This window comes from Pseudochaenichthys georgianus, chromosome 23 (assembly GCF_902827115.2).
Source record: "Pseudochaenichthys georgianus chromosome 23, fPseGeo1.2, whole genome shotgun sequence".
Classification (NCBI taxonomy): Eukaryota; Metazoa; Chordata; class Actinopteri; order Perciformes; family Channichthyidae; genus Pseudochaenichthys; species Pseudochaenichthys georgianus.
The window spans coordinates 9,560,582-9,632,670 of NC_047525.1; the positions used below are offsets into that span (position 1 = coordinate 9,560,582).

The window sequence follows — 72,089 nt, forward strand, 5'->3', positions numbered from 1 at the left end:
GGTTTTCCGGCTGTTGATCCATTGCACTGCTAGTTTAATCTTCAATCACAGAGAGTTACTAACAGAGTATTGATGCTCTGATACGATCTTATCATGCAGTGTTTTGACAGAGTTCCAGAAACCCTCTCCTGACATGTTTTTTACAGGGAGCTGGGAAGAATTGTGTTCTGGAAAAAGCACTGCTACTCGCTTTGATCTTGGCAAAAAGTGTGTGATTGGTCTGCTATTTTCAACAACAGCTTCCTGCTCATAAATGGAAATATGAGTCATCAAAATCCACTAAAATTCATCTGTCCTTCCCAAAAACGCATAAAGATCACGAGGCTGATGATGAAGACGACGCTATCATAATTGAATCATTTTAATCCAAACAGCAAACAATCAGATGTTGCAGCATTTTAAGCAGTGCAACTCTAACTTTACACTTCAGTTCCTGTTTGTTTATTGTGTGTTCACTGTGTGTGATTTAGAGACAAACATATCTTTCAAATCCCCAAATTGTGTTCTTCAACAAACGCATATGCAAGAGATGTCGGAGTGTATAAACGTCAACAGCAACTTTTTATGCCTGACTGAGATAGAATTTGAGTGACACCATTCATGCCGTTACATCACAACAGCGTCTTGTGTAACCGACATGAAAGCTTCTAATAAATACTCTCGAGAAAACAGAACAAGCACGGCGATAAGAATCAAGCCCAATCACCTCCAGTGTTAACCGCTCTGTAAGGACATTGCTAGGCTATGACCATCTTCTCAACTTTAATGGAAATACTTCTATGGTTCAACAAGCACAATCAAATACAGAGCGCTATCAACCTTGCTGACCAGGAATGTTCAATTTGTGCTTCTTCCCCTTGTTCTTTTCTTTACATAAGAGACTGAAGTGTATATGCTGCATTCACACACACTAAGACTCTAAGACTCTAGAGACACGCAGCGCCCTTTTCTCTCTCCCTCGTTTTCTAATCCTGGCAATTAGCGGGAAATAATTAATGATAAAAAATGAAAAAGTTGAGGGGCAGGGAGCCTTGAAGATAGAGTTCTGCACCGTAAGCATTCATTTCCCCCTCTCAAGGTCCTCAAGGTCCACTGCTCTCTGGCTCTGATCCTCGTACAGCTACTGGGGGAGGGACTGAACAAAGGCCTCTTTGATATCAGCTAGCCCTCCGTCACTCTATTTACCTCTCACCTCCTTTGTTTTTAGTTTCCTGTTTGTGCATACAACTTATATACTCCCATCTTCTTTCTCAATATATTTCCACTTGAGGTCCTCCCCTTAACAACAATGCTTTAGCCTGCCATCTTAGGGTCCATCTGAAACTACTTTGAAGGTTACAAGAGTCATCTGCTGTACCCCCACCCAAGTAAGGTTTTGTTTGATTGCCTCCCTGTGAAATGAATACAACTAGCTATTAACAACCTGGTATAAATAGGAGGCCAGCTAGATGTGTAGCTGAGTGATGCAGCTGAACCTTGGTCCTGCAGTGCAGCGATGGAGCTGTGAGTGGTGGGGGGAACGGGGAGGTCGTGACCTTGTGAAGTCACTCCGGGGCCACACACAGGCGTAATGCGGCCGTATGATCAGAGAGAAAATGCAATGTCATCGCAGTCTTTGGAGCGACTGTGATGTCTGAACAGGCTTTTTAAAAATTATGTGCAGCTGTTTGTAAACATTTAGATTATCCCCAACGAAATAAATATTAATCTTAATATGTAGTTCAGTTTGCATTTGTAAATGCACACATGCATGTACAACAGACAGACAGACAAACAGCTGAAATAAACGAGAGGGAAAAAAACACTCCTGAGCACTCCTGCCCCCTGGTGGCAGTTTGCAGTTTCAACTCCTGACGGTGTGAGAAGGCTGTGCCGTCTCAGTGAAAGAGGGACCGCTGTGAGAATAGTCTGGGGGTTTCGGTTTATTGCACCACCTCTTCCTCCTGAAGGGTGGCTTTGATCTTTGCATACATTTAAATTCCAAAGAGGCTAAAAAATACCAAGGGGTGGTACTGCTCATTCATTCATAAACACAGTGACTGGGATTTAGATCTTGAATTACAGGAAGAGTAGGCATCATTTCATAATACTCTTGCAAGCTAATTATATTTCATTAGGTAGACATGTTCTAATGCTTCCTCTCACTTTGAATATTACAATATAGAGGTGTTTTAGTGCCATTAGCAGTGATCATTTAGTACAAATCTGAAGCACGCAGATACACCAGTTCTTTAGCAAGCTCGTCAGATTTACTTTCTTATCCTATCTTTTTAGACACATCGTTTTTTTCATCTAATCTAAACCACTGCACACTTTGCAGAAATGCAGTGCGATAATACTGATGAGCCAGTGTAAGACTACAATAAAGTACAGAAGGCAGGGAAGGATTATGACACAGTTTTGGAAACGCTTTATGAAAAACCTGTAGAAAAGTATATGATCAGGTGGATCAGAGATAACACTGTGACCGCAGTTTATGGTTTTGGCCAGCAGATGGCATCAGCAGTTAGTGCAGTGTATTGTGGTGCAGTGCTATCACCCCCCTTGGTCAGAGTTCATAGTGAGGCAACTGCATTTGGGAAATATGATAGTAACCAGCGTTTGTCATGCTGACCATGTCAATCTAAGTCCCAGATTTCATGAAACAAAACACATGCAAGCACACTTGGATCTTTTTCACTCAGTCTCCATCAGTTTCTGCTTCAACTGCTTACACTCCCACACACATGCATCCCTGTCAAAGCCTGTGTGAAAGAAAGAAAGAAAGAAAGAAAGAAAGAAAGAAAGAAAGGAAACTCGAGAGATCATTAATACACATGCTAAGGAGCATGGTCAAACTTGTCGGGGGGGATCAATAGAAACATCAGAGGGAGGAAGAGGAAGATTAGATATTGATTGAGGTAATGGGGTGAGGTGAGGGGAAATTGCATTTAGCTAACTGGTGTTTTCATCTAGCATTACTAATGTGGCCAGTCTAAATGGAGGGAGTATGTTTGCTATGAACTGTTAAATATAATGCAGACTCATCATCAATATTAAGAGTGTAAAAAGTATTTAAATAAGGTGACTGCACAATCACCGGCATATAACACAGAAAACGGTAAACATTTTCATTAGATGGATTTATAAATGTTTAACACTGGCACCATTAATGAAATAATAACCATTTAAAAAAGCCAAAGAATGCTCATTGGCTGGAATAGACATGCATTTGTTACAATTAGAATTGTTGTTCTTTGGGGGGGGGGGAGTTTATGCCCATGTGCCCTCCATTGTTCGTCACCCAAACTGTATCAGAAATCTGAAAATGTTGGGAAAGAGACTAACTATCATTATTTTTCTTATAGCCTCTTTATCTTCAGGCTGTTTCTGACTTCTGACTCCCAAGTCACAGGAACACATCATCTAGTCATCTTGTTTACTGCCAACACCATCATCATCGTCATCCCTGCTACAGTGACACCACAAAGCTCAAACGTTCCTATAAGACAGGAATCAGCACTTTGCCAACTCATGGTCAAGCTCACAAATACAAAAGATTAGAAAAACAAGATGACACATAAGAGTCACAAGTAATACGAATGCACTCCCATGGTATTATACAAAGGAAGTTAGTTGCCAAACAGATACCGACATCAAACAGAAAGTTGCCCTTTCAGTTACAATACTGATGACAACAGCATACTATGCTAATATTTCACTTCTTGCAGTGAAAAAGTCAAAGCATCATAATCAAAACAACACCTCTCTCAACAACAAAAACAAGCTAGGATTTATCATGGCTGGAAAAAGTGGTTATTACCTTAATATTTACATTGCTGCCAACATAAAAAAACTAAAACAAACAATGAAAATATATATAAATTATCTACATACTTGACTTGTTGCCTGGGCAGGTCCTCCATCAACGTTTTGCTGCAGTCATTGTGCAGGAGCCATTCATCCTACCATTCTGTACTGTATGTGACAGTATTTGTTTCACCATCTAAAATAAATAAACAACGTTAAGTAAATAAGACAATACAATACAATGGTATTTTATTCGCACAATATTTAGACTTGCTTTGCATGCTACCTTTAAAAAATGCGTACTGGATATGTTTTGGCCTATAGCTACAACTTAGTACACTTTCGCTAGCAGTTAGCCGTTGACTTTAAGTGCGTAGTTACTAGTTACATGTGGCGTAACTTACAGTGTATAATGGGAAATGGGCTAAAGCTCACGCTAGCTTTGCTAATGCTAACAATTATAGCCATTATGTTGGGGTAACGTTAGCTTAAGTTAGCTAAAAGGTCGACACGGTTGCTAATTAAAAGTCTGACATTTAGCATATTCTAGACGTAATAGTAGTGCTAACTACGGTGGCCCTGAAGTGCAAGACACCACAGCATTTCAGAAAACACCACAGCATTTCACAAAACACTACAGCATTTCAGAAAACACCACAGCATTTCAGAAAACACTACAGCATTTCAGAAAACACCACAGCATTTCACAAAACACCACAGCATTTCACAAAACACTACAGCATTTCAGAAAACACCACAGCATTTCACAAAACACTACAGCATTTCACAAAACACTACAGCATTTCAGAAAACACCACAGCATTTCACAAAACACCACAGCATTTCAGAAAACGCCACAGCATTTCAGAAAACACCACAGCATTTCACAAAACGCCACAGCATTTCAGAAAACGCCACAGCATTTCAGAAAACACTACAGCATTTCAGAAAACACCACAGCATTTCACAAAACGCCACAGCATTTCAGAAAACGCCACAGCATTTCAGAAAACACTACAGCATTTCAGAAAACACCACAGCATTTCAGAAAACACTACAGCATTTCAGAAAACACCACAGCATTTCACATTCGACGGAAAGGGTATTCCTTTAGGGAGAACACTTCTTGTTTGTGATTGGACAGAGCCAGCCAGAGAAGCACTGCTGTGATTGGTTGTTTTTGCTGCCAGTCAAGAAATGACGCTTCGTGATTGGTCAACACCCGACAGCGAAATATGTCCCAACCATGGTCCCACAAGGTATGGTCCCAACACATCAGCCGTTAGCACACACTCAGATCTCACAGCTCCTCATATCTGTTCAGAAACTGGACAAAAGTTAAACATGTACAAACCACAGACTGTCTATGTCATGGCGAATACAGTCGCTGCTTTATTTATGTCTGTATGATGTTGTTGTGAGTGTGTACGGAGCAGCTACAGGTTAGTTTAGCCTGATGAATCCGATTCAGAAAACACGCATTTTAAAAGCTTTTCGCCTGCAGACTTGTCAAAGCGTTAATTCATGATTTGTACTAACTGTTATCAGTATGTAGTTACTTCGGCATCACTTTGAAACGTGTATTACAATTAAATCACGGTCAAATATGTTCATTTTGTTGTAGGATTTACATGGAGATACGCCCCGTCCCCTCTCCAGCGCCTCTTGTTTGAATGACAGCATTGACAGGAGCAAACACAGCTGAGAGCCGCCGTGAAACTCGAGCAGCCGCGGTGAAATTAGAGCGATGTGAATATTGGGTAGTCTACCATAGTATTTACATGGAGATAAGCCCCTTAAAAACCATGAGTTAATAAAGCATTAATTCTGTATTTACTCCTGTCATTCAAACAAGACGCTGGAGAGGGGGCGGGCCGTATCTCCATGTAAATCCTATCGGAATCGGATCCATCAGGCTAAACTAACCTGTAGCTGCTCCGTCCACGCTCACAACAACGTCATACAGACATAAATAAAGCAGCGACTGTATTCACCATGACATAGACAGTCTGTGGTTTGTACATGTTTAACTTTTGTCCAGTTTCTGAACAGATATGAGGAGCTGTGAGATCTGAGTGTGTGCTAACAGCTAACAGCTGATGTGTTGGGCTAATCACAAGCGTCATTTCTTGACTGGCAGCAAAAACAACCAATCACAGCAGTGCTTCTCTGGCTGGCTCTGTCCAATCACAAACAAGAAGTGTTCTCCCTAAAGGAATACCCTTTCCGTCCAATGTGAAATGCTGTGGTGTTTTCTGAAATGCTGTGGTGTTTTCTGAAATGCTGCGGTGTTTTGTGAAATGCTGCAGTGTTTTGTGAAATGCTGTGGTGTTTTGTGAAATGCTGTGGTGTTTTGTGAAATGCTGTGGTGTTTTGTGAAATGCTGTGGTGTTTTCTGAAATGCTGTGGTGTTTTCTGAAATGCTGTGGTGTCTTGCACTTCAGGGCCACCGTAGATAACCAACATGACGTTCTAGAACCATAGCGTGTCGTTGTATGCCTACAATGGAACTATGGTGGACAAGGACATGTTATCTTATATTTATATGAACTTCATAATTTACCTGTCTTTGGCATTGCTGGTGGTGTTGTTTTGAATGTTGCTTGATAATATATGCACTCACTTGGTCCTGGCAAACGGTTTAAAGGGTCACTTCATAAAAATGTAATCTAACTTTCTCCTGGTTATAAAATATTAAGCGAAAAGCCTGAATAAATGACAAGAGAACCAAATGGAGATGCATTCACACAGGTGTACTGCATTGCACAACTTAGCAATTAACTGCCCAGCTCTGTATAAAGAGGATTGGATATCATTAACACACCCACTAGTTTATTTGTATTTGGTACTTTGGTATTTGAAGCATGACCTAGGCCTATTTTGTTTTTAAATATAATATTGCACATTTAGCCCAAGTAGGCTTTTTTCTGTTATGCACACAGTTTACATAACTCCAAATTGTATGAAGTTTGTGTTTTGATAAACAAGTAGCCTAGCTTAGCCATGCCTATTGGCAGCATGTTAATAGGAAAATAAGTAGGCCTATTGGTATTGATGTCAGTGTTGTACTTTATACCTACCTATTTTTCTTTGAATCGTATAAAAACCAAAATTCCTTTATAAGAGAATTTGCCAACTTGGAGTGTGTTTGCACACATCAGCACTGTTGTAAGGTCTACACAACACCTACATTTGTTTTAGATTATCCTAAAAAAAAAACCTCTATTTTACTAACTTTAAGTAAAATTAAATGTGTGATTTTGTCAGCAGCCTATGTGGAGGGCCTTGATAGACGTCTGTAGGCCTGGCTCCACAGGTTCTCTACACAGCTTTTATTAACAGTCGTTTTGCCTACCTCTAACCAGGAAGTAGTGACAGCAGTTGACTTTGTTAAAATTCATCAATCAGTTATCTGCTGGTGTTGGTATTCAAACAGACCACAGGGTCACTCGTCATTGATCACTCTTCTTTGTGCAGCTACAGGAACAGGTCTCTCTGAGATTAACAATGCCTTGGAAAAAATAGAAAGAACATGGATTATGAAAACACAAAAATGTATCTTGAAAACCAAAAGGAAAAAGGGTGTTGACTGTTTGGGTTTGTTTTATTATAATCCGTATGGTTATTGTTGGGTGTCTCTGCAGGTGTATTCTTGCAGCCTAGCTTGTTTTATTTGGCTAGGTAAAAGCTTTGGCAAAAACTCTGGAAACAGTGAATATATTTTAAGCAGATTGACATTAGAAATATTTAAGGTGAACAGTCCCCTAAAAGGGATGGTAAAACTATTTTGTTGTCAAATTACCTTGGCAAAGATTGGCCATTAGCCATTGCAATCATCTCGCGATACTGATGCAACCGATGTTCTTTTTTTCCCCCTTATTTCCTTTCTTTAGGGCCACAGTGTGAATACAGCTTCACCGCTCATGTGCCAGTGCTCGTGCCTCCAGCAGGGTGTCAATAGGCTTGGGCGTGTGCACGTGCATGTATGTGAGCGGCGGTGCACGTTGGGGGCGCAATGGAAAGGGGAGGGGGGGCACGCGGCATCACTTGATCTCAAACATCACAGCAGATAGAAGAAGCTAAAGCGACTAAATGGGAGGAGGGCTTGGCGTCACTGGAAAGGTGACTGCCCTGGATATGTGAATGGATTAAGAGAAACTCACATGAAAGAGACAATGAATGAATAATATAGAAATGTTCCTTACTTAATCATACTCAGTGATGGAATGTAACAAAGTACATTTACCCAATTATTGCCCACTATTTTGACATTATCTTACTTTAGATTAGTATTTCTATGTAATCCTAATTTACCTTTACCCAACTATGTCACGTATAGGCAAATCTTGTACTTTTTACCCCACTAAATTTGTAACACTCAATGTTACTATAGTTATTACTGGATTTACATGATTTGCTTATGATGTGATGCAGTATTGTACCACCAATCTACCCAGTAAGTATGGTTCCACATTGACAAAGACTTTAATGTCCTTACTTTCATTTGTTTGAGATAAAAACTGGACAATATAATAGTTTATAAGGTATTACATTGAAAAGTGGCGTTCTGCAATTTGAGTACTTTACTTCTCACACTTTATGTTTTAGCTAATAATAATTCTGTTCTTTCAGAAAGTAACTTTGACTTCAAAATGTTTACCTGCAATGGAGTATTTTAAGACCAAAGTGTTTCTTCATTTACTTAAGTAACATATCTGAGTACTTTTTCTAACCATCCATCCATCCATCTTCTCCCGCTTATCCGTGGTCGGGTCGCGGGGGTAGCAGTTCCAGCAGAGAGCCCCAAACTTTCTTTTCCCTGGCCACATCAACCAGCTCTGACTGGGGGATCCCAAGGCACTCCCAGACCAGCGAAGAGATATAATCCCTCCACCTGGTCCTAGGTCTACCCCTTGGTCTCTTCCCAGCTGGACGTGCCTGGAACACCTCCCTAGGGAGGCACCCAGGTGGCATCCTAACTAGGTGCCCGAACCACCTCAACTGGCTCCTTTCGACGCGAAGGAGGAGCGGCTCAACTCCGAGTCCCTCCCGGATGACCGAACTTCTCACCTTATCCCTAAGGGAGACACCAGCCACCCTGCGGAGAAAACCCATCTCGGCCGCTTGTATCCGCGATCTCGTTCTTTCGGTCATGACCTATCCTTCATGACCATAGGTGAGGGTAGGAACGAAAATGGCCCGGTAGACAGAGAGCTTTGCCTTCTGGCTCAGCTCCCTTTTCGTCAGAACGGTACGGTAAAGCGACTGCAGTACCGCTCCCGCTGCTCCGATTCTCCGGCCCATCTAACGCTCCCGAGATACTTGAACTCCTTCACTTGGGGTAAGGACTCATTCCCTACTTGGAGTGGACAGTCCATCGGTTTCCTGCTGAGAACCATGGCCTCAGATTTGGAGGTGCTGATCCTCATCCCAGCCGCTTCACACTCGGTTGCGAACCGATCCAGTGAGTGCTGAAGGTCGCAGACCGATCAGAACCACATCATCTGCAAAAAGCAGTGGTGCAATCGTTAGTCCACCGAACTGCAGACCCCCTCCCCCATGATTACGCCTCGAAATCCGATCCATGTATATTACAAACAGGATTGGTGACAAAGCGCAGCCCTAGCGGAGGCCAACCCTCACCGGAAATGGGTCCGACTTACTGCCGAGGACCCAGACACAGCTCTCGCTTTGGGAGTACAGAGATTGGATGGCCCTGAGTAGAGACCACCTCACCCCATACTCCCGCAGCACCTCCCACAGTAGCTCCCTGGGAACTCGGTCATACGCCTTCTCCAAGTCTACAAAACACATGTAGACCGGATAAGCGTACTCCCAGGCCCCCTCCAGGAACCTTGCAAGAGTAAAAAGCTGATCCGTCGTTCCACGACCAGGACGGAATCCGCATTGTTCCTCCTCAATCTGAGGTTCGACAATCGGCCTGACCCTCCTTTCGAGTACCTTAGAGTAAACTTTCCCGGGGAGGCTGAGTAGTGTGATGCCTCTGTAATTGGCACACACCCTCTGATCCCCCTTTTTGAAAAGGGGAACCACCACCCCGGTCTGCCACTCCTTCGGTACTGTTTCCGACTTCCACGCAACGTTGATGAGACGTGTCAACCATGACAGTCCCTCAACACCCAGAGCCTTCAGCATTTCTGGGCGGATCTCATCCACCCCCGGGGCTTTGCCACTGTAGAGTTGTTTGACGACCTCAGTGACCTCCCCCCGGGAGATTGGTGTCGATCCCCCATCATACTCCAGCTCTGCCTCTAACATAGAGGGCGGAGTTGTCGGGTTCAGGAGTTCCTCAAAGTGTTCCTTCCAACGCCCTAACACTCCATCAGTTGAGGTCAACAACGTCCCATCCTTACTGTACACAGCCTGGATGGTTCCCTGCTTCCCCCTCCTGAGGTGTCGGACAGTTTTCCAGAACAACTTTGGTGCCGCCCGAAAGTCCTTCTCCATGTCTTCTCCGAACTTCTCCCACACCCGCTGCTTTGCCTCGGCCACGGATGAGGCTGCTGCCCTTCGGGCCTGTCGGTACCTTTCAACTGCCTCGGGAGTCCCCCGGGATAACAAATCCCTGAAGGCCTCCTTCTTCAGTCGGACGGCTTCCCTGACCACCGGTGTCCACCAGGAGGTTCGAGGGTTACCGCCCCTTGAGGCACCTAGGACCTTGAGACCACAGCTCCCCGCCGCGGCTTCGGCAATAGAGGCTTTGAACACCGACCACTCTGGTTCACTGTCCCCAACCTCCACAGGAATGCCCGAAAATCTCTGCCGGAGGTGTGAATTGAAGGCCTCCTGAACTTGGGCCTCCTCCAGACGTTCCCAGTTCACCCGAACTACACGTTTGGGCTTACCAGGTCTATCCAGAGGCTTCCCCCGCCACTCGACCCAACTCACCACCAGATGGTGATGAGTTGACAACTCCGCCCCTCTCTTTACCCGAGTGTCCAAAACATACGGCCTCAAGTCCGATGATACGATAACGAAATCGATCATGGACCTTCTGCCTAGGGTGCTCTGGTACCACGTACACTTATGAGCATCCTTATGTTCGAACATGGTGTTTGTTATGGCCAATCCATGACTAGCACAGAAGTCCAGTAACAAACCACCACTCCGGTTCAGATCAGGGGGGCCGTTCCTCCCAATCACGCCCCTCCAAGTGTCTCCATCATTGCCCACATGTGCGTTGAAGTCTCCCAGCAAGATTAAAGAGTCCCCTTCAGGAGCCCCATACAGGACTCTTTCCAGGGTCTCCAAGAAGGCTGTATACTCTGAACTGCTGTTGGGTGCATAAGCACACACAACAGTCAGAGTTTTCCCCCCCATAACCCGCAGGCGTAGGGAGGCGACCCTCTCGTCCACTGGGGTAAACTCCAACAACGAAGCACCGGCACCTCACACCTTGAGCAACTCCGGAGAAGAATAGAGTCCAACCCCTATCCAGAAGTAAGGTTCCAGAGCCGACGCTGTGCGTAGAGGTGAGCCCAACCAGATCCAACTGGTAACGCTCCACCTCCCGCACAAGCTCCGGCTCCTTCCCCCCCAGAGAGGTGACGTTCCACGTCCCCAAAGACAGCTTCTGTCGCCCGGGTCTGGTCCGTTGAGACCCTCCGCTTTCACTGCCACCCTTCTGGCAGCGCACCCGACCCCATTGCTGTTTCCCGTAGGAGGTGGGCCCGCGGGACGGAGAAGCGGAGGTGTTGCCCACGTTGCCTTTTCGGGCTGGGCCCGGCCGGGCTCCGTGGCAAGCCCGGCCACCAGACGCTCGCCGACGAGTCCTCCTTCTGGGCCTGGCTCCAGAAGGGGACCCCGGGCTTCCTCCGGGCCGAGTATCCTCACTTCCTGTGTCGTCTTTCATGAGGTCTTTTGAACCAATCTTAGTCTGGCCCCTTGCCTGAGACCAATTTGCCATGGGAGACCCTACCAGGAACACAAGGTTCCAGACAACACAGCCCCCAGGTTCATCAGGGCACACAAACCTCTCTACCACGGTAAGGTGCTGGTTCTTCAGAGTGTACTTTTTCTAACACTAGTTATTATTTATTTCGAACAACGTAATGCTGTCTAATGCTGGTAAATGTATCTCTAGGGTTAAAGAACTTACTTGCATAATATTTATTTTCTATTTAATATTCATTGTGCTAACACATTGTCTTTGTATAAGCTTTTCAACAGGTACAATTGTTTGATCACTTAGCATTCTTTGATCACACTTTTTACAACGTATACACATTTCAAATGTTTCAAACAGTTTTCAAAAAGAATGTAAACATGACTTTAGTGCTCTGGGTCCATAGTCCCAGGAAGCCACTCTGTGTGGACAGCTCATTACAGCTCACTTTAAGACCATCCTCCTGCTTCGTTTCCTAAGGCCATCTTCCTGTGTCTAGTTTTGAGACTTTTATTGTTTCAGTTTTGAACTTGCATATTCCCTGAAATTGAAATATGTATGATCAAACCACCACACATACCTACACAAACCTTAACCACATGGTATAGAACCACAAGGTTTCAGCTGTTCTGCTATACGCTATAGCAGACTCTCTTTAAGAGTTCACGCAACAAAAAATGTATTGTCTGGAACCCTACATTTGAAAACTCCTGCAAGATGTTTAAGGTTATCATTGACCTTAAGGTTATGGATAGGTCATTAGGCAGTTAATCTCGCCAGACTTTTTGCCATGTTCACAAATGAAGGCTTGCCATCTACAGAACCACATTTTAAAATCACAGATATGTGCCAATGACATCAGGGCTCAATAATAAGGTTTGGGCTATGGGCAAGTCAAAGGTCAGGTTGGCTATATAGTTAATCTACGGTAGCATCCCAAAAAGTAAGTAAGTAAAAGCATGCTGTCAAAGTTTATGAGCTGAAGATTAAGCAAACATTTTGTGTTGTGTGGCCGATAACCCAGATCAATTGAATACATTAATATCAAATAATGTGTTTGATAACTGCAAATAAATAGAACACTCTATATGCGCTAGTGAAAATGTATCAAGTTAAGAAAAAAACTTTGAAGCTTAGACGTGATTTTGTATTTCAGAAATATCATATAGTGCTAAAATCGCAATAACATTCCTTTATTACAGTACAATGTTAATGTATAGCATACCTATGCACTTTGGGATCTAAACTGTAGCTTTCCATATTACATTTAGAGTGTTATATTTAAAGATAAAGTAAAATCATTTAAAAGTCAGAAAATCACGATCTCTATAAAGCTCATAATCTCACACAAAAAATATATATTCTATATTATATCAATGAATAGTACTATGGATATATACACACTGTTACCAGAACAAAATAACTTACAAACTGCTTTATTTTAAATACCCCATGAAAAAGGTATATTTCTGCATGGTTCAATGATGTGTGTGTTGAGATGGAGCTCAGTATGCAGTGAAGGGTAACCAGAGAGAAAGGGGTGTGTGTATGTGTGCGAGTGTCAGCGAGAGCGGTGAGGGGGGGTCAGAAGATTATAGATTGATAGAAAGAAATATTCGCTAAAAACAGCCCCCAACTACCCCTTGCCCCAGCCCCCTCCCACCTGCCTGGGGTTTGAATTAATGTGTTTCTATTTTTGGCTCTCCCGTGTTTCCAGGGGAAACCTAATGACGCAATGACGTCAATGCAGGTCACCAGCAAGAAGCAGACTGGAGGAATTGAGTGGCTTCCATTAGAGGTTTTGCAGCATTTTCCAGAGAGGAGGGAGGAGGACAAAATGGATTAAGATTAAGAAATGCACAGAAATAAAATAAATATAGACCGAAATGAATGGGAGGCAATGCGACTGACGTCTGGGAAGAGAGAGGATGGAGGGAGGGTGAGAGGGTGGAGGTGGAGGGGTGGCGGTGGTGGTGGGGGGGCCCTACTGCTGCATATCAATGGGTGCCGTTCAAATTCCCAGGGATTATTGGAGGGAAAAAGGGGGGGAAGAGAAAAATGATGCGCGCTTCCTCGGATCGGTGATGACTGGGTGAGCCCATTCTATTTTTATTATTTCCTCTTTGTTTATTGTTGGAGTGAGTAAAAACAACAACCTGCGATCCTGTTTTCTTGGTTATGTTGCCAGAGAGCCATTGAGAAATTCATCCCCGAGTTTTGACGGTGAAGCGTGAGTGGCCACTGTTTTCTCCGGAGAGACGTGTTGGTGTGTGAATATAGAGAAGCGGAAAAAAACATATTCAACTAAAAGTGTCTCCGTGTTGACTTCCACGGAGTTGATTGCAATTCTTTATCATTAACCGCAGCGGTGGACGTGCTCCGTCTGCAGCCCGGTTATACCGAGCAATGCAAATTCTGCATCCATCGATAGAGAATGTGCGCGGAGGGGAAATTCATTATAGTGCTATAATTGCACATTTGGAAGACTATCCGTAATCCAAACATTTTGAGTTACCCCATTAAGCGATTACTTGTAAGCATCGTCGTGCAATTGCAATCACTCAATAGCTTACATCGTGTTGGATCAAATGTAAACGAGTCAGTAAAGTTTCATTAACATCGAGCTATCTATAGAAATGGAGACGGTTGATCATTATTTGCCAAGAAGAGGCTACTTTTCACTGCCGGGCGGTTGCGTGCGTGCGTGTGTGTGTGTGTGTGTGTGTGTGTGTGTGTGTGTGTGTGTGTGTGTGTGTGTGTGTGTGTGTGTGTGTGTGTGTGTGTGTGTGTGTGTGTGAGGAGGGGGGGGGGGCAGTCGTGCGCGTGAAAGCAGTAACGTTATTTCTTTTGGCGTGGAATACCGAAGATTAGACCGTTAGTACGCGCACACGCACGAACACATATTGCCCACTAGGCAGGCTTTCAATGGCAACAAGTGCCAATTCATGCACGATCAATTCATTTTCAACTGCACACCCCGTCGTGACGCCCCGAAAAAGAGATTTAATATGGTTGTGACAGTTGCTTTATTGAATCGTTTAGTTTTTCTGATTGTTTCTGTCACCTTCCACGTAAATATGCCTTTTACATACTCCCTTCTTTCCATAAACTGGGCTTCAGTGCAGGGCGTTCACCACGCACGCAGCGGGAGCAGGCTTCAGCACCACGGACCAGTGTGTTTCAGGACCACGGAGAGTGCGCTCCCGACATCCATCGCCTTTAGGCCGATGGGTAGATGCCATGCCATCGTTTTTAAGACTGATCACGCTTTTCTATAATGATGGACCTACCCAAGTAACTTATTTTAGACGGGTTAAAGGCCTGTATAACTGATACTGCGAAAATAAAGCCCGCTTGAGCCCTCACAGATAAAAAACTAATCCAAACCCACAATCTTCCATAACAAAGTAAGCTTAATATGGGGCAATTTACGACACATTTAGAGAAAGAGCAGTAGGGGGTGTGACACTTTCCCCCCCCCACATATGACGCATGTGGTGAGGTAAGTGTGGCAGATGCCTACGTGTGCAGATGGTCCAGTCTGCTGGTCCCATCCGCTCTGGGCTTGACGTAACAACCATTTACACGCATAGGCCCCATCGTCCAGATGTGGTCGTGTGCTCTGCAACACATGCAACAAAAGCCTTTTAAAGAAAACCCTCTTTTTTATGATGAACTTGTTCTTTACTGGAGCGTGACATTTCATGGTGTAGGGCTGCGCGTTGAGTGGATTGCAGTGTAGCGTTTGATGCTGGGGCTTTTTCTAGATTTGAGTTAAGAGTTACTTTGGATCCTCGTTCTAAATGCTGATTTCTAGATTCATAATTTAAGACATGGTTTACGGAAAATAAATAAATATAGATGTTTGTTGTAATGATTTAGGTTGCCACTAATGTGTAATTGCATCCCTATTCTCACAATGGTGTTTCTTCACTGTTACAACACACAGGATATTCCTTTACAACAAATGGCCCTAAATTAAGAAACAAATGTCGTCAGTTTTTAAATATAAAACTATGATGACAATGTAAACCTTATGAGAAGCACACCAAAGACACTAAACACACCCTCAATGAAGCTACAATGATCACACAGTAAAAGAGGAACATACAAATGGTGACACCAATGACTTAATACAGTCTGAACATGTGTTAAAGAATTGTCGGCATGTGAGAGGATATAAAGACTATATGAAATGCTTCCTCACACCATGCTGTGTGTAACCTCTATACAGCATAAAGACTGATTCTGGGCCTTTAGCGTACACGTTTAGGTGGCGTGTTTGCAGTACATTATTTGTTATGATTTGCTTGATATGTGTGGCATGAAATGGGGTTGAAAGCAACTACCTGTGTCACTGGACTCACAGCTTTCTTCATACAGCACTGCATACTGGCTCGTGATGGGGGCGGTGCATGTGGTAGTTGAATGTTTTTATACTTCCTGTTTTGCCTGTAGGACAGTTTGAGTTCATCACAAAAGGTAATCACTACTTACAAGCCTTTTTTTTGTTGATTTCTCGAAAGATTCAAATTTTGATTACTGATAAATTCAAGCCATTTGTCATGTTTTCCTTCTAACTGTGTCAGCTCGATGAGGTGTGGATGTTGTAATTGAATATTTGTGGTTTTGTTGCTGTAAGCGGTTGCTTACAGCAACAAAACCACAAATATTCAATTGATTATTTCAGAGTTTCTAAATAGATATGTGATTTTGTCTTAAAGCTAATGGAGTTGAGTTTTGAAATATCTGCATTCAGTTTGAGATTTATTGCCGGTGCTGTATTTTGAATACTTGAATTATACTGGAGGAAAAGTGGAATAAATTGTTAATCGTTGTCTATGTCTCGGGATAAAACTTCGATTTAGATTTTGAATATAACTTTTTTTCTTTAAAATATATTTTATAAAATAGAGACAGATCAAAAAAAATCGTTCGGAGTGTGTTGTGTTGTTCAAGAAGTCCAGATGTACCTGCAGTCCACTACAACTTTTAAACATAACTGGTATGCTGTCTTCCATATTTGCAAATACTGTATATTGATTTCTTCGGAAAAAGTCAATTCAAAGGAGGTGAATGTTTGTGGAATATTTTTCATTTGATACCATAGCCTATTCTCAGATCGTCTCCTGCCACAGCCGGTGCAGTTAGAGTTTGAATGTGGTGAAGGTGGAGGGCACTACGTCACATCGAGGGGTTTAACACCCGAGGCAAGAAAGAGCCTCGCTCCTTTAAGGACCGGACTGTACCAGCTCACTGCTGTGTAGATAAGAGCAGGTACGGTCCACAGGTTGTGTCTCGTCAGGTGAGAGGACGGGGGGAAGGTGTCAGGTGTACCCTAAGGTCACTTTGGCTCTGTCTTTGCAGACGGGGACATCATGTATCACATATATGACAACGATTTTAAAGGAAGATCTAAAAAAGACATCGAATATAACCTCTGGAGAATTCGGGTCTCACTCACAAATTGAGGGAATAATCAAATTGATTATGATGTCTTTCTCCAATGATTTATTTGAAACATTTTGATTGGAGAATCTGAGCAGCTCATATATTGATACTCACATCAACAACAATGTTATTTTGCAGTTTCAAACATTTGCACTGTAATCTATCATAGATAGAATTGGGAGGGATGAAACCCTCTTTAATGGTCACACATGCAGAGCACACACAGTGACATGTGTTCTCTGCATTTAACCCATCCTAAAACTCCCTCCCTAGTACCAGGAGTCTAGTACGAGGAGCAGTGGGTACAGTATATCAAATCCTCATATTGCGCTAGCGTGAAAGATCGCTACAAATACATTTACGTATGTTAAATGTGAAGATAACACCTTAAAGGTGCAGTTATTCAGAAACACTGACGTGACGCTCCAAACTGTTTCACTGCCGGCTATCGTCTTCTTTAGAAGTTAAGACCACAATCTATCGCTGACTGAACCTTGATCGAATGTAAGACCCTTTAGGACCATTCATTGCAAAAACACGCTATATGTCTGCAGGATAGCAGCTGGTTGTGTTTCAACGATGTAGAAATCTAAATTCCCATTATGATTTCATTCAGCCAAAAGTCTCCTCTGATAAACATGATACATGAATTCAGATTGTGAGTCCAATTAATAATCAATGATATGCCACAGTTCTTGCATTAAAGTCTTGTTTCTATCATGACATGTCTTGCTTTTCCTGAAGTAGCAGTATTCAGAGTAATCTCAGAGTAAACGTAGCCTGTTGGGCTCACTAGAGAAAGAGTTCAAGCCTTTTCAAAGTGTGTGGCATCAGATGTGCTAATGGCTCTGTTTCTTTCTCTAGATGCCGAGGAGGTCACCACAACATGATGAAGTCCATTTCTTTTGTCCTGTGTGGGTCTTTTTGCGGTCTGGGCTTGCTGTTCCTAAGGCAGTAGCCAGGAAGCCCTTACCCCAAAAAGTATCTGCACTGGACTCTGGCATCTGAACCAGGAGTCACCTTTCCTCCCCCCCGTCCCACCCCCTGATGGTGTAGTGAGTATCTCTCATCACTGTGGGTGTGTCAGAGTGAGGCCGCTACTCAGTTGTGGCGTACACAAAGCACTCGGAAGTGATCGTTCACAATCCGACATGTTCATTTAAAGCATTTGAGAGGCATAGTACAGGATGTGGCAGAAACAATGTCTTGATGTCTTACCCAACCTGAATCCAATCTGATTTCAGAGTCTTATTACAGTTAGAAACTAGCAGGTAACCCTAACATCATAATGAACCTCCGGGGGAAACACCTGTAGTATTTACTTTTGCCAATTTGAACTTACATTCACCACAGTGCACATCAAGGGAAGCGTCATTAAGCTGCGGACAAAGAGGGACATCTGCTGGAAATATATGAAATAAATGGGGCGAAGCCTGCGAGCTAGTACAGGCCGTCAACTCGAGCACTTATGCTGCATTCATACATGCTACCCTTGCCACTGTACAACCAACCAACCGGAGTCTCCTTAATATACTGCTCTATTTAACCTGCCGGATCTCTCTCCATGCATTGCTTGCTGCTGCTATTGCTGCAGCTACTTCCACGTCGCTGCTGCTCGCCTGCCCCACCACCACCCCAGCTTCCACCTGTAGGCTCTGGGGGTTAGATATTTAATCATCACTCATCGTGCTATGTATATCTGTGGAGTGATGAGGCCCGAGCCTATAGACGCCAAACTCAACTATATGCTGCTTCTATTAAACATGTTAAAGAAACACGTGAGTGATCTGACTGAACTATTTTCACAGAGGAATCCATGTAGAAGCGTTAATCCATTTCCAGTTCATACCAATAACAATAATAACGACAAATGAGCAGGTACAGACAGAGACATGCAGATAAGTTGGTGAGAATTTGAGGGACTTCAATTCTCAATCATGAATACCTGGACATTAAAACACTTCAACAGGCTGTATTCATGATTTAATTTTGTATATGTTTTATTGATTTTTCCCTTATCTCGGATTTGTCAAAGTGTGTGAAAATAACTGATGTAAATACTCCCTGATGCTTTCCACATCCCCATTACTTCAAAGGACTAATTGCTCATCAATGTGTGCATTATGATACGATAAATTGCATATAATGTTGTATTTAAAGAAGAGATACTTTCAAAATAAAAAGTACATCATGGTAGATATAGTCATATTTCATTTAAAAATGACATCATTATCAATGGAATTGGTACAGCCATTTGTAGAAATAGCTCAAGAAGACGCATACAAAGCATGCACAGTGAACAAATGGGCCGAAGGAAAATGAACGTGTATCTCCGAGCCTCTGACGCATGTGTTATGTGATTATGAACGCAACCCGTGAGCCTTCACAATGTGGTTTTCTACGTGAAATCCTGAGGCGGTTCTCGTGCGCTGACGAGGTCACTTACTGTAACCGCATGACGTCATCGCTCAGAGACTGCTCACATGCATCTGTAAGATACGTTTAGGAGATTGTTCAGATGAGTAGCGTCCCTTTCTTTCCATCTCAGCATCCTATAAACTTGTTTTCACGTCTCTCTCTTTTTCTAAATCTACATGTTTCCCTCTTCTCCTGACTGTTTATTTGTTTAATCCATGTTCTGTTGTGTTTTATTCAAATTCCTTGAATGTTCAGGGCTCGACATTTCCTCTTAAGTGTTGTGAATTTTTAAATAAAAGACTCAATAAAATGAAGATAAGATGGTATTTTCTTATTGTCTGAGCAATATAAACCTTTCTTTCTATAGTTGTAGAGCTTTACACACACAACATATTACTAAATACACAATTACACAAACGATTGAAATTATAACCAGTGAAAACATTTACAAATTGAGTGTGATTTCTACATTTCAATAATTGCTTCACATAGATAAATGATACTCTACAGCTGCTACTAAATCAAATAAAAAAGGACAATGCACAGATTATTTACATCTTAGAGTAAAACTGCTTAACTAAATCTCTAAATCTCCCTCCTCATGGGTGGTTACAGTATCAAACTACTACCAGGGACATGTTTTCCAGTACACCGGGCATCTGCATCCAATAACTGACCCAACAAATGTCTGGCTGACCTTCAGAGTCCAGCCATAGTGTCCCATTTGAAACACAGCGTCCCACAATTTGTGTGTCACACATCGCCCTGGGAAATAGGCCAGTGCCTCATCCCTGTCATCAGATCGAGACGTGGGGTTGGTGGATGCACTTTATCTCCTCTCCCACTTGTAATGGAGTCAATTCAATTAGTGACTACAGGCGAGTTTATTTTCTCTTTAAAAATGTATCAAGGATTTAAATATGGATTGGACAGAAGCATGTCCTCCAACAGACCCAATGAGCTTTATAATGTTAAAGATTCAAACTATGAAATGTATCAAAACAAGCAAGAATATAATTTTTGTGAAGGAAAATACATTCAATCAAACATGACTGGAGATCCATCGTAGCTCAAGGATATACATAAGACAGGAAGAATGTCCTACAGTGCTAACACATGCCCAACACAAACTGACGGATCTCTGGGTGACTATAGCTCTCCAGAGGATGTTTTGGGAACTGCAACCAAGAGCACACGGCAGCTCAGAAAAAACATCAAATTGGTTCAGGAAATAACTGAAGTGTTCCAGTATGCTTTTCACAAACTGCATACAGAATGTAAAGCAGGTTTATCAATTAAATATGATATTCTGGTCATCTGCTCCCTGTGACGCATTCACAACAAAGTCACGGTAAATGATTCCATGCCTCATTTGGTGTCAACAAAACATCCCGTCTGGACAAGATCGCTATTCTTGGCTTTTGGACTTTAAGAAATGTTTTTTGTGTTTTGTAGGCCTGGTCTGGCAACAATGTTGTGTTTCCATTCACTGGGTTTTGTTACTGCTAAGAGCAACCACTTCTTTACATGAACTTAAAACTTAAAACATGGTGTCGTGGTGTTCAGATCTTCGTAGTTTTCCAAGCTAAAGCTGAAAATAATATATAACTGCCATTGATTTTGACTAACACTGCAGCTGTCACTTCTATAAGGGGTATACATACAATTCAAGACAGGTCTCAAAGGTATTTCTTCTTTACTTTTCGGAAACCCTGTTTGAATATGAAAAGCGCAAACACTTGAGGTCGAGGTAACACTAACTTAACTCAGTAGTTTATGTATTACATTTACACAAAAGACAAATCAAGTTATTAGAATTCATCTTGAGGTCGGACAATGTCTCAAACTCTCATAATCCATCCAACAGTCAAGATATTTCCCTAAGAAATAAAAAAAATATTAGTAAAAATGTGAAGAAATATTAGGTAAATATTAGTAAAAATGTGTAGAAATATTAGGTAAATATTAGTAAAAAAGATTGTAAAAATACTAACCTTGTTTTGGTGCAAAAGGAGACGTTAGTGTATCACCAAAGTCTAAAAGGGGCTCTATTAGGATCCCTTTCCTGTATCAGTTGAGAAGAAGAAGAAGAAGAAGAAGAAGAAGAAGAAGAAGAAGAAGAAGAAGAAGAAGACCAAATTGCAATTGACCAAAGAGGTAATTCCCATTAATTTCTCCATTCTCTTTCCATCAGTATTTCCATCTGCATTGTTTCTCTGACATAAAGTAGTGATGTATTTCCACGATCCGTGCAGAGGGCCCACCTGGATTATGACACTGTTTGTTTTGGCAAAGTACACTTCATGATTCTTCCACAAAACTATTGACGTCGATTTAAGTTCTGGGAATACTGTGCCACTGAGTCACTGAGTTTAAAAAGAATAGGTTTACTACCATAGTCATCTCAGTGATTGAAAAACATAATTCATCCATTAAAAAAAGATAGTTGCGTGAAAAAAACGTGTTGTGGTTTCCCTCAGAAGTAAAACACATTTAGAAATGTAACGAAAATAACTAGGACCTAAAATTAGCCACACTTCCTGCCTAACAACCACTAATTACCATTCCCTTAAAACAAAATGAGGAAGGTGCATCCTCCAAAACACGTTGCTCAAACTCTCAAAAGGTTTATTTTTCTCAATGAAGAGTTCCACATACGTAAGCTAATTTTAGATCTTTACGAGTGGCATGCAAAACATATACTTTATTTTAGTGTCGTCAACTGGAAAACATCACTTACAGATCAAATCAGGTGTCGGCCTCTCTTTGTGTAGCTAGGTTTGTGAATTCTGCCCCTATCTTAACTCTTTATAAGCACACCATTTATTTCACTAAACTACAGACCCTTTTAAAGAACGTTCTCGATGGGGTCTCTGCTCACCTGAAATTGCCAGGCCCAGGAAAAAGCCAGAGCACTAAGACTCCTGGATGTTGGAAACTACAATCATTGCTTCCATGGATGTAATGGCATAACACACAGGAAGTGAAGTAAATCAACACTCATAGAGGGAGGGCCTTTTTCTGACGTGGGTGTTTCTATACGACACATGCATCAAACAGCCTCTGACAAACATAGATACATACAACCATATTTAAATGACAGTTAAATACACATCCTTTTTTAATTAGGGTTAGAATAATAGACCATTATTAAATAGTCTTTTATTATTTTTATATTTGGTTATTTATATATATCTTTTTATTGGTCTTGACTTAATTTGACCATTTTATTATCATTCTTATTCATTATTTCACTTGTATTATTATTGTCTTATTTGGATTCTATTTTCATGTTATTATTTAATAGGTATTTATATTTTATCCTATTTATTGATTTGGTCTTATATTATTTAACAGAGATGGATCACCATTTCATTGTGTTTTTGTTATCATACCTTTTACAGTAAGTGTTATATCATGTGTTTTGTTTATTGCTGCATGTAAAACTGGTTGTGTTTGAAATTGTGATTTGTGCCTTTTTAAAGCACGTTGAGCTGCACCTGATGCATGAAAAGTGCTATACAAATAAAGCTTATTATTATTATTATTAGATTGAGCTTTAACAACAAAAACAGGCTTACATCAGCAGACGTGTGTTTCAAGTGAAATCACCTTACAGGAAAACAAAACGAAAAAAAGTCTTTTTTTAACACAGTTTAGTTTATTTATTTATTTTTTCGAGGATTTAGTGTGTTAACTTCCTGTATGATGAGATGTTGACCTGGAAGGGTCAGGTTCAAGTTTGAGTCAGGGGAGGAGAGAGGAGGGCATTAGGAATGAATCCAGAGACCATTTCAATGGGGGAAACCTGCAAAGCAGCATGTGCCATCTCACTATCACCCAGTGTTACAGGAGCAAAACCACCAGTGGGAAAACAAAAGGTAAGATTATATTATAGTTTACAGTTTATGAGGCCATTATTGAAAGGATAGAAACTCTTTAATAAATGTATAATCTATTTTTAATAATGAATGTATATTTAAAAAATGCGATTTGAAATGCATGAATTTGAGTTTTATTTTTTATTTATATAACTGATTCTTGTATAGGATGTACATCTTCCTGGCCCTTCTTTATGGCTCTTTGGCGGCTCCTGGGTGCTCAAGATTTCTAACAAAGAGAGACTCCACCAGACATAGTATACAAATCATCATAACCATAGTCAAGATAACCCTGGTCCACATAAAGATGGTAAGGACAAAGGTTTGCTTGCCAGATATTAACAGTGGAATCTAATAAGTGTGCTTCAAGAAACATGTGGAATATTTATCCTGCTTCACTTTTAGAAAGTTTAGGTATAAAATGACATGTTCTCCTTGTTTTTCTTTAGTTTCCATTGGATCCACAGATATAAACCAGCACTCCTTCCATAGAGGGACTGACTAGTATCTGCCATGACCTCGGACATTTAGAAAATGAGCTGTAGAACCCTTTCACAGATGTCGTCGGCCAGATTGTGGCTGATGTCTCCAGTTAGGAGGGAAGGGTTCATTCCTTCGCCCTGACTATGGACTGTCCCATCCAGGCACGACCCAGAGGAGAGACGTCCAACACCAACTTCCCCGACAGCCGGCTCCAGCTGACTCTGACCAAGGTGCAGCGCGGAAGAGTTTCTTCTCCAAGAGGACAAACTCAAAGTCTGCTGAGAAATCCACACTTCTATCAAAACGTATGCAAGTCCTTCCATAATAGCTCAGCGACGTCAACAACCTTTGCACATGTCTTGCACTTTATTTCATATTTCTACAATAATGCTCCTCCAATGGTTTTTTATAAAATGTTTTAAATGGTACACTTATTTATTGACCAGACTATTATTAAAATTGTTTTAATATTTGAAAAAAACTGAATATAGCAAGCTTTTTTGCCAGTATGGTTTACAATTAGAAAAAGGTTTTTGGTTATTAGTATGGGTGATATGTTAAAGTTATTTTTGAGGGAAAGTACGCAAAACTATTTGATGATTGTCCAATGTGATTGGTGTTTGTGATAACAATGTTTGTATAAAATAAAATAAGTCCTAAATTCAAACAAAAAGAGTTGGGTCTCATTTTGATTGAGTGTACTTAGGGAGTTACATGACATGAATACCATTGGAAATAATTAAGACTTTTCAAACTATATTTTCATTGAATTATTAATGAATAATTCAATGAAAATACAGTTCGATGATATGAATGTTAAATGAAAGGTGGATTCAAATCTAATAAAAGCAGTGTGAACTACTTGTACCCTGTGGTAAAACAATTTTGCATTGATTTTGACTCATAAAGTCTTCGAGGCTTTCATCAAAAAACATTAAATAAATATATCCAGAAAAAATAGAAAAAGCATTACAATCCCAAGAGGTGTTCCTTCTCTTATAGTGTAGGAATAGCCTACAAATCTGCATCTGCAAGAAAGGAGACTGCTGGGTTGTCATACAAAAATATGAAATGTATCTTCTTTTTACATTTTAGTTAAATACATGTTCACTAATACTGGCAAGTTAGCGTGAAAGTAATGACAATAAAAGGTTTTGTGTCTTTCAAACAGAGGTGGGGGAAGTACTTGTGGTTACTGTGAGTATAATTAGAACTACTAAAGTGTATAGTCCTGCATTCAAAATGTTACTCAAGTGAAAATAAGTATTGGCATATAGGCCTACATATACTTAAAGTACCAAAATTAAAAGTAGTCATTCTGCAGATTGGTCCATTTCAGAATAATATATAATCTTATAATTATTGATGCATTAAAGCACATGTATCAAACTCAAGGCCCGGGGGGCAAATCAGGCCCGTCGTGGATTTAATTTCGGCCCGCAGGATCATTTTGAATTACTATTAGATCTGGCCCGCCGGTATATTGCACGCACACCTCCTGAGGGTCTCCTCAGCTCAGAGCCTGACCCAAAACATTGATGAACTTGCACCCAAGATGAGAAGCCAAGTATCTGGCTTGAACTAGCATCACAGAGCAGCAAACTGAGTTTTCTTTTGCACTTTTTTTCTTGCGACAACAGGGCATGTTTGTTTTTTTCTTTGAGGGAAATTGTTTTTTTGAAGCTGTTGTTGGCCTCTGGAAAAATGTAATCATAAGAAATGACTGGAAAAGCTGCAGATAGAGTCATAAGAAATTAATGCAACTGATTATTTAATGTTGTTGTTATAGGCAATAATTTAATTTAATTTGTTAGTTCCAGGTTTAATATGTGCAATAAGTTAATTTCAATACGTTTTGCAATAAACATTGAACCAGACCAGCCCTCGGCTAGTAGGCCTACCGATTGTTTTATTTTGGCCCACTGTGTGGCAGGAGTTTGACACCCCTGCATGAAAGTGTTCTCAAAGCTGGTAAAGGTGCAGCTAGTTTTAATGCATTTGTATACTGCAGGGTATCAAAATCTGTAAAGTAACTAAAGGTAGTAAAAAATATGGGTGGAGTAAAAGTTAACAATTTACCTCTGAACTGTAGTGGGGTAGAAGTAGCCTACAAAGTAGTCATGTAAAAGTAGGCGGGCCTACCTAACAATTCTATTTACTTTGTACTGAGTAAATGTACTTAGTTAATTTACACCACTGCTTTCAAACGGTTATTTATTCACGGTCTATCAAGTGTAACCCTTTGAGTGAATGTCTGTTAAATATCCAACCTAAAACTAATGTCATCTTGGTTTAGCCAACAACATGCTAGCTAAAAACCAGCAGACCTTTTTAGCTAGCATACTGCTCCACGTCATATAGTTGTCTACGTCACTTAACACTCTCTTTAGACATACATGCTAGCTCATCATACTGTAGCAAGCAGCAACCATAATCTACATGTATGTCTTATAACACCACCACCAGTTAGTATGAGTGCTGACGATACACTCGAAACGCACATCTCTCCACAGGTTCATCCAGGCCTCACATTAAATGCAGAAATCCAGTTGCAATACCAGTGTTTCAACAGCAGATGTATCATATGCTTGGAAAAGGTGAACCACAACACAAGCGCTTTCCGTGCTTCAGAAGGCCTCTTCCCCAAAACCCGACGCTGTAGTGTGGACGCTCCGTAACGGAGCGTCCACACTACAGCTTCAAAAAAAAAGCTTGGAGCTGGGCGTGTCTGTAGCTTGGGGATTTTAGTCAAGCAACATGACCAACAACCAATCACATGAATCTCCCGCCCCCGACATACAAAGCAAAAAAAAACGGGGATTTTATGGGAGCAATATATATATAAACAATAAACTCCCCAAACAGGCGAAAACCTACCAGTTTCACCCACTGTCTCTGCCACCTCCCTCCATGCCTGGTTCCTCCGGTTTGTATCCCGGTAGGTGGAGAGGGTCTGGTCATACAAAACCGGGTGATTTGCTACAGCGATAATTAGTTTCTCCTCCAACTTTTTTTGAAATATAGAAATGAACGGCGGGATAGTGTAACGTAAACGGCCCGTCCACACTACAGCGTCGACAGCGTCGACAACTCCAATCTGCCCATTCACTTTGAATGGGGTGACGTCACGTTGCCTCGCTTTTTCGCCGAACTGAATTGTGGGTAGCATAGCGGTCCGTCTCCGCCGGAGACGCCGGAGTAGCCAGCGCAAGCCAATCAAATCCCGTTTCGGAAAATCTGACAGCTCAAGCCGTAGCCAATCAAACCGCGTCTAAACTGGGAGAGATATCCCGCCGTTCATTTCTATATTTCAAAAGAAGTTGGAGGAGAAACTAACTATCGCCGTAGCAAATCACCCGGTTTTGTATGACCAGACCCTCTTCACCTACCGGGATACAAACCGGAGGAACCAGGCATGGAGGGAGGTGGCAGAGACAGTGGGTGAAACTGGTAGGTTTTCGCCTGTTTGGGGAGTTTATATATATATATTGCTCCCATAAAATCCCCAGGGGTTTTTGCTTTGTATGTCGGGGGCAGGAGATTCATGTGCTTGGTTGTTGGTCGCGTTGCTTGAATAAAATCCCCAAGCTACAGACACGCCCAGCTCCAAGCTTTTTTTGAAGCTGTAGTGTGGACGCTCCAAAGTTTACAATTCTGCAATAATCTCAACACTCACCTTTGTTCTATCCAACTGGAACTGGTTGCAGTGTCGGCCATGTTTCCATCACCTGCTAGCTACAAATTCACTTTTTAAATCCAGTTCAAGTAATGGATACACCTTCCTGCTGCCAGCTGACAATCCATTGCTGCCTTAGCTCCCTGGCCTTCAGGCCCTAGCCCTTTCTTGGTCCCCCAGCTTCCTTTATTTTTAGTTTGTCTGTTTGTTTTGTTTGTCCACCACGTACAGCGACCATAGACTGTATATATAAATGGAAGTAGTGTCCGTGACGTCACCCATAGGATTCTGCAGAGTTGCGGTGAAGCCCTTAGTAGGCGGAGTCGGCCACTAACGGCTCGACTGTGACGTCAGAGTCTAATCCTGCCTGCTCCAAATAAGGGCAAAGAGGCGGAGCCTGCTACCTCCGAACTGGAAGTAAACAGAGCTAGCTCAGGCTAAGAAGCTAAGCTAACATGAAATACATGCATACCAAGTTACTGCTAAAAGTGTAGTTCCCCTATAAAAACGTTACATTCATAATCAAATGAGACAATCTGCAAGAGAATTAGCTATATTTTGTTATTCTTAATGCTTGTCATTCACACGTTGAGAAAAGACGGACTCCACCGCCCGGACCTAACGGAGCCGCAGTGGGCTAGCTCTGGGACGCCGGCTGGAGCTAGCCCCCTGCTGCTCCGTTAGCTCCGACGGCCACCACTAGGATAATTGGGTCCCCTATTAACATTTGCTCCCGTTTAGCATTATGGGCGTCATAGCCATAGACTATAAAAGTCTTACCCAAGGCTGAATCATAAACTAAAATGTATATGTATGCATAAAGGGTAACGTCCTTAGCTGGCTAATAAGTAACAAGCTAAGCTACCAAGCACACAAACACCTGCGAACGGGGTTAACATGTATAATATTATCAAAGTGACCACGACCCTAATTTATGCAAAAAACTTTAAGACCTAATATAAATAAAAGGGTCGTGTTAGAAAACAATTCACTCACAGATTCATAATCATGAAGGTGGAATCTAACTATATCGATAATAATATGTATTGCATCCATGGGTAGAAACATGTTTTTTTCTGCTGTAAAGTTGGGCATTTTAACATGGGTGTCTATGGAAAATGCTCCTTTCTGCAGCCAGTCCCTAGCGGCCCATGTATGAACTGCAGTGTGTGGCACTTCCGTATTGGCGTCCTGGTGTAGGTACCAGATGTGTTCGGGGTAACAGATGAGTTCGGGTGTATTTCCGTCGCAGCCGTCATCCGTCATATCCGTCATATTTTACGGCAACTCAAGAGGGCCATGATGATCAAATTCCGAACATTTAAACATAGCCGACACTTCATTCTTTACTTTGTCCGTTATTATATGTAGAAGATTATACTTTTTCTCCGTCATGTTGTTTCCATAGCAACAACTTCAAACAGGCATAGCCTACACTTCATTCTTTACTTTGTTTGTTATTATATGAAGAAGATATTAATTTTTTCTCCGTCATGTTGTTTCCATAGCAACAACTTCAAACAACAACTAACCGCTAGCCGCAAAGCTAGCATCACAGCCACTGCTCCGTTTTCGGAGACTTTGCACACGTTTTTCACAAACATTTTCACACGCTAGGAGTACTTCCATTCGCTTCGTCTTGAGCTGTAGATGTGATGTGTCGTGTGTCCCCCAACTCCTCTCCAAAGTTCAGATATTTAATAAAATACTCAGGGGAGTTTCCTGAATTCGTAATTATCTAATCTAGTGGCCTTATAAAAGTGTTGGCTAAAGTAACGCAGAATATATATATTTTTTCATTGTAAATAATTAGAAACATTATTTATGTGCACAAGTACATGGGACCCCACACATAACAAGCTGTCCCGAGTTCCTCCGGCTGCAGTTCCGCAGACGGCCGGTGTGTGGCAGCAGAGCGCTGGGAGCAGAGGGAGGTGAGTATATGACGGATATGACGAATGAGACGGAAATACACCTGAACACATCTGGTACCTACACCCATAGACATATAAAGAGTAGACGCCGCATCGACCGCTGCTGCCTATTGGCGCTGACGAGCCGTGGGGCCGCCATCTTGGACCGGTCACCCGCTCCACTCAGTGTAATCTGTCTGGCAGGCGCAATGAAGTGTCAGCGCATTTTATCAATCATAACTCGCTGAATACAAAACTGATTTTCACGGGGGGGGGGTTTCTGCAAACGTCATATATGTAGGCATGATACCGGACACATGATTCGGCGTATTTTAATATTCATAGTAGGCTTAACAGCAATAGAATATTCTGGTATTTGATAGCCTATGTTATGTATGATAGGTATTTTGCAAAAGACACACGATATATAATATATACACACACACACATAAAAAAACACTAATGGTCTATATATGATAGAGAAGCATATTGTGTAGGCCTATACTCAGCTATTTTAATAAGTTGAAAAATGAAGAAACAATAATACATTATACATAGACAGAAGTTATATATCAGTAAAAATGAATATCTGTCATAAAAAATGAAAATGTACTTCTACATCTATATAAAAAATGTAAATGTTCAAGTTAAACACAAGAACATGACACCACCCCGCCCAAACCATATTTACACAAAGTTGCTCATGACACCCGAATGCCCCGTGCATGCGGCTCCTCCAAAGCATGACTGAGAACCTCTTTCTCATATCTTTGTCTTTGGGAAACCATCAAAATAAAAACGGGAGATTTGAGAAGGAGGTCAAGCTTATTTTCTTCCTTCTTCTTCCTAGATAGATTAGATTAGATTTTAGATTTAGATTAGGACCCTTTGTGTTTCAGGAGACAAAGACTTCGTCAGGTAATATGCAATGGGAGCCTTCCAATGTCCGTGTAGGCCAACCACCATGAACACAAGAGCCTCAGTAGCAGCATCGGTCTCATTGTTTCCATCACCCATGTCTACAAAAGCAGACATTGACTGGTTATGTGGATTATATTTGTTGGAGTCTACCGGACCAGGTCCGTCCTCCGCGCAGATCGTTTGGATATGGCCAGAGCGGGGTCGCCGTCCGGATCTGCCGATGACCTTTCTTAGTTCTGAGGGGAAAGGAATTGTGTCCTGGACACTATTCTCTGTTAGCTGTACAAAAACTAGACTTTGCACTCCAATGAATTGTTTCTACAAATAAGCACTTTATTACACAGTTCAACAAAGATATATCAATCCGTACTATACCACAAAGCGCTTTGGACTCCTTCTTGAGTTCCCACCGTGACAGGCTCGTCAGTGTGAGATCCCAGTTGAAGTGAGTCCCGAATTCTGAATATATCTTTTTCTTTATAGTGTTTGCTGTGAAGCCCCCACCTTTGGTGCTCTCTGTGCTGCAGTCTGCCTTTTCTGCCCAGCAACACACAGTTTTAGCCAAGGTCAGGCCAGGGCCATACTCCCTTTTTCTAATTACCTGTTTTAACTGGTTTTCTCACAAGACAGTTGCGTCTGGTGAGGATCAGGGCCCCACATCTCGTCCTTGAAGATAACAGGATGTAGCCGGCCAGCAGTAAACTTTAACAGCAGTAAACTTAAACACGTTATTTTTCCACTCAGACAGCTCAATGTTTCCTATAACAGGATTTCCTATATCTTATATTCACAGTTACTTTTTCCTTATCTTTATCCTTCAATCCCCTTTTGCCCCATTCTAATGATTGGGGCAACAAAACAACGCTATTGTTTATGTACATTTATGTCAGCTGTTTTAGGCTTCTGTCTCTCTTTCCCACATTCTGCCATACGGTGGTACTGATGGTGCTGTCGGGAAAGTGTCCATTGCTGCTGCTTCTTCTTCGCCTTCCTCAATGTCTGGGTTGTTTTCTAAGGATAGCAAGGCGAGTTGTTGGCCCAGGGGAGTAGAAGGTGCTATGGCGGTACTAATTATTTTGTCCACCATTGAGCGGATACATGGGATGCAGCAGCACCCGCACAAGGTCAAAATTGCTGCAAACACGGCCATTGATATCTTGTGTAGTTTCATTTTGTGGGGAATTTGGATTATTACTTTGGTCAATGATTTGCCTCCCCCTTTCACCCACTATGATAATGATTATTCCAACAATGATGAAAAAACAAAGTGTTAAGGCCAAGCAATAGAGGTGTTGGTTAGGTCCTGAGTTCTTCTTCATCTTCGTTTTTCTTGTAAAAGTTCTTTGGTGTATCAGTGTAGGTGAGTGTCTCTTGTGTGGTGTGTGTATGTGATGCGTGTGGTGTACCGCCTACTTTGGGGGAGCGGTCCCTTGTTGTGCCTCCTCGCCGGGTGTTATCTCCTGGGCTGCCGTTGGTTCTCCTGTTGTCTCCTCCTCCTCGGAAGTTGAGTCGATGTCCACACTTGGGGGTTGGGGGGCTTCGGTTGTTTGCCTGATGTTCAGTTGGCCTAGGTCCTGGATGGTGTCAGCGAGGGTCCTGGTAGGTGCTGGTGCTTCCACACACCTGCTCCAGTGGTACCACGTGTCCCCCTTTCCTTGTAGGCGGACGGCATGGGATGTCCTCTGGGTCACTCGGTCGGGGCCGGAGAGCCTGGGGTTGACAGTCAGCCTCCTGCGTCTCGGGTCCCCCTTTCGGCGTCAGCAACCTGTGTGGAGAAATCTGATACAAATCCCTCAAGCCTACGCTCCGGGCTCTGGGGCCCTCGGCTGTTTGACCCACCACTGCGTGGCCACTTGGAGCCTGTTGGTGGGGTGTCTTAAAACAACAGACGTCTGTGCACAGGTTTTCTAAATTAATTGTGCAGCTTCAGAATCTTAATACTTGGACTGTGCCAACTAAATAAGAACCCCAACATCTTTAGGTAAACTAAATAACATATTTCAATAGCTCTGAATTTCTGACAAGCATCTGTATTTATTTTTAAATGAAATCCCTGAGATCCCATTAAAAATCTGAATATGATTTGAACTGCTAATGTTTCTGGTAAAGAAACACACTAATCTTATGGATTCAAAAACAACCAAAATCACAATACTAACAAAGTGAATGGCTTCCTGGTGATACTGCTTCTACCCGTCAGTGCTTAGATATTATCCCGCTGAAAAAATGAATACAGAATTCCAACAAACTGTCCTCAAATGTCTTTCTATTATGTATTTAGATTAAATGTATATCCCCATAATGACCTCAACAATAAAGTCTATGGCTTTTACTTCTTTACCAGGCTAGTTACATGATGTTGTCCAAATTACATTCTATCTCATTACATTACTATGTTTTAACTTTAACTGTAAATATGTTCTTTCTACATTTCAAACCTTAGTTACTTTAATACCTGTTGACACATTAGTTGACACATTACTCACAGGTCAGCTTCTTAAGTCCATCTCTCCCAGCAGCCCCTTGGCCACTGATTCTCTATCTGTGTTACCTGCTATAACTCAATCAATATTAGAGACATGTCAACATTCATCAAACAGTGTGTTATCCCCAAATATGGAGCAGGTCAATTCTAAAACTGTCAATCAATGGTCAGATTGAACAATGGAGTTGGGCAGCAGGTTCCTTTCAGTCCCTAAATGAAAAATGTACATTGTAAAGTTTACACTCCCCCTTTTTTACACATTATCTCATGTGTAAACAAAAACCTGTATGGGAAGAAAACCTTCAGGTCATAATGGATTATAAGACAATACCAAACATTTTTCCCAAATGTACATCCATCATTTCCCACAGTAAACACTCCAGTAAGTGTCTCTCTCCATCTTTCAGTCCTAAAAGAAACAGAACCTTCAAATGTCATAGTTTGAGTTTCACATTCTGCAAACAGCCACCTCCTGTGGGAGTGAAACATCAAGTAGGTTAGAAACGGTTTCCCCTTTTGTGCAATGTTAGGAAACCTCTCATTTCACACATTATTATCACACAGAAATAATGTGTTAGTCCAAAACATGCTTGATTAGTCATCGTTTTAAATCATGCAGTTGCACTGATCAGATGCAGACATACACTCACTCACACTGTCAGGTTGTAAAGTCAGGTTTTGGTCAGGTACACCTCAGAGTCAGTCATTGACAGTGCCTTCCCAAGTTACCCTGTCTGTCAGGGTCAAAGGTCAGTTGGTCTCAGTCTTTTTGGCCATGTGTCGTGCCCTGCAGAGACTCCGATGTTCCAGCACAGGCCAGCATCCTCCGTCTATAGAAATCTGTATATATGGAGCGCCATCATTTATTAATTCACAATTACAACTATAATGTTCAAGATATCTCTGTTCTCCCAAATTCCCTGAAAAGTGTTAGCCAAAAAATGTCACTTCCTTATTGTACTACTACTGCAGTTCATTTACACCTAATCAATATCAACACGTCTAATAGATGTAATTCAGAAACTTGTGTACATCACTATTATCTTGTGTCAAAACATTATCAGGATCTGTGAAACTCTGCTATGTATTCCATAACTCATTCTATTAATTTATCTTCAATTCTGGTGCACTTAAAGAACAATGTTACCCTCTTTAACAGTGCGTGGAACCCTGGGTGTCCTGAACATGTAACAATCACTCCTTCCCTTATCAAGGACCTAAAAACAGAAGTAATTTCATCAATGGTTTGTAGCTGAACTTAGGAATCATCCCTCATGGTAGGTATGTTTTTACTTTTTAACATCTCTAAATGTCAGTTAATTACCAACTAAATGAATGTCCATTAGGAGGTGGTGCCGCTAGTCCTCTAAACTCATAATCTGGTGCCGTGCGCTTCCTGTGAAGCTGCAAGTAAGATTTTAAAACCCACTGCAGGGTGGGTCGAGTGACCCCTCCTCCCTATTGGTCGTCAATAATATGCACCCTTCTAATGGGTGATTGAAGGCCCCACATTATTTCCCATTTCAGCCTCAGCCCTCTTTACTCTAAAATTACTTTTTAAATAGGAATATGTAGAAATGGAACAAATATTCAATCTTCAGAAAAGTTCTTAACCAATGTCTGTCTGGTGAACAGCCAACATATTTTAAAATGTCAGATGTATAAAAATAAGCCTAAATACTCCCTTACCCTCAAAGTCCAAATCTAGACACAAGGTGAACAGTTTTGGTAACGGACAATTTAATCTAAAAACAAAACAAAATTGGACTTGTGTCCTTGTTTTTTGTTCTTCAAAATACATTAGCAAATACCCTGCGAAGTATTCGCAACCTAACTAACCCTCCCTAGGATATGAAATCCATTAATCCCTTTACTCATAGTTAGTTTATATGTCTAAATTATTATGTGTGACCTAATAATCAGATGTCTTGTTTGTCAACCAAGAATATTAAACTTTAATCTTTTCAGTATTCCAGACCATCGTTTAAACAAGCAGCCTCCCCTCTCAAACACTAAGCATTAAGGTTTCTACACCACCCCCTGGGAAACTCTTGCACAATTATGCTGTAAAATCATTGCATCATTCCTCCAGAACAATCTGAGACAAGCATGTCTCAAGATCTTGTCATAATGAGCACAGTCAGTGATGCAGCTGTAGTCAGTGGCAGGGTCCCCAAAAAGCTAGGACCGGCCCTGGTCAGTGGGCTCCAAGGAAACTCTCCCTGGCTTTGGGATGAGGGAAGGAATCACTTGGCCGACACACGTTGTCGGCTGTACTGCAGAAATCCCCCAAAACCGCAGTACCTCTTCACACCACTGTTGCCTTGACAACGAGGCACAAGCATAATGTCAATATCTCCTATGCGTTCTTTGCATACTTCTTCTGTTCGCAGTGAGCAACTCTTCACCAACACACTGATTCAGAGAACCCAAAAGGTGGCGCACAACTTTCCAGTGCCGCTGTAAATCACAATAAATCAGCAACTGGAGATAAACTTAATTTAAATCTCTCCCCCAAAGGGTTACAAAATAAAACGGCTGAGTGTCTATATGGTCAGGAATGCTGAAACATGTGAATGTTAAAACAAATCAATGGCAGTAGTCTACCCAGATTCTTTACTCCATTAAAAGTAGTAAAACCACATTGTAAAATCTCTTTTGTCTAGTTGAAGTCCTGCTTACTTCATCTTTAAAATCTTCTTTAATTTGAAACCACAAAAGGTCTTTAATGGTATCAATTGTGGACTTCCTTAATATGAATTGTAAATGCAACATATGTTCTCTTTAGAACACAGATATGACAGTAGCTGCTGAAACTGGTTAATAGCAGTTTTCTGTCAACCTAGTTAAGCATGTTGTTGTTATATCTAGTAAATATATTTTTATTTCATGTTTACTCACAAAACAATATGACATTATTTAGAAACAAGTTTTACTCTCTCTGAACTCTTCAAAACATCTACTTGTCTTTCTCTTTCCTCCCTGTGCCCTGCAGCTGCCGGCTCAAGTTTCCCCTCATCAATCACCGGTGTGTTTGTGCAACACCTCTGTCATGCGTAACCATTTAACAGATTCATTCTGACTGACAAACTCATAACAACCTCCCGTTTACTTTCTACTCTTTCTTCATAAACTTACAAACACAATTAATGTCTACTAATGATATTATAAAAACACTAGGTGGAATAATCCACTATTATGTTCAATTTGAATCAAACTTTAACCTGCTTCATATACTCAGCAAACAGTATTATTACTTTCCCTCAACGTTACTGTATGCAATAAATGCCTTCGAAATATAAGTAAACTTCTCAGTAAATGACAAATACCACGAAATTCACAATGCAATGTAATGGTACCAATCAGTTCTCAAAACCCCTCATAAAACCACAAAGTGACGTAACTGTATCCTACAAAAACTATGCTAAAAACAGCAAATTATAGTTTCTTATTTATTTCAATATCTACTACTTGAGCTCCCACATTGATCTATTCATTTTCAATGTTATTCACTCCTTGTTTTAAATTCAATGCTCTTTCTTCATGCATTTAAGAAGAGAGAGAGAAAAAAGAAGGAGGGGGGGGTGGGTACTCTCACAGACACCCCGGCTTGAACAGGCATTCCATGAGGGGGGGGGGCTTCCTTGAAACAAGAATGACTTCGTATCTATTTATCTGACTAGGTTAATATGTGTTCACTTGTATTTATTAATACACTGGACAATTCTTGTCGTTACTCTTAATGTCCTTATTCTTATTTATTTGAATGTCCGTGGAGCAACACAGAATATTGAAGAACAGAGAGCAGCTGACCACAAATGAGCTTCCCCTGTTATATAAACATTAATATATTCCTTCTGACTGACAAGCGTTCAAAAACCCTCCTGTTTATCACTTAGGCTACTACTTTTTGTTTTATTCATAACCTAAAAATACAATTGTGATGAATAGCTTGCTCTTTTTCTGATTGAAACAAAGAGTATTCTTCTACAGAATCCGAAAGTGGGGGGAGATTCTTTCACAGACAAATACTGACACCCCGGCTCCGGCTGGAGCTCTCAGCCTTTTCAAGAGAAGGGGGGCTTCTTTCAACAACTAATCAACAAACTATTGGTATACCAAAACATTTACCAACATAAAACAAGGTCTTTACGAATCAACAATGACAACCAACAGACAGAACAATCAACAAACAGCAAACATTGTACACAGATATATTAGCTACTGATACGGCGACCAGTTTTACACCTTACTATTGGCTACTCGTTTGACAAGTTTGACACCTTACTGTTGGCTACTTGTTTTGACAAGTTTGACACCTTACTGTTGGCTACTTGTTTTGACAAGTTTGACACCTTACAGTTGGCTACTTGTTTTGACAAGTTTGACACCTTACTGTTGGCTACTTGTTTGACAAGTTGGACACCTTACAGTTGGCTACTTGTTTTGACAAGTTTGACACCTTACTGTTGGCTACTTGTTTTGACAAGTTTGACACCTTACTGTTGGCTACTTGTTTGACAAGTTTGACACCTTACAGTTGGCTACTTGTTTTGACAAGTTTGACACCTTACTGTTGGCTACTTGTTTTGACAAGTTGGACACCTTACTGTTGGCTACTTGTTTGACAAGTTTGACACCTTACAGTTGGCTACTTGTTTTGACAAGTTTGACACCTTACTGTTGGCTACTTGTTTTGACAAGTTTGACACCTTACTGTTGGCTACTTGTTTGACAGGTTTGACACCTTCCCGTTGGACCGCGGCGGATCCTCATAAATTACGGGTTCCACCCGCTTCTCATTACAGATTTGTTTATACCCTTGTTGATCTATTCAGTGCACACAATTTTATTTACGTTTTATCTTTACTTTTTAGCTGAGACAATTATTTCTGCCATTTTCACACAATCCTAAAATGTAGTGGTATTTCAAACACATCTATTTGTTGTAACAGGCAGATGCTTACCTTGATTCTAAATGACCCGGGTTTTTGATTGTGTGAGATGGTTTCTTGTAAAAGCCGTAAACTCAATGTTTTTTGGTGTCCTCTCAGAAGGTCATCGGTGTCCGGACTTCCCGCTCTAGACCATCACGTCACAGGGTCACCAAGCTGTTGGAGTCTACCGGACCAGGTCCGTCCTCCGCGCAGATCGTTTGGATATGGCCAGAGCGGGGTCGCCGTCCGGATCTGCCGATGACCTTTCTTAGTTCTGAGGGGAAAGGAATTGTGTCCTAGACACTATTCTCTGTTAGCTGTACAAAACTAGACTTTGCACTCCAATGGATTGTTTCTTCAAATAAGCACTTTATTACACAGTTCAACAAAGATATATCAATCCGTACTATACCACAAAGCGCTTTGGACTCCTTCTTGAGTTCCCACCGTGACAGGCTCGTCAGTGTGAGATCCCAGTTGAAGTGAGTGCCGAATTCTGAATATATCTTTTTCTTTATAGTGTTTGCTGTGAAGCCCCCACCTTTGGTGCTCTCTGTGCTGCAGTCTGCCTTTTCTGCCCAGCAACACACAGTTTTAGCCAAGGTCAGGCCAGGGCCATACTCCCTTTTTCTAATTACCTGTTTTAACTGGTTTTCTCACAAGACAGTTGCGTCTGGTGAGGATCAGGGCCCCACATCTCGTCCTTGAAGATAACAGGATGTAGCCGGCCAGCAGTAAACTTTAACAGCAGTAAACTTAAACACGTTATTTTTCCACTCAGACAGCTCAATGTTTCCTATAACAGGATTTCCTATATCTTATATTCACAGTTACTTTTTCCTTATCTTTATCCTTCATATAGCACATGTTTTCTGATGGCCATGTCATCCAACATGAGTGAAACACATCCATATTTAGCCTGGTCGTCCTGGCATCTTCTCTCCAGCATATCCAGCATCATCTTGTTCAGGCCAGGCTTGCCATCCACCGAACACAGCCACCTGTAAAAAAATTGAGAAGTAGCTATTTAACGTACTTGCAACCGTAATTTCCAAAAATGAAATTGAACAACATTAAGACTACCTTTTTGTTGTAGTCTCTCTGAGGTATTTGTATGCCTTTGGACCATGTAGATGGAGTGTGAGGGCACATTCTCTGTGGTCCTTGGAGTACTCATGGCCCTGCTTTGCCTTCAAGTCTATTTGAAGATCTGAAATTGTATGAGAAAAAATTAATAAGTCCCCTTCATATAATAACAAAGGAGTTTAATAAAGAGTGTAAGAGTAAGATGTACATGAATCTCAAAGTGCTACTTTCATCTTCCCTGAGTAGAAATCAAGCCTCTTTGAGTTCTTCATTAATGAGGTTCTTTTCCCTCAAATCCCCCAAAAGAGTCCTCACTGTGGTCTCTGCCCTCTTTTCTCTAGCCATGGCATTCTTCCTCTCTCGCTCGAGACTCTCCACTCTTGCTAAAGCTTCATTGAGTCTGGCCTTAAGAGCAGTAGGAGAAGCAGGCGAGACATAGCTATGATCCCAGTAGAAAGAGGGATGAACATGGTTTGAGTGATGTTTCACTTCACACACAACACTTTGACACAACTAGAGTATGGCCCACATTCTTTCTTATAGTCATCACCTGTCAAAGCCACTGCCAGCATCATGCGTGTGTGTGTGTGTGTGTGTGTGTGTGTGTGTGTGTGTGTGTGTGTGTGTGTGTGTGTGTGTGTGTGTGTGTGTGTGTGTGTGTGTGTGTGTGTGTGTGTGTGTGTGTGTGTGTGTGTGTGTGTGTGTGTGTGTGCCAGGAATGCATGTTCAACATGTCTTCAATTGTGTGTGTATGTGTTTATTTGTGAGTGTGTTTAATATGAGTGGCAGCAAACAAGAGAGATGAGATTTGACTTTGTCTAGGACCATTATGATATGATGTTGAAAATAGAAATACTCACATCATTAGGCTGAGGTTGTGAGTGTGAGGTTGAAGCTTCTGGGTCGTCCTGAGGGGCCACAGACAGGCTCTCTTCAGCTTTTCTGGAAGTACACACACACACACACACACACACACACACACACACACACACACACACACACACACACACACACACACACACACACACACACACACACACACACACACACACACACACACACACACACACACACACACACACACACACACACACAACACACACACACACACACACACACACACACACACACACACACACACACACACACACACACACACACACACACACACACACACACACACACACACACACACACACACACACACCACCCTGCCCTGTTATTGATAATAGAATATTTACATTTATGAATGCTAATAACCGTATGATGATACACCTACTCTTTGGAGGTGAACCGGGAAGCTGAAGATGGAGGGAATAACACCATCTCTGAGTCGGACAATCTGTTCTGTCCTGTCCTGTCAAACTCGTCCTGCTTACAATGCTCACTGCAAATCACGGATGACTCGCTTGCAGTGAACCCTTCCCTCCTCAAAGCAACTTCCCACTTCTTTCTCATATCTTTGTCTTTGGGAAACCTTCAAAATAAAAACGGGAGATTTGAGAGTCAACACAAAAACATTTTAAGAAGGAGGTCAAGCTTATTTTCTTCCTTCTTCTTCCTAGATAGATTAGATTAGATTTTACTTTATTCATCCCACAACGGGGACATTCACTTGTTACAGCAGCGATTTATAAAGTCTCAGTTGGCCATGAACATAATGTTTGCTGGCTACGATTTCGCTGGCGGACATCAATACAGTACAATAATATTCTATTTACAAAATACAACCAATTATAATGTTGAATCTTACTTGTGAAAAGTAATCCCCCGACCCCTGTTCGCAATCGTCCGCCGATTTGCACAGCAATACGCTGCACAGTGCTCTGGCATCTTGAAACCTCTGCTGTCTCTGGGTAGAATGTCTGTAGGATGACCGGTCCAAGATGGCGGCCGTATTTCTTGCGCCCCAGCAGCCAATGCGGCGTCTACTCTTTATATGTCTATGCCTACACCGGCTGTTCCCCAGAGTTTGCCGCTTGACAGCGACCTTGGGTCCCTTGAAAGGCGCTATATAAATATCATTTATTATTACTATTATTAGCTGTCCTACATCATGCCTGTTGAAAATGGCTTGCTGCCTGAGCTATTATCCCTCAAGTAACAAAATCCCACCATGCACTGACTATCTAAAGCTGCCTTTGCCGTTCATATACATTGGTGTCGGGAAATAAAACACGGGTGACAAGAGAGGTTAGGAACAATGCAATGCACATTTTAACTTTATTTCTAAATCGTATCTTACATTTTGTGCAAAAACCTGGTCTCTGATATCAATGTGCAAACACAGGTCGTTAAAGAACACTTCTTGTGCAAAGCAAGCATCTCATGACAAAAGGCTACTCAATCAATAGTTAAATAGTGCATATCAATTTAAATATATCCTTATATTGAATCTAAACTAAACAATACAGAATGCTTTACAAGGAGTCAAAATGATCTGTTAAGTTATACTAGTAAATCATGCTACAGCTGCAAGATAAAAGGATCAAAGAGCATTGTCTTTGAATTCATAAAAAGCAGTTTACATTTGTGCTTTGAGGGAGGAAATAGGCAGCAAGTTCAAGAATTTCTCCAGTGTGGACAGGTAGTCTTCTCGGTGGCATCGCAAGTGGGCTGCATGTTTGGACTCCTTCCACTTCCTGCTCTCCACAGTCATACCCCTCCTCTTCCATCGGTCCATTAACGTTTCCATGTCAGCCGTGTTGCACATGGCGTCGTTTTCACTGAAGAAGAAAAGTGCTGGCGCAGTAATCGGGATGTCTTGGAAAACTTGGATGCTTTTGTTGTAGAGGTCTGCTGTGTGGGTTTTGAAGAGCCAGAAGTAAAGCATAGCGATGTTTTTGACAAAGCTCTCTAAACGAGGCACGAGAGTCTTGCCGAGGCCTGAAAATAGAGAAAGTAAAACATCAAGAGGGTTAATATTTAATAATAAGTGGTATTATTACATAAATATACACAACCCTGCCACATAGTGCCACAACATGTGACAGGGTTTCAAACTTCAATACTGCTGAAGGTTATGGGCCACAGCTGAAATGCTTTCGAGTGTTTTTTTGTCTATGTTTTCTTACATTTATGAAGAATTTGCCACATTTAAAGTATGCTGAATTAGCCATTAGGGGTCCCTGTTTACAATGGTTGAACACGCAACCACCACTGGGTTACGTTGATACTGAAAAAAACGTAAAGGTCCCATGTCATGCTTTTCCGGTTATTACCCGTCCCCTTGTGTTATGAAGCTTTTTCTGCATGTAAACGGTCTGCAGAGTCACAAACCCTCAAAGTACACCCTGTAGCGAGTACAACTCTAACACAGAAAAGACCTGTCTGCGCTGCCCCAGAACGCCTCGTTGGACATTTCTCTTTTTCCATCTTTTTCTTCCTGGTCATAGTGACGTACCGGTCATGACGTAACGGCTCCGAGCTCCACACGCACACGCACACACACACACGCAGCCTTATCTTTTCTCAGCCGCGGTACTCCGCGCAGCTTTGCCGGCACACACACACTCACACTCACCCAGCCTTATCTTTTCTCAGCCAGGCTGTGTGTGTGTGTGTGTGTGTGTGTGTGTGTGTGTGTGTGTGTGTGTGTGTGTGTGTGTGTGTGTGTGTGTGTGTGTGTGTGTGTGTGTGTGTGTGTGTGTGTGTGGTGTGTGTGTGTGTGTGTGTGTGTGTGTGTGTGCTCAGGCTGAGTTCCGCTGTGTCTCGCTGTCTCGCAGACCCCACACAGCAACCAGGAAACAACACCAGTAATCCAGCTCAAACTGTCCGCTCCTCGAGCCTCAAAGGGAGGAGCAGCGAGCACTGCAACGTCCCGCCAACACGGCACCCAGACCCCACGCAGCATTCTCATCCGTTTGTCATTACTGGTGTCATTGTCTGGTTGCTAACAAACGCCATTGTAACACATAATCACTGATGTTCCGCTGTAATGGTGGTGGACTCATCAGAACAGAGTCGGCGAGCTGACCAATCAGAGCACAGTGGGCTCATAGGGACGGGGGGGCAGGAGCTCCAACAAGCCGTTTAGGACAGAGAGTGAATACACATACTATATGGGATTGGGATTTTGGAACATTGAACAATATAAATCTATTCTAGTAGACCTCAACAATGGAATTATGATCAGTAGAAATGGCCATGTCATGGGACCTTTAAAAATGTGAGGGTAAGTTCTGAAACCTTTTCTACAATTTTAAGGCCGATTTAGAAGAGATTATGATATACTGAAATATTTAAAGTCATACTAAAGTTTGAAATAACATGTTAAGTCTGTTTTAAAAATGGCCTAAATCGTAAAAAAAATATGAACACCATGTCCAAATATTATAACTGAACGGATGAATGTATAAACCGTTTGCACACACTCTCCTTAGGCAGCACAGACACGAGCAGCCACAAATAATTCCTGGTCAGCTGACAAGTTAATTATTTAAAGATCTGACTGGCATATCCTACGAAAAGTAACCTGAGGAGAGCGACACTCACTCACCTATTGCCATATGCTCCAGACTCCCAACCACCAGGCTGTCATAGATGTGTCCTATCACCCTCTTGGCCAGGCCTGCATGTTTTTCCTTTCCCTCAGCAATGTGGGTGAGTGTCTGTGTGAAAGTGTAGCCCCCGATGGAGGAGGCATGGACCAGCACCGCCCTCCCTGCAAACTGAGGCTCCTCCAGAACCTTCAAAACCTCCATCCCGTAGTCTAGCCCCCACCGAGGCCACAGGAAGTGCATCACATTGCTCTGGACCAGCAGGACATCCAGGCCCCGGTCCAGGTAAAGGTCCCGGTACTTGGCCACTGCCACTTTCCGGGCACCGAGCCAGGAGAAGAAAAGAAGAAGGGGCCGGGCAGTGGATTCAGATTGTGAGTGGTTTTGGGAGGAGGCAGATGTGTGTGAAGGAGAATCTGAGAGCAATGGAGAGGAGGAAGAGGAGTCTGCGGGGGAGGGGTCACTGAGGTGCTGAGCTGAGGGTGATGCGGTAGAAATAGGGCAGAGTGCAGTATGCAATTGAGATTCTTTGGCAGCAGATAATGCCTGTTCCTCTGCCCCCGAGAGTGGAGCGAAATAATAAGTTATGCCCTTGCTGATCCTCCTGGCAACAAACTTTCCTCCGTTGACGTGATCAGACGGGCATATATCACCCCTAGAGAGATATCAGAAATCAGAAAACCTTTATTGGAATGGGTAATATGCATTGTTACAGCAAAGGGACAGTCCACATAATAGGCACAAATAAAACAAGACAATCATTAAATATAGGCAAGCACATGTTGATGAATAAACTCAAATATGTAGGCTTCACACCATCACCATGGTAAAATGTTATAAAATATTTAAAAACGATCAATTTTAAAGAATTCCCACACAAATGGTTATTTTGTATTTAACTGACGATTTCACTACACATCCTCCTGAGAATCAGAAAATCAAATATTGCAGTTTTGTTTGGCATCGACAAAAAACTAAATATAATTATATTTTTCAATAATGTCACTAATCTCCTATGTGACACGTCTGCTACATCCATGATCATCATGAGTTTTTCATCTTGCCTGGGGGGAAAGGTTAAAATAGATGAGATCTGCTTTAAAACGCTTCAACTACAACTACCAATGGCGATGCAACAGGAGAAATAGTCCTCGCTGATTATAAATGCGTATTGCAAAAATCATAACCGGCGGATGTAGAACACCATCAGCTTCTTCCTTTTTATTTAAATGCTCATGCAAGTTGCCCTTTCCAAAGTTGCCAAAGCAGAATATAATCGTGTTACCTAGAGGAGAGCAGCAGGTTTCCCATTCTGCGGAGTTACAATTCCCGGGCCGCCCTGGTGCTCCTGTTCGCCTGAAAACTAGTTCGGTCGTTCGGTCGGTCAGATCTGCCGCGGAGGAGCTTCTTCTTCGTGTGGTTGTTGGTGTTTTATTGGCGGTCGGCAAACAACGACATGCTGCATTACCGCCACCGTCTGGTGGATTGGGACAGTAGCACTAATAGAAAAACACAATAAGAAATATGACATTATGAATGAATTCAAACTACATGATGCTTCAGTCTGTGCTTTAATACACTCTAAATGCATGTCGTAGCCTCCTAAAAGTAGCTGCCTCTTTTGAAATATGATAAGCATATTGTTTTAATCCAATAGTACCATAGCAAATATCACTCGTGGACCTCGTGTTCGGAAAAAGCTATTACTGTGGCCATACCCTCCTGAAGTCACATTGGCCTGACTACCCTTCATCTAAACAGGGAAACATAATAAGGTCATGTACCATATTTGTTCTGACCTACTGATGGCTGACTGCAATGCAAGTTAGTGCCACTAGATGAAGCTAGAGACTAACGCAGAGGATTTGATGACTTCCAAAGTCACTTTTTGGGCCTCGTGGTGTTCATAAATCTTAATTCACATCCTTCCCTTGAGAAATGTTAAGAATTAGATAGAATTCATTTTGTAAAATTAAATGCATTCCAGAAATGCAATATATTCGCTATCTCCTTATTATTATTATTATTATTATTATTATTATTATTATTATTATTATTATTATTATTATTATTATTATTATTATTATTATTATTATGTTTAGCTGCCCAACTACTCAAATTCAAAGATTTATGTAAACTTTGACCCTGCTTACTATGTCTTTTTTTTTAACTGCCTTTAAGACATGTAGGCCTATATTTTATTGTCTCAGAATTCCTCAAAGATTGATTATTATAAAACGATAATATTCTATAATTCCACTTTGTAAAGTGCCATACTTGATCAAATGTATTTCGCCTGTTATTCTTTTACCTTAGTTATATCTGTTATGTCAATTTCTACTATTGTAAAGAGCAAAACAAAACAAAAATCCTATTTTATAAAGGTTATTGCATAATTATATAATAAATCGGCCATGTCTTCATCCATTTTAGTTTTTTATTTAAAACGTACCATTTGAACCTGAGATACTGCTTGCATAATCTGATGTTTACAGTTCTTTTAGATCATTTCAACGAGCAAATGACTTTTTAGCTGCCGTAAACACGTCACCTTGTCCACATATGGCTCAGTGGGAAGACACCAAACCAGCAAACTGGAAACATTAGGCACATCAACCTGTTTGGGATGTGCCTATCTTATCCCTGATGCTTTTTTTTAACTCCAGATTGAACTTTAAATCCCCTTTAGAATCAGAAATATGTTCTTTTTCAACAGAATCACGTACAGTATATTAAATGTATCTGAATGTAAGAATATGAATCTTGAGTGAGATAATTAAAGAGGCTTTTATGGCTGTACCATTCTATCAGCTGTACAATTTCTACAGTTCTTTTGTATCATTTTATACACATTTTCCCATTAGCAATTCATATTATTCCTAACCTTGGGATTTCCACTTGAGTTTAAAATAAGGTTACGAGGGTTTAAAAAAGGTTTGGCAGCGCAGCATGAGTTTTCAGAGTTATGTTATTTGCATTACGCTTACATGCATGTTACTGTTTTTATTTGTGGCCTTCAAACCACAAAAATATCTTCACTGAAATCAGCGTCACTTCATCAGTACTGCTGGCTGTAAATGTGAACCACGGTTGCCATGACAGTGTTTTGTGTACAAGGTGACTGCAAAATGGCTGCCACAGTTGTGATCAGGTCTTTCCATTATTTCACATACAGGCAGCAGAGGCAGTTTAATTAAGGTCAGCACATTCACTCACTTTCTCTTTTTCCCCCTTTTTCCCTGGATATATTTTCTGTAGTCATTCCAGTAGTGACTTGACTTGCTTGTATCCTAGTTGTGTGTTGCCCACTTAAACATAAGGTTGTTTTTTAGAAACCTGCACACACATTAAATACACATTTTGAGGAACCTTCTGGCTGTATTCTGTTAGAAACCAATAATTAAACAATCATATCCAGGTTTCTGATCCGGCCTCATCAACTCTTTATAGCAGCAGTTAGTCAACAAAACTAAACATTTAAAGGTAACCAAGCTGTATTTTCTTAATGCATCAACATATTCACCATGGTTGCTAACTTTATCAGAACTAAGAGCTGAAATAGAGCTAAAGGGAACTGCGAAGTCTGTTGACCCCTTTTACTTTACACAGTTGTTAGCAGGGTTGGGAGGGTTACTTTAAAATGTAATCTGTTACAACTACTAGCTACCTGTAACAAATCTTATCTTACAATAGATAAGACAATAGATAGAGGTAATAGAGGCCATGTATCCCTAAAAAGAAGAAACCAAGATATTTAGGATCAAATATGTGTTCTACATTTAGGCAAAAGATACAGAATAGTAGAGCATAAAAAAGTGTTTTAGTTTAATATATTAATTAAAAGCAAACAATATTTTTGTTTTAATAAATCAGGTGTCCACCTGCTGCATTAAAAAATATATGTAAAATAAAGAATAGCCTAAATGAAAACCTAAAACAAATTCAGGCAGTACGTCTACCTATAATATATTCATCTTTATTGATACATTACAAAATGTACTTTTTTTGTCATCCGCCACTCCCCAAGCCTGATTGTAAGCATAAACATATTTATCCAGGTTTAGTTTCAATAGTGTGTGTGTGTGTGTGTGTGTGTGTGTGTGTGTGTGTGTGTGTGTGTGTGTGTGTGTGTGTGTGTGGCCTAGCATTACTATACTTGTGGGGACCTAAATCTGTTTACACAGTCACGTGTGGGGACTCGCCTCCCTTATGGGGACAAATTGGAGGTGCCCATGAGGGGAATCATTCATTTTTAGGGTGAAGACTTGGTTAGGTTTAGGATTAGGGTTAGGGTAAGGGTTAGGTTATGTGTTGGTTATGGTTAAGGTTAGGATAAGTCTCCAGGAAATGCATGTGAGTCAATGTAATGTCCCCTGAAGTGATGTATACATGGTATGTGTGTGTGTGTGTGAAATAAAACACGGGTGACAAGAGAGGTTAGGAACAATGCAATGCACATTTTAACTTTATTTCTAAATCGTATCTTACATTTTGTGCAAAAACCTGGTCTCTGATATCAATGTGCAAACACAGGTCGTTAAAGAACACTTCTTGTGCAAAGCAAGCATCTCATGACAAAAGGCTACTCAATCAATAGTTAAATAGTGCATATCAATTTAAATATATCCTTATATTGAATCTAAACTAAACAATACAGAATGCTTTACAAGGAGTCAAAATGATCTGTTAAGTTATACTAGTAAATCATGCTACAGCTGCAAGATAAAAGGATCAAAGAGCATTGTCTTTGAATTCATAAAAAGCAGTTTACATTTGTGCTTTGAGGGAGGAAATAGGCAGCAAGTTCAAGAATTTCTCCAGTGTGGACAGGTAGTCTTCTCGGTGGCATCGCAAGTGGGCTGCATGTTTGGACTCCTTCCACTTCCTGCTCTCCACAGTCATACCCCTCCTCTTCCATCGGTCCATTAACGTTTCCATGTCAGCCGTGTTGCACATGGCGTCGTTTTCACTGAAGAAGAAAAGTGCTGGCGCAGTAATCGGGATGTCTTGGAAAACTTGGATGCTTTTGTTGTAGAGGTCTGCTGTGTGGGTTTTGAAGAGCCAGAAGTAAAGCATAGCGATGTTTTTGACAAAGCTCTCTAAACGAGGCACGAGAGTCTTGCCGAGGCCTGAAAATAGAGAAAGTAAAACATCAAGAGGGTTAATATTTAATAATAAGTGGTATTATTACATAAATATACACAACCCTGCCACATAGTTGCCACAACATGTGACAGGGTTTCAAACTTCAATACTGCTGAAGGTTATGGGCCACAGCTGAAATGCTTTCGAGTGTTTTTTTGTCTATGTTTTCTTACATTTATGAAGAATTTGCCACATTTAAAGTATGCTGAATTAGCCATTAGGGGTCCCTGTTTACAATGGTTGAACACGCAACCACCACTGGGTTACGTTGATACTGAAAAAAACGTAAAGGTCCCATGTCATGCTTTTTCCGGTTATTACCCGTCCCCTTGTGTTATGAAGCTTTTTCTGCATGTAAACGGTCTGCAGAGTCACAAACCCTCAAAGTACACCCTGTAGCGAGTACAACTCTAACACAGAAAAGACCTGTCTGCTGCTGCCCCAGAACGCCTCGTTGGACATTTCTCTTTTTCCATCTTTTTCTTCCTGGTCATAGTGACGTACCCGGTCATGACAGAACGGCTACGAGCTCCACACGCACACGCACACAACACACACGCAGCATTATCTTTTCTCAGCCGCGGTACTCCGCGCAGCTTTGCGGCACACAACACACTCACACTCACCCAGCCTTATCTTATTATCAGCCAGGCTGTGTGGTGTGTGTGTGTGTGTGGTGTGTGTGTGTGTGTGTGTGTGTGTGTGTGTGTGTGTGTGGTGTGTGTGTGTGTGTGTGTGTGTGTGTGTGTGTGTGTGTGTGTGTGTGTGTGTGTGTGTGTGGTGTGTGTGTGTGTGTGTGCTCAGGCTGAGTTCCGCTGTGTCTCGCTGTCTCGCAGACCCCACACAGCAACCAGGAAACAACACCAGTAATCCAGCTCAAACTGTCCGCTCCTCGAGCCTCAAAGGGAGGAGCAGCGAGCACTGCAACGTCCCGCCAACACGGCACCCAGACCCCACGCAGCATTCTCATCCGTTTGTCATTACTGGTGTCATTGTCTGGTTGCTAACAAACGCCATTGTAACACATAATCACTGATGTTCCGCTGTAATGGTGGTGGACTCATCAGAACAGAGTCGGCGAGCTGACCAATCAGAGCACAGTGGGCTCATAGGGACGGGGGGGGCAGGAGCTCCAACAAGCCGTTTAGGACAGAGAGTGAATACACATACTATATGGGATTGGGATTTGGAACATTGAACAATATAAATCTATTCTAGTAGACCTCAACAATGGAATTATGATCAGTAGAAAATGGCCATGTCATGGGACCTTTAAAAATGTGAGGGTAAGTTCTGAAACCTTTTCTACAATTTTAAGGCCGATTTAGAAGAGATTATGATATACTGAAATATTTAAAGTCATACTAAAGTTTGAAATACATGTTAAGTCTGTTGTAAAAATGGCCTAAATCGTAAAAAAAATATGAACACCATGTCCAAATATTATAACTGAACGGGATGAATGTATAAACCGTTTGCACACACTCTCCTTAGGCAGCACAGACACGAGCAGCCACAAATAATTCCTGGTCAGACTGACAAGTTAATTATTTAAAGATCTGACTGGCATATCCTACGAAAAGTAACCTGAGGAGAGCGACACTCACTCACCTATTGCCATATGCTCCAGACTCCCAACCACCAGGCTGTCATAGATGTGTCCTATCACCCTCTTGGCCAGGCCTGCATGTTTTTCCTTTCCCTCAGCAATGTGGGTGAGTGTCTGTGTGAAAGTGTAGCCCCCGATGGAGGAGGCATGGACCAGCACCGCCCTCCCTGCAAACTGAGGCTCCTCCAGAACCTTCAAAACCTCCATCCCGTAGTCTAGCCCCCACCGAGGCCACAGGAAGTGCATCACATTGCTCTGGACCAGCAGGACATCCAGGCCCCGGTCCAGGTAAAGGTCCCGGTACTTGGCCACTGCCACTTTCCGGGCACCGAGCCAGGAGAAGAAAAGAAGAAGGGGCCGGGCAGTGGATTCAGATTGTGAGTGGTTTGGGGAGGAGGCAGATGTGTGTGAAGGAGAATCTGAGAGCAATGGAGAGGAGGAAGAGGAGTCTGCGGGGGAGGGGTCACTGAGGTGCTGAGCTGAGGGTGATGCGGTAGAAATAGGGCAGAGTGCAGTATGCAATTGAGATTCTTTGGCAGCAGATAATGCCTGTCCTCTGCCCCCGAGAGTGCGAGCGAAATAATAAGTTATGCCCTTGCTGATCCTCCTGGCAACAAACTTTCCTCGTTGACGTGATCAGACGGGCATATATCACCCCTAGAGAGATATCAAGAAATCAGAAAAACCTTTATTGGAATGGGTAATATGCATTGTTACAGCAAAGGGACAGTCCACATAATAGGCACAAATAAAACAAGACAATCATTAAATATAGGCAAGCACATGTTGATGAATAAACTCAAATATGTAGGCTTCACACCATCACCATGGTAAAATGTTATAAAATATTTAAAAACGATCAATTTTAAAGAATTCCCACACAAATGGTTATTTTGTATTTAACTGACGATTTCACTACACATCCTCCTGAGAATCAGAAAATCAAATATTGCAGTTTTGTTTGGCATCGACAAAAAACTAAATATAATTATATTTTTCAATAATGTCACTAATCTCCTATGTGACACGTCTGCTACATCCATGATCATCATGAGTTTTTCATCTTGCCTGGGGGGAAAGGTTAAAATAGATGAGATCTGCTTTAAAACGCTTCAACTACAACTACCAATGGCGATGCAACAGGAGAAATAGTCCTCGCTGATTATAAATGCGTATTGCAAAAATCATAACCGGCGGATGTAGAACACCATCAGCTTCTTCCTTTTTATTTAAATGCTCATGCAAGTTGCCCTTTCCAAAGTTGCCAAAGCAGAATATAATCGTGTTACCTAGAGGAGAGCAGCAGGTTTCCCATTCTGCGGAGTTACAATTCCCGGGCCGCCCTGGTGCTCCTGTTCGCCTGAAAACTAGTTCGGTCGTTCGGTCGGTCAGATCTGCCGCGGAGGAGCTTCTTCTTCGTGTGGTTGTTGGTGTTTTATTGGCGGTCGGCAAACAACGACATGCTGCATTACCGCCACCGTCTGGTGGATTGGGACAGTAGCACTAATAGAAAAACACAATAAGAAATATGACATTATGAATGAATTCAAACTACATGATGCTTCAGTCTGTGCTTTAATACACTCTAAATGCATGTCGTAGCCTCCTAAAAGTAGCTGCCTCTTTTGAAATATGATAAGCATATTGTTTTAATCCAATAGTACCATAGCAAAATATCACTCGTGGACCTCGTGTTCGGAAAAAGCTATTACTGTGGCCATACCCTCCTGAAGTCACATTGGCCTGACTACCCTTCATCTAAACAGGGAAACATAATAAGGTCATGTACCATATTTGTTCTGACCTACTGATGGCTGACTGCAATGCAAGTTAGTGCCACTAGATGAAGCTAGAGACTAACGCAGAGGATTTGATGACTTCCAAAGTCACTTTTTGGGCCTCGTGGTGTTCATAAATCTTAATTCACATCCTTCCCTTGAGAAATGTTAAGAATTAGATAGAATTCATTTTGTAAAATTAAATGCATTCCAGAAATGCAATATATTCGCTATCTCCTTATTATTATTATTATTATTATTATTATTATTATTATTATTATTATTATTATTATTATTATGTTTAGCTGCCCAACTACTCAAATTCAAAGATTTATGTAAACTTTGACCCTGCTTACTATGTCTTTTTTTTTAACTGCCTTTAAGACATGTAGGCCTATATTTTATTGTCTCAGAATTCCTCAAAGATTGATTATTATAAAACGATAATATTCTATAATTCCACTTTGTAAAGTGCCATACTTGATCAAATGTATTTCGCCTGTTATTCTTTTACCTTAGTTATATCTGTTATGTCAATTTCTACTATTGTAAAGAGCAAAACAAAACAAAAATCCTATTTTATAAAGGTTATTGCATAATTATATAATAAATCGGCCATGTCTTCATCCCATTTTAGTTTTTATTTAAAACGTACCATTTGAACCTGAGATACTGCTTGCATAATCTGATGTTTACAGTTCTTTTAGATCATTTCAACGAGCAAATGACTTTTTAGCTGCCGTAAACACGTCACCTTGTCCACATATGGCTCAGTGGGAAGACACCAAACCAGCAAACTGGAAACATTAGGCACATCAACCTGTTTGGGATGTGCCTATCTTATCCCTGATGCTTTTTTTTAACTCCAGATTGAACTTTAAATCCCCTTTAGAATCAGAAATATGTTCTTTTTCAACAGAATCACGTACAGTATATTAAATGTATCTGAATGTAAGAATATGAATCTTGAGTGAGATAATTAAAGAGGCTTTTATGGCTGTACCATTCTATCAGCTGTACAATTTCTACAGTTCTTTTGTATCATTTTATACACATTTTCCCATTAGCAATTCATATTATTCCTAACCTTGGGATTTCCACTTGAGTTTAAAATAAGGTTACGAGGGTTAAAAAAGGTTTGGCAGCGCAGCATGAGTTTTCAGAGTTATGTTATTTGCATTACGCTTACATGCATGTTACTGTTTTTATTTGTGGCCTTCAAACCACAAAAATATCTTCACTGAAATCAGCGTCACTTCATCAGTACTGCTGGCTGTAAATGTGAACCACGGTTGCCATGACAGTGTTTTGTGTACAAGGTGACTGCAAAATGGCTGCCACAGTTGTGATCAGGTCTTTCCATTATTTCACATACAGGCAGCAGAGGCAGTTTAATTAAGGTCAGCACATTCACTCACTTTCTCTTTTTCCCCCTTTTTCCCTGGATATATTTTCTGTAGTCATTCCAGTAGTGACTTGACTTGCTTGTATCCTAGTTGTGTGTTGCCCACTTAAACATAAGGTTGTTTTTTAGAAACCTGCACACACATTAAATACACATTTTGAGGAACCTTCTGGCTGTATTCTGTTAGAAACCAATAATTAAACAATCATATCCAGGTTTCTGATCCGGCCTCATCAACTCTTTATAGCAGCAGTTAGTCAACAAAACTAAACATTTAAAGGTAACCAAGCTGTATTTCTTAATGCATCAACATATTCACCATGGTTGCTAACTTTATCAGAACTAAGAGCTGAAATAGAGCTAAAGGGAACTGCGAAGTCTGTTGACCCCTTTTACTTTACACAGTTGTTAGCAGGGTTGGGAGGGTTACTTTAAAATGTAATCTGTTACAACTACTAGCTACCTGTAACAAATCTTATCTTACAATAGATAAGACAATAGATAGAGGTAATAGAGGCCATGTATCCCTAAAAAGAAGAAACCAAGATATTTAGGATCAAATATGTGTTCTACATTTAGGCAAAAGATACAGAATAGTAGAGCATAAAAAAGTGTTTTAGTTTAATATATTAATTAAAAGCAAACAATATTTTTGTTTTAATAAATCAGGTGTCCACCTGCTGCATTAAAAAATATATGTAAAATAAAGAATAGCCTAAATGAAAACCTAAAACAAAATTCAGGCAGTACGTCTACCTATAATATATTCATCTTTATTGATACATTACAAAAATGTACTTTTTTTGTCATCCGCCACTCCCCAAGCCTGATTGTAAGCATAAACATATTTATCCAGGTTTAGTTTCAATAGTGTGTGTGTGTGTGTGTGTGTGTGTGTGTGTGTGTGTGTGTGTGTGTGTGTGTGTGTGTGTGTGTGTGTGTGTGTGTGTGTGTGTGTGTGTGTGTGTGTGTGTGTGTGTGTGTGTGTGTGTGTGTGTGTGTGTGTGTGTGTGTGTGGCCTAGCATTACTATACTTGTGGGGACCTAAATCTGTTTACACAGTCACGTGTGGGGACTCGCCTCCCTTATGGGGACAAATTGGAGGTGCCCATGAGGGGAATCATTCATTTTAGGGTGAAGACTTGGTTAGGTTTAGGATTAGGGTTAGGGTAAGGGTTAGGTTATGTGTTGGTTATGGTTAAGGTTAGGATAAGTCTCCAGGAAATGCATGTGAGTCAATGTAATGTCCCCTGAAGTGATGTATACATGGTATGTGTGTGTGTGTGTGTGTGTGTGTGTGTGTGTGTGTGTGTGTGTGTGTGTGTGTGTGTGTGTGTGTGTGTGTGTGTGTGTGTGTGTGTGTGTGTGTGTGTGTGTGTGTGTGTGTGTGTGTGTGTGTGTGTGTGTGTGTGTTGTGTGTGTGTGTGTGTGTGTGTGTGTGTGTGTGTGTGTGTGTGTGTGTGTGTGTGTGTGTGTGTGTGTGTGTGCGCGCGCGCGCATCAGTAAAAGCCGGACGTGTTCTCTGCCTGGCTCAGCATGATCACTTTCGGGTTCAGTCTAGCAGGAACAAGTTTGAAAACTCAACCCTGGCCTCAGAGGCCACGTGCTTGTGTTACCCTCAGCACTAACCCCCCTCTCTACCCCCCACCATTAACATTAACATTAAGGACCCCCCCCTCATCCCTGCTGATCCTCTATACATTTCCCCTCATCAAAACGCTCTCTCCTAGGAAGAGAAAGCCTCCATCACTCTCTTCTGACCCCCCTGTAAAGCTCCAAGGCCTCTCACCCGTCTCCCCCTCTCAGCCCACCCCCATATTGCTGCCGCACAAAACCCCAGCCTTTCCTTTTTGCATTGTTTCACTGTGTCCCCTATTGTCCGAGTAAAGAGAGAAAGTTGGGAGGGGGGGCAGAGAAGAAAAAGAGGGGAGGAGGGGAGAATGTGCCCTCTCTGTTCTCTGGGCGGGGGTCAACCCATATCAGGGTGTGGAAATTCCGTTTCCTGCTTTCCTCCAAGACTTTTCCTTTTACTCGTCTCTCTTTTCCTCATCTCGGTTAGATATTCTCCTGGTATCATGTGCCGTTCCAACCTGATAAAACACACACATGACTTACTTTGTTTTCATTTTAGTTTGTAGGGGCAGGTGGCAATAACCCCATTTGAGGCTAAGTAATCACAACAAAACCATCTGAATAGGTATTTCTTTACCCAAACTACAACTCCAGCAATTTGTAAGTTTATGGTTCCTCATGTTTTCAAGGCCTACTGAATTGTTATGAACCAAGAGCAAAACACTCTGGAGTTCTGCTTTTATCCAGCGTATTTTTTCCTTGCGCTCTTCAATGCTTTAAACGTCTAACATGTATGGTTAAGGAGGTAAAGCGCGCAACTCCATTGGCTTAATTTCTATATAATGGACTTATATAGTATAATATAGTACTTTGTGAATCTACATCATTTAAAGCGACATGTTTTGCAAGGAAGTACATTTAATCCCAATATTCACTCTCCTTTTAGCTTTAATTTGGTCTCCACCATCTCCTAAGCAGATATTATTTAGTCCACAGAGGCATACAGCCTTTCACTAAAAACACTGGATACAAAATATTCATTACAGCTAAATATACAATATACATTTTCCTGAATACAAGCAAGAGGCAAATGACAACACTAAGCATGTTCATCCAGCATTTCTTTATCCCTCTTTCTACTTTCCCCCTTTCATCCATCTCCATCCATCTTTCACCCTTCTCCATGTGAAGGCTGTGATTTGCATTCATAACATGCTTAGTGCTGTTGGAGCTGATGTGTGACACCTGTCCTCTGAGGGAGGAGCTTTTTTTATCACATCAATCGTCCTTATTGGTATGGAAACCATGTCTAATCCCCAGTAGGTACACGGACTAATGTATTAAACATACAGTCATTGATTACAGATGGCAAGCCAACATCTTAGAGGACCCCCCTCAAACAAAATCCAATTTCAAAGCTCTGGCTGCCATTTTGTATTTTTGAACAATTTACTAGATTCCTAATGTAGGTTTACGACATGTTTGGAGAGAACTTAATTGGCAAGAAAAAACAGATATATTCACAATCAAATGTCACTATTATATAATAATGTTACTGTCTGTGTTTAAAGGCCACCGAAGCTAACAAAACAGCAAGCTAGTAGCTAAGACGATGCAGGAAATCCAGAGGCATATTGACTGGGGACAAAGATAAAGCCACTGGGAATATGTACATTTATCTCAAACATATGAAAAGTTATTTATACAAATGACAATATATTGACTAATTAGGTTTTTAAAACGTCCATGGCCTCTTATACTCTGAAAATGTCACACCATTCGAGGGCAGCAATATGTTTAACTGCATATATATATGGAACGAATACCATGGTACTATCAACTATTCCAACCCAGTCTCACAAAGAAATGTGTAATATCTACGTTGATCCAGAGGGCAAGGCAAACTATGTTCACAAGTAACCCTCTCAAAACGTGACATGGCTACAAGTGAAGATGGCATTATTTGTATTTGTCCAGCAAGGTCATCTCTGATCCTCATCTAACAGCCATATCAAATCCTCATCTAACAGCCCACACCCACACCCACACACCCACACCCACACACACACACACACACACACACACACACACACACACACACACACACACACACACACACACACACACACACACACACACACACACACACACACACGTTAGCAAGTGTGTATTGGATTTTTCCCCAGTCAGATTTTCTTCATAGATTTTTTTAAAGGTTAGATTTACACCGTGACTGATGCCATGCCATTCATACAGAGATCAAGTCATAGCGCTACTCAGTCAGTATTTACATGAGTGAATGGTCATTACTGTATGTGAAACCTGAAACTTCATTAACAAGTATTCATAGATAACAAAATGGTAGAAGAAAGGCATGTGACTACAGGCAGACCCATGACATGTTTTACATACTTAAAGCAAAACAAATATAAATTGGGTTCTTGACCTTGTATTTTCCGTTCAGATTACAGGTCCAGTAAACTATTGATAGAGTCTATTGTTTTGTTTCTCTTTGACCTTCACAATCTGCCATTGTCCAGCACTTTCCGTTAGCTAGAGTTGGCAGAATGTATATGGAGAGGACATGAGTGTGAAATCACACACAGACACACTGAATGATTAGTATTCTCTGGGGGACTGCAATCAGCTTCACAGTGTCCTCAAGACGTCAGACATACCTGAGAAACCATGAAAGGTTCCTTTAAAGACCATCCTATATTCGTCCCAAATATATATCCTACTAAGAGGATTTCCATCTGTCCTGAGAACAGAAGGAGACTTGATTTCACCTTTCATATTCCTCTCTGCTGTCTGGATGGAAGCCCTTGTGTCTAAAGTTATTGCAAAAAAAATTCAATTTCTTTTATCGTATGAAACCAGGCTTGAAACAAACCTTTAATATCTAATGTCTAAATTCTTCATAGCTAGACGTCTTCTGTATCGATCCCTAATACATCTCTGCTTTTGAAGGTCAGGATAATAGAGCATGTATCCAATCTGAATCCTATCATTGTATATAAAAAGATAACAATACACGGGTAGAAGAAGCTGCCATGTAGCAAGTAAACAAGTCTTTTATCTCACCAGGGTAAGAGTGAAGGTGGTAAGAATAGCAAGGAGACTCAGGGTCAAATATGTTATGAAGGAGATGTTGCCTGCGCCGGCGGGACTGAGCTGAGCTGGGGGGGGGGCTTCATCACATGCAGGACCGCTCGGCCACTGCTCAGGAAATGATGTTTCCTTGGGCTGAGAGTTCTCCGATTGTTTCTATATTTATGGAATTTCTGGGGATCATAGAGGCAAAGATATATGGCAAAGATCTATGTGCACAATAATAACCCCCAGGTCGACGGAGATAAGTCATTGTTTGTGTCAAACTGTATCAAAGGTGAGTGTCTTCAACCTGGAGTAAACGGCTGGATGGCGTGAGCAGTCCTGTGCCTCGGAAAGCCAGGATGGAAACTAATAAAACAGATGGTTTAAAGGAGAAATGGGTCCTGTTCTGGTCGTTCTGGCAGCCCCATATCATTCGGAATTGTGCTGATATTGGACAATTCGGTTCCATACCATTATATCCAACTTGTAGTGCCAAACCAGGAAGTGGTTGTGCCAGATACACAGCATGGTGGAATACTCAACCCAGTCTCACGGCATTTCGTGTTCACCAAAACGTATTTTAATCTATTGATTCGTGTTCACCAACACGATTTGCCCCTTTTTTTCGTGTTGCACAGCACGATTTTAAAAGCAATGTATTTCTACTGCCTGCAGCACGTCTTTTTCTCCGGTCGGGTCGAGGAAGACCGGAAGCTGTGTGGTTCATAAAAACATGTTCTTACTCAATATCAAGCCACAGTTATTGCTTTTATTTTATACTTTTTAAATGTTTTCCGGATTTCATATAATATAAACACCAAATCCCAGCATGCATTGCGGCTAACACATCCAATCAGCGAGCTTAAAACCATAGCTTAAAACCATAGATCTTGGGTAATCGCTCGAAATGCCTACGTCTGTTTCCGGTTATATTTATTTTGAAATTCAGTTCCTGACGGACACCAAAAAAGCCCGAGATTATGGAATTAAACCAATAAATAAAAGCAAGGATAATTGTGTGTTATTGGTGAGTAAATAACAGTGTGTTATTTTGAAAAGAATAACAAATTAGAAGGAAAAAAATATTTAAAAATACAGATTTCAGTATCCTGAGGCTCTGAGCCCCATTTATTTTCCTCACAGACGACAACAAAAGTCCGAAATTATACGATTTAAAATAAAAGCAATAATCGTGGCTTGATATTGAGTAAGAACATGTTTTTATGAACCACACAGCTTCCGGTCTTCCACGACCCGACCAAAAGACGTGCTGCAGCCTGCAGGCACGAAACACGTTACCAGTAGAAATACATTGCTTTTAAAATCGTGCTGTGCAACACGAAAAAAAGGGGCAAATCGTGATGGTGAACACGAATCAATAGATTAAAAATCGTGTTGGTGAACACGAAATGCCGTGAGACTGGGTTGGAATACTGCATAAGCTACTTTCATGCATCAGATTAGTGTTTTCTCTCTAAGATAAACATTTATATAAACTGTAACCGTAGCCTAACCTTAACCAAGGTACATTTGACATAACCAAGAGTATCTCAGTAGCCCGTCACAGATATTGCAGAAGGAGTGACTGAATATAATTCTGGGTTGTACACCTATGTTGATGTGGATGATGTCAATACCTGACCCACGTTGTTATAAATTAGATTAAGACAGAGAGTGAATACCGGTGAGAAACCAATGTGAGTTTGGAAAATTGCACAATGTAAATGTATTTGAGTAGACCTCAACAATGGAATTATGATCAGTAGAAATGGCCATGACATGGGACCTTCAATATGAGTGGATTTTTTTCTGTGGAGTGGATTTGTTTGCACAGCCAAAATGTCAACATCAGCATTCTGGTTGTGTAGAGTCAAATATAGTACTTGGAAACAGCTGCATTCAGACTCAACCAGCTGACAGCGGGTGTACAGATGTGTGAAAGCTGAAAATTGTAACATTCAGCATGTGTGTTTGCCTGACACTGTTTTCCAGTGTCCGCAACACTGGGCGATCTCCGCTAATGAACAATCTGCTCGCTGAGGTGTGACCAAAGGCATTGTGATGGGAGCCACACAGTGGACTACTGATGCAGTGAGAGAGAGAGGGAGAGAGAGAGAGGACGAGAGAGAGAGAGGGAGGGAGGGAGGGAGGGAGGGAGACTGGAACTCAATTCCACACAGACGAACGTACACTGGCTCAGTGAGACGGTCTCCTCTGCAGAACACACACCCACAGCTGGCTCTGGATTGTGATTCTTATTCCCTTCATCTGCAGGTACGTCTCATCGGTCTCTCTGCATGTGTGTGTTGAACAGCTGCTGTAAGAATAGGGATGTGGGGTCTGACTCCAATATGCATGCTGTTACACGCTGAGAAACACACTGTAGCTGCAGCTATAGGTAAACCCACTGACACACACACTTACATATTGCATTTCCTTTCAAACATGGAATGAGGCTTGTGGTTGATCTAAATTCATCGATACACATTCGAAACAGGGATCAGAGGAATCTATTGGCAATACTAAAATGTGTACATTGGGTGTTCTATATGTGTCATCTGGATATCCCTGATTGATACAAATCTGTAATGTTCACGTTATTGGATTATGTAATCATATCCATCCATGTTAGCATAAGGATGTACGGAATGTTTTGATGTCAGCAAAACAGTCAAATGCTCTTGCAGGCATGGGTTGTTTATGTGTGTGTGTGTGTGTGTGTGTGTGTGTGTGTGTGTGTGTGTGTGTGTGTGTGTGTGTGTGTGTGTGTGTGTGTGTGTGTGTGTCTGTTTATGTGTGTGTGTGACTGTCCATTTGCATGTGAGTGCAGCACACTCCCACAAGCGGAACAGCGGAGCCCGAAAGGTGCTGAAATCCCAGGGATTAGCAAGACGTCTTTGGCTTCAGCTGTCACCATGGCAAAGGCAGCCGGTGGAGCGCCTGGGTTTGAGAGCGTCTTTTGTAATCAGGCATTCGTAAGCTATAGGGCGAACACAAGCATTAGCTCGCCACTGTTAATGTCCTTCTAAAGCATACATGGGAATATGTTTGATCAGTGCTCAACGTGGGGGCTTACAGAGGTGGAGTATCTGAGGCATGGACAGTGGGAGGAGAGCCCAAGTGGACCAAGAAAAAGGAACATTGGAGGGAATCAACAAGTTTCTGACTGCACTGTTGATGTGACTGGAGGAGTGTTGCGTGTGGAGATGGGATTTGTAAGAGTGCATGTAAATAGCACGACTCAGGATGTTTGGTTGGAAAGCTTACCTGTTGGAGTCGTGCCCGTGATGCTGCTTATTTGACCAGAGGCGTCTATTCTTGGACACAAGCAGCAATCATTACCAGGGACTATTGACTGAAGCTGGCTGCATCATGTCTGTGGGGGCCTGGTACAACGCAGTGAGGGTATGAGAGAGAGAAAGGAATAACAGTTCACTTCGATGGGGAATGATGCAACACAAACAGCAGTGAGAGAAATGTTACCAAGACAGATATAGGAGTGCAAGATCCTCCTAAAGATGTTCAAAACTGTTGATCTATTCCTTTAAAATGTGCGAAACAACACATTTCTGCTCTTGTTTTTAGACACTAGCCAGTGGAAATGTAATATCGCAAAATATGGAGGCCAATAATACGAGGGATTCATTTTAAATGACAGTATTGATATTGTTAAATGATTACTGGGACTGTGTGAAGCTGACTGTGTGAAGCTGACTGTGTGAAGCTGACCGTTGAGCGGCCCGACCAAGCAAGTAAGCAAGCAGGCAGAGGCAGAGAATTCAAATATAACCCGGTGTGGGCATTTCTTCATCGCTGTGGTACACAGCCTCAATATCGCTGCCCAGGTGAACACAGTCACCAGCCACAAGGATCCCAGCCACACTACCAGCCTACACAGACAGGGGAAACAGAGCCTACATACCTACACACTAATCAGCACAACAAGACACAGGTGAGGGGGGGAGGAGACAACACAGGGCACCAGGTGCACACAGTCAGGAGTAACAGACATGGGGACAGGGAAACACTTTTCAAAATAAAAGCACATGTGCAATAGTACAAGGCCCGAAGCCGTCAGTCCACAGTGACATCTTCGTCACAGACTGAAAGAAAACAAATAAGACTGTAGTTCTGTCTTTGAGGACATATATCATCTTAAATTCATGTTTTCTTCTTGGTGGTTTCTGCCCTGGCCGTATTGACGCCTACATGGATCGATAGATGGATAGTCCGACACTTGGGCTCTATATTACGCTCTTTAACACTTCATAAAGCCCTTCAAATGTACTGCTTTACGCACAAATAAATCCCTGCTGGCGTATAGCGGCCAGTCAGATTGAATTCCTGCAATATTGACATCCCTGCGTAGCGTCAAGTCAGGAGAGGACAACAGGAACAAAACGATGGGAGATAGAGCATTGAGATGTGAAGGAGCCTGCAATCCAACAGCACGTGGGAGGATGTAAACACAAGTGCACCTACAGATTACCATAGGAATAATTCTAGAGTGAGAACTAGTGCTTGTAAATATACACGCCCACACAGAGCATTCAGAGAACTGTCTCCCCAAACAGCAGCCATTTGCAGGGAGGTGAATTACTCCATTATGCTGGACGGAGCCATTGATTCACACGCTTATAGCAAGTGTGTTAAGTAGTAATGACATGGTCACGCCGTCAATCCGTCTCCAATTGGGACTCCCCTCAGTGGAGAGCCTCTCCATTTCAATCCTCTCAGCAGCGACACTCTTATTCAGTCCTACACCTTTCCGTTTCTCTCCCTTTCCATTCTCAGACAATCCGATGTTCATCTTTCTCTCTCGTTAGATTTACTACAGTGGCCTTAACATGCTCTCGCAGGGGCTTGCAACTCTGCCCTCAGAGTCATTTAGAGAAATATGGTTACAGCAGGTGGGAGGCTGATTGAGAACAAGATGGCTGATGGTCCTCGGAGAAGTGAGAGAGTGGGGGCTTCTCACCAACCCACACACACTTGGAAGGCGGGAGTCTGTTTTACAGAGTTACATGAAGAGGCTTTGGTCATCAACTTCAAATGAGGCATTAGGGAGACTTGCAGCAGAGTTGACTCTCCTTGACGAGCCGATGTCCCCTCACGCTGCACGTCAATATGGACGTCATTGGTCTCTCTTTCTCTCCTCTATTGCCCTTGTCTTTTGCTCTCTGCCCTTCTCTCCACTACAGTGTCTTTGTCAGGAGCAGCCAAACAAACGCCAGTGAAACAATAGAGGGGGACTTGGAAATTCCCAACTGACACTTTTTATAGTTCCTTTCCACTTGCTCAAACCAGAAGGCTTGTTTTCGATGTGGTGACGAGGGGTGTCAAGAAAGTTAAAGGCCCCAATCTGGAATGAGAGTAAATCACACGCTGTGTGTGGCTAGCACTGCACATATTGTGTTAGCTTCACTGCTAGTAATGTTATCAATTAGTGCTGCTAATGGAGTTCATGTAGCGGGATATACGGTAGCTAATGGTAGAACACCCTTCAAACGTGATATGTGCACATTATTATTCATTTAAGGATATTCTTTATTGGGGCTTTAATAGATCAATATAATGCTATGATATGTTGGATTCAATTCTGACAACTTGAGGAGGATAATCTTTCCATAAAGTGCCAAGATAAGATGAGTCAGCCCTCACTAAGAAAATAACTTGAATCTAATTTAAAAAAGTAATAAAAAGCAATGTAAATGCTTGTGTTAGTGGAAAGAATGGGATCGACACATCCTAAAATTTAAATGTCCTGAACTTGTAAAAGTGATACTGGAGCGACATGTGAGAATGTTAGCAAGACAAAACTATTCCCTCTGTTTAAATAATTGATCAGTTGTGCATCAGATCAACACAAAGGCAATCAAGGATAAAAGATCATTTCCCCCAAGCTTTCAAAACTAATTATAATGTTTCTATAAATAAACTTGGTTACTCAACAAGACATCTTTTGCTTTAAAGGCAGCTTTTAATAGTTTATTAGCCATTATGTAGGCAATCATAAGTAGCTAGCAACATGTCTTGAAAAGGGAACAAAGTGTGTGGGTGTGTGTGCCTTCCACGGAGCAGTACCTGTGGGCGAACCAGTACACATGCTCTAACATGCCGAGTCAGATCTAAATCCATTTACAATCATATCTTCTGTGCGCATCAAATGTGACCAAGTGCGGGCTGGTTGGTGAAAGCTTGAGGTCGGAGTTATCCAAAGACAACCTTACTTCATTGGAAACCTGTTTTTCATGTTGTTTAGTCAAAATGCTCAAACTGGAGAGTGTGTGGGAAGCTTTAACGTTTGACCGCCCACAGACTTCATATCTCAGCATCTAACTGTTGCAATGGCTAGTTTCATCCCTCTAGGTGGGAACAGAGGGAGATGGCAGGCACAGATTCTGCAAGCAAGAGTCTCTGATGGTAGGGACTGATTGATCTGTTGATGGATACACAATAAAAATCTATAACTTAGAGGAGATAGAGAGAACTGGCGTGGACTAGGTCATAAATAAACTTGTCAGAGAGAACAGAAGATGGAAAGTGTAAAAGGACACTCATAAAGAGAGCATGATAGAGAAGCAGGAGAGAACTTCAGTCTGATGGCAGATTTCAGTGAATATTGATGTTTCTTGCCTTCCCACACAAACAGATCTTTCCCTCCGCTTTAAAGAACAAATACATCCGAGATTGAAAGAGAACAAGGCCAGAGCTGGGGGTAGAGTGGAGGGAGGGGGGGTGTAAGTACAGCTAAGGCATACAGTTGTTGTTCTCACAGGGGAAATTCCTTCTGGTGCTCCAGTCCTTTCACTGAGGCAACAGACGAGTGACTTTGAACCTCTCTGAGCTCCACAAAGAAAAAGAGGTCCCTCTTTTCTTATGCTGGCAACCCGGACCCTAATTCTTTACTAACCTCCCCCCCTCCCCTACACACACACATTATTTCTTGACCACTCCTCACTGAGTACTTACATTACGATGGTAGTCCTTTAAGTTTCAGTCTTCTAATTGGTCAGTCCTTGTAGCCGCCCACACACAGCAAGACAGCATGACATAAATACTAACCCCCACATAACGGGACGCTACTAATTGTATAATTACCAAAGTCTTGTTGTGATTTGTGGAGGGTAGATATTGTCTTAGCTTGTTAACTTAGGCAGTGTGTGATGGCTGGCATAGTTTCTATACTTGATTTACTTCAGCTGAGAAAAGCAGGTCGCAGTTTTCATCAACTCAAATTTAACTGCCTGAGAGTGGATAAAGTGTGTCACTGAGTGTCCTGTGTGTTTTTGTCTTTTAGGCCATTTTGCCGGAGAGCCAGCCCAACCCGCCTCAGGGAGCAGGGGAATGGAGAACACCATGTGAACGGTCCATACGCCACTGTCGCCAGCATGCTTCGCCTCCTCCGGACCTTGGCTTTTTGCTTCTGGTGTTTTTTGCTACTTCACAAGCAGGCTGTGGCCGACGAAGAGGGCCTTTGGGGACCAACGGCATCAGAGAAGACCCACCTGTTAAAAAAACAAGCTCCTACTGGTGGACCCCATCTATGCCAAAGTTTCCTTCGATTCCCTCACTACCCGAACTACCCTCACTAACCCAACTACCCTCACTACCCTTCCATATTCCTTACTTATCCGGGAGCAGGGACAGTGAGGATGAGGCTGCTGCGTTGACCACAACCGCCGAAAGTCTGACAGAACCAATCGATCCCTCGCAAGACAACTCGGGTTCAGGCGAAGGGAGCATTCTTGAATCCTCTGATCCACCCATCACTTCCACTCAGAGGTTCCTAACCAGCGTGACACAGATAAGAACGGACTCACTTCCCACGGGGACATCAGATTCTCCACACAGCAGCATAGCGCAGAGCCACAATGACACTCTTGTTTCAGACTCCTTCTCTCCCACAAGCAGTTCCATCAGAAACACTCTGTTCACCAACAGTCCCACCAGCACAAGCCCTCCTGGACAAAATGCATCACGTACCCACCCACCGAGGGGCACCCCACCAGCAGCAGGGCCCAGCATGGGTGCCACTACGCAACACCTCCCAGAGGAACACACTGATAAAGAGAGGCGGAAGATTTTACAGGAAAGATATATTGACGATAGCACCAGAAAGCACAGTGTTGACATGGGCAGAAGTCCAAACCACAACAACAACCCCAGGACTGGTGGAGACCACACTGACCAGCACACACTCTCTGGGGCATATAACTCCCGCTACATCCTCAGAAACTACGTTTGTCAGAAGACCACTAGACTCCACTGTTGGTGTTACCCTCCGTGCTGGAGAGGGCCACAATGACAGGAACTCGACCCACCCAAAGTGAGGCTTACCTGGGCTCCTCTGAGACCAGGTCGGGGCCCACCGAGGACCAGCCGGGGGTAATCACCACTGCCAATGGGATCGATCACAAATTAGTGCCAGAATCCATAACAAGCACAACCCAGAGCCAAAGGGTTAACTTCTCAACAGCAGGAGGTAAGCAAAGTTCAACACATCAATGGAGGCTGGATTGACTCTATAGATGTGATCAATCAGTGGAAGGCAGGTTTTAGGTGTTCAATAGCTGGCTGTCAAAGGCTACTAGCAGTTGGGTTCGATCAATGACATTTCTGGACATGGTGAGCGGTCAAAGGGCCGACATCAGCATAAATATAGATCTTCTTGAAACCCTGTGAAATTGGCGAGTCTAAGAATCAACATTTACATGATTGTAAACAATGATTATGTGTTGGAATTTGTGTTTGCGTTGCTTGGACAGAGGATTCTTAAAGGTAGAGTTTGATGTGTGTTTATTACTAGGAGGAGGATTTATTGGATGGATATTTGCTTAGGTTTACTAATCCTGTGGGAAAACCATGTTAGCAACATGGACGGCTTTCAGGAATGGAAGTCAATCCACAACATAGCAATCAAACCATCAAAATGCATTCATCTTTATTGTATTTCCAATTCTTGCTTCCCACATACTTTGAAGTATTTATTAAAATAGTTATGGCATCAAAGGATGCAGTGTACAGTGTATGATGAGTTTTAAAGCCACAAATACAATCCAACATAGCTTAAAACCATTACTTCAGTGAATGGAAGGAGAGGGTATTGGATTGAAATACCGCTCAATGGGGCTGTTGTTCCTCACAGAGGAGCAAAATGGGAAGATGATGATCTGAAATAGCTTCTGGTAGCCAGTAGGTTCCAGGAGTCTTTGACACGACATTGAGGCAGTACCTCTTTCTTCACGGCCCATCCCCCAGCACTGGTGGCAGTCTGGTGTCTGTATGCCTAATGAGCCTTCAGAGGAAGGGCCCTCCTCCAGGTACAGACGCATTTATCATGGAGGGTCAAAGGTCGGGCAGGAAAATGATGAGTCGATTATTCTAAGCCTGAGAGACTGTGTCCGTATCATAAAAGCATGATTGTTTGGAGGATGTTTACATAGAGTAGTGTTTGCAATATGTAGGGCATATTGATATTTTCAGGGTGCCTATAAATTAGATGTTGCCACCAAATGGTCCATTTATATCAGTTCACATACATATGATCAAATCCAAAAGATAGTGCCTAAACCATAGTGCAAAAACAATAACGGACCAATACAATTATATGTGATCACCAAGTTTGCCATTCAAATAAAAACTATATTTTTACGGTTGTAAACCCAAAACGGAATCACATATTTTCAAAGCCTATTTGTCAATATTTTAAACAGCGCTTAGCTTATTGCTCGAAAATATATCTCGGTATGATCGATTTAGTAGTTCATCTGGAGCCTTCAATCATATGACAATATCTTTCTCATGCGATACGATAAGAAGCTTGAGAAAAGCTAGAAGATATACATTGATGTAAGATCGTCAATTTGTGTTTTAGAGGTCAACTTTAAGACATCCGCTTTTAGAGACTTATAGATAGCAATCTATTCTTCACAATAAGTAAAGTAACATTAACAGTTCATTGCTTTAAAGAACAGGTTGGAGGGGAATGTTTTCTCCCAGTGCTGGAATGAGATCTCCACTCGGCTTTACGCTGATTGTTTTACCCAGTGTTGTGTCTGCACTTGTTTTCAGCTGTGCACCGTGTGGTGGTATACAGGAAAGACAAGGGGTTGGGGCTGGGTGTGGGGGGGGGCTGCTGTGGCCATGTATCAGTATTCCAAGCGCACACTCAGCGAAATCACCTCCTCTCCAGTGGAACCATCGGCTCGCCAGTCGCTGTTCATGGATGCTGAACATGCTTCTCGCCATTTAGTCTAGTCCCTCCCCGTTCCCCTCATCTGCTATTTTTTGCCTCTGTACAAACACACATCCCTGTCACTTTTTTCCCAAGGACAGACGGCTATGGCTGCTCTGAAGGGTGAACATGTCCTGACAGGAATCAGGGAAGCTTCTAGTCAGCCATGGAGAAATGAAACCCATTACAAATATGGTGCATTTACGCATCATAGTAGTCTGCTTAGTGTGGTGTTTGGCTGGACTCTTACAGTGTTTAAACACTCCCACCTTGCCAAAGGACATAGGAGGAGACGATTATGAAAATGAAAGCGTGGCACCCCTGCATTATCATACATTATCCCAAAGTGAGCATTCTGTATGTGTGCTGTGGTGTATTTTAAGCTGCACAGGGCGAATCACTCCCCTGCTAGAGGTGTGGAACATCTTCATCACACAAACGGGTTTTCATTGATCGAGAGGGGTGTTCACCATGTGGCGATGCCCTTGAGAACGCTGTCAGGTATCTAAAAAAACAAAAACAGCTCTGCATCTGTTTCCAGTCCTCCACTAAAGGACAACTGATAGCAAGGGCAATCATGAGAGAGCAGAAACACAACACAGAGGCTGTTGTGATGTGGGGGCTGAACATGGAGGCTTTCTAAACCCTCGCAGATAGCCACTGCTGTAGATTCTCTTCCAAAAAGCTTTCCTTTCTCCTGCTCTTTCGTTCCCCTCCTCCCACCCTTTTCATTACTGTATGTCGCACTAATAAGCAGCAGCCTCAACACACTCCATTAATACGTGCAAGGATGAATTGACCAGAGAGATACCAAAAACCTAAAGCACAGCCATTGATAGATAAACTGATTAAGGAAATGGATTTCCATGGAGATGCACGTGACATGAATATGTGATGCCCCAGTGTGGAATTTACATGGGAAAATGGAATTAATGCTAATGGAGGCTGGGGTGACTTTATATTATGTTAATATTCTCATAATGACTTTAGCCGAGTCCATGAGTTATACAATTCTGGACGGATTGGCCTGTTTGTTTTCGGATTTCACATACAAATACGCAATTATAGAACAATAGGGATTATTTTTCACCTCTATTCATACTGATTTTTAAAGTCAGACGGTGTAAAGCAGTTTGAAAATCCCCTAGTAACTATCCTAGAACTGAACCAAATTAGCAACAGCATGATGACATTTTGTGCAAGTAGATTTTGGATGAGTCCTAATCATTTTTCTTCATCTGATTACGCGCTTCCGACTCTCTAATGTACCGCTATCCAAGCCTTTCCTCTTCTGTGCTATCACTCTAAGCTCAGGGTGTTTGCTACAGAGCCGCACACTCTTCACAAGCTCACTCGGGGCTTACTGTACGCAGATAAAGAAGAGTGTAATGGATTCCATCGTCTTCCATTGTTCCTTATTTCTGGAAGCAAAAGATAATGAGGAGCCTCTGAAAATGTAAACACTATGAATAACTACCGTGGTTAAAGGGCCTTCGTTACTTCAACAATGTTGCCCACTGTGGGTGCCACTTTAAATGATAGTTTGGCAATAAGTGTGATTGAAACCTAAATTAAAAAAATAGGAACAACAGACAGAACGTCATACTCTAAGGCAGGGGTGGGGAACCTCCGGCCCCCGGGCCGTATACGGCCCCCGAGACCATTTGGTACGGCCCTCGAGGTAATTTATAAACACACACAACAAAGATTTTTTTTATTTATTTTTTAAATCTAGACCGCAAACAAATTAAACAAGCGAGTGCCTGTTTTTCCTGGACAATGTCAGGGTCCATGAACACAACATGAGCCAAACGTGTCATTCACGTGGTATATGTCTCTTCTGACAGGGGTTGTAGTTTCTGACGGGGAGCACCAGAAGTCGCTCCGGCACTTCCAAAAAGTTGCAGAGTACCCATAAGGAGCCGTACACATGCTGCAGTTTTTGCGTGGCTGTGTCTTTAGTTGCCCGAGTGGCGATGTGTTCATCTGTATACTGATCATACAGTCAATAACTTTGTTCTTATACAGTCAATAACTGTGTTCTTATTAGCATCTGGTTAGCTAGCTATGCTAACGAATACAAGAAGCTTTTTCTACAACCAGTCAGGTAAGGCACTCTTTATATGATCATTATAGTTGTAAAAAAATAAGAGAATAAAGTAAATAGGTATAAAATACTATATGACAGTACAAAAAAGTGGTTATTAATAAACAAGAATACAGTTTGAAAGGGGAGTGATTTGTAAAAATATCCATAGAGAAAAATAAATCTGCTTTCAGTTCTGTTTTCATATGGGTGTTGAGAGATGTATCCGTAGATCTCTCATTTTGCTCTCAAAGTGCACCAAATTGATGCTTTTAACTTCAACATTTAAAAAAATATATATTTTTGTCTTTGCACAGCATGAAAGAAAGGCCAAATGAATGGGCTGTGATTTTAGTATTTATAAGCAGAGGTCAAATCTGTACGGCCCTTGGAGGATGTTGAAAAAATTGAAATGGCCCTTGAGAGGAAAAAGGTTCCCCACCCCTGCTCTAAGGTCACAAAGGCCATATGAAATGACGCAGTAAACTAAATCAGTAAAATGACAATTCAGCACATGTGTAATGATGAGCTGTTCAGCAAACCTCTCATCTCTTTTTGCTTTTATTTACTTTGTCAGCAGGGTCTCTGTGAATAGCCAGTCATCAGAAATGTTGCTTGTGATGTGCTAAAGAGGTGATTTCCGTCCATGAGTGAGTGAGCTCAGTTGCTAAGTTTTGACAAACATTATCGTCTTCCAACAATGAATCAACTGAATAGCGTGTATGTTGTGATGTGCGTTCTTGTGTGCAGCAAACACTGGGACTCATTGCTTAAAGGTCCCCTATTATACTATCTTTCAACAATAAATTATAGGTCGCAGATATATACAAAAAATGTCTCTTAGGTGTTTGGCTCGAAATAACAAAACAGATCAGTGTAGCATGCTATACACCCCTCTGTTTCAGCCCTGTTCCAAAAGTGCTGATTCTGTATCTGTAGCTTTAAATGCAAATAAGCTGCTGCTGGCCCCGCCCCTCTGTTAAGTTATTGGTTTTTAAAAAACACAATGGTGCTCGGAGGAGATTCAGGTGATAAGTGGGCGGGTGTTACCCTTGGTTGGTTACTGGCAAATGGATGCACAACCCGAAAAAGACATCACAAAGTGTCCACAAGCTCATTTTCAGATGGGTTTTGATGTAGATGGGTCAGGAGAAAAAGAGAGAGAATCTTTGTTCCTGGAACTTTCTAAATCTATTAACACAGAGGGGACACACATTTATGTATAAAATACATGCAAAAGTGGATTTTGCATTAGGTGACCTTTAAGAAAATGATGCTCAAACTGGTGAAAAACTCCACTGGGCACCTTTACAATTTTCAAACGAATACATAAAGTTCTGCAAACAAACACAACTCAAACTAGACAATCTAACTTACATTTCTTATATTAGATTTATTGTATCTGGCTCAAAATATAGCAACAATGATTTTTCGTGAAATAAACTGTGCAGGCGTGTAGACTTCCAGCTGTTTGGAAGAGTCTCTGATTTGAAAACTTACAATGAACTTGCATTGCTCTAAGCATGACCTAGATCAGGGGTTCCCAACCTTTTTTCCCAAGAGCCCCCCCCCCAAATGACTCCCGTTGGAAGTTGCGCCTCCCCCCCCCCCCCCACAAGTTTAAAGTCTCAAAAAATGCTACAACTACTGTCACAAACTAGATGAATGTGAAGTATTTTGTTAAAGGAGGATGAAAGCGTAATTAAGGAGCACTAT

The 72,089-nt window shown here is 41.7% G+C and overlaps 2 protein-coding genes, 2 long non-coding RNA genes and 1 pseudogene across 4 annotated transcripts; 1 reads left to right on the forward strand and 4 right to left on the reverse strand.

The window, feature by feature from the left end:
• The first annotated feature begins 23,614 nt into the window (after nt 1-23,614).
• LOC117468324 (leptin-B-like) lies at nt 23,615-24,210 on the forward strand (annotated as a pseudogene).
• A 6,538-nt stretch (nt 24,211-30,748) lies between these two features.
• Nucleotides 30,749-39,905, reverse strand: LOC139432939 (uncharacterized). The gene is made up of 3 exons (XR_011642510.1): nt 39,807-39,905; nt 38,944-39,070; nt 30,749-38,861 (listed from the first exon to the last, which is right to left on the reverse strand). It is a non-coding gene; the product is annotated as an uncharacterized lncRNA (long non-coding RNA).
• A 1,235-nt stretch (nt 39,906-41,140) lies between these two features.
• Nucleotides 41,141-44,967, reverse strand: LOC117439338 (transmembrane protein 53-like). Its single transcript, XM_034075245.2, has 3 exons — nt 44,731-44,967; nt 43,445-44,100; nt 41,141-41,832 (listed from the first exon to the last, which is right to left on the reverse strand). Exons 1-3 carry the CDS (start codon nt 44,754-44,756, stop codon nt 41,471-41,473), a joined length of 1,044 nt encoding a protein of 347 aa, XP_033931136.1. The 5' UTR covers nt 44,757-44,967; the 3' UTR covers nt 41,141-41,470.
• A 2,915-nt stretch (nt 44,968-47,882) lies between these two features.
• Nucleotides 47,883-50,544, reverse strand: LOC117439089 (uncharacterized). The gene is made up of 2 exons (XM_034074821.2): nt 50,202-50,544; nt 47,883-48,574 (listed from the first exon to the last, which is right to left on the reverse strand). The coding sequence occupies exons 1-2, from the start codon at nt 50,443-50,445 to the stop codon at nt 48,213-48,215; spliced, it is 606 nt and encodes a 201-aa protein (XP_033930712.2). The 5' UTR covers nt 50,446-50,544; the 3' UTR covers nt 47,883-48,212.
• Nucleotides 50,545-50,795: 251 nt separating this feature from the next.
• Nucleotides 50,796-51,910, reverse strand: LOC139432932 (uncharacterized). Its single transcript, XR_011642504.1, has 3 exons — nt 51,864-51,910; nt 51,489-51,702; nt 50,796-50,856 (listed from the first exon to the last, which is right to left on the reverse strand). It is a non-coding gene; the product is annotated as an uncharacterized lncRNA (long non-coding RNA).
• Between the last annotated feature and the right edge of the window lie 20,179 nt (nt 51,911-72,089).

What these genes read in the sequence shown, in the direction of transcription:
- LOC117439089 (XM_034074821.2), bottom strand. Translation starts at nt 50,445, where the DNA reads ATGCACTTCCTGTGGCCTCGGTGGGGGCTAGACTACGGGATGGAGGTT. An exon ending in TCTGGAGCATATGGCAATAG is followed by an intron (nt 48,575 to 50,201) that starts GTGAGTGAGTGT and finishes CTCTATTTTCAG; the next exon opens with GCCTCGGCAAGACTCTCGTG.
- LOC117439338 (XM_034075245.2), bottom strand. Translation starts at nt 44,756, where the DNA reads ATGGGAAACCTGCTGCTCTCCTCTAG. An exon ending in AACCTGCTGCTCTCCTCTAG is followed by an intron (nt 44,101 to 44,730) that starts GTAACACGATTA and finishes ATATCTCTCTAG; the next exon opens with GGGTGATATATGCCCGTCTG. An exon ending in TCTGGAGCATATGGCAATAG is followed by an intron (nt 41,833 to 43,444) that starts GTGAGTGAGTGT and finishes CTCTATTTTCAG; the next exon opens with GCCTCGGCAAGACTCTCGTG.